Source organism: Miscanthus floridulus, chromosome 3 (genome assembly GCF_019320115.1).
Source record: "Miscanthus floridulus cultivar M001 chromosome 3, ASM1932011v1, whole genome shotgun sequence".
NCBI classification, from domain to species: domain Eukaryota; kingdom Viridiplantae; phylum Streptophyta; class Magnoliopsida; order Poales; family Poaceae; genus Miscanthus; species Miscanthus floridulus.
In genome coordinates, this window is record NC_089582.1 from 75,371,257 (window position 1) to 75,443,345 (window position 72,089).

The 72,089-nt window shown below is 47.9% G+C and overlaps 1 protein-coding gene across 1 annotated transcript; it reads left to right on the plus strand.

Annotated features, from left to right (window-relative positions):
• The first annotated feature begins 18,402 nt into the window (after nucleotides 1–18,402).
• Nucleotides 18,403–60,167, plus strand: LOC136541792 (histone-lysine N-methyltransferase TRX1-like). The gene is given in 26 exon segments (XM_066533892.1): nucleotides 18,403–19,020; nucleotides 19,120–19,171; nucleotides 19,246–19,320; nucleotides 19,606–19,819; nucleotides 20,460–20,583; nucleotides 20,659–20,763; nucleotides 20,907–21,103; nucleotides 22,399–22,491; nucleotides 22,589–22,686; nucleotides 43,094–43,252; nucleotides 46,907–47,032; nucleotides 47,119–47,166; nucleotides 47,242–47,359; nucleotides 47,427–47,492; nucleotides 47,576–47,637; nucleotides 47,736–47,792; nucleotides 47,865–47,933; nucleotides 48,037–48,063; nucleotides 48,066–48,225; nucleotides 48,573–48,830; nucleotides 54,215–54,276; nucleotides 55,084–55,161; nucleotides 57,902–57,997; nucleotides 58,859–58,962; nucleotides 59,043–59,186; nucleotides 59,756–60,167. Coding segments are annotated over 25 exon segments (3,066 nt in total). The 5' UTR covers nucleotides 18,403–18,529; the 3' UTR covers nucleotides 59,170–59,186; nucleotides 59,756–60,167.
• Nucleotides 60,168–72,089: the final 11,922 nt, after the last annotated feature.

The following is a 72,089-nucleotide window of genomic DNA, read 5'->3' on the forward strand; positions in this document are numbered from 1 at the left end:
GCAACTTAAGCAACATGAAGAACATTATCCGACTCATGACTTGGAGTTAGCAGCTGTGGTTCATGCTCTAAAGATTTGGCGGCATTACCTGCTTGGTAATACGTGTCATATGTATACAGACCACAAGAGCTTAAAGTATATCTTTACTCAGTCAGAGTTGAACATGCGACAAAGAAGATGGTTAGAACTGATTAAGGATTATGATTTGGAAGTACATTATCACCCTGGAAAAGCAAATGTGGTTGCAGATGCCCTCAGTCGCAAAAGTTATTGCAATTGTCTGACAGTGAGAACAATGGGTTTGAATTTATGTCAAGAAATGGAAAAGTTGAATGTAGAAGTAATTCAACAAGGAAGTTTGACCAACATAATTGTTGAAGCCACTATTCGAGATCAAGTTATTGCTGCTCAGAAGGAAAACAAGGGTATAGCCCATATCAAGGAAAGAGTCAAGAATGGAAGAGCGGAATGCTTTAGTATTGACAATGAAGATGTGTTGTGGTTCAAGGATTGCCTGGTGGTACCAAAAGTTCCTGAGTTGCGGCAGTCAATTCTAGATGAGGCACATGCTACTAGGTTATCAATCCATCCGGGAAGTAACAAGATGTACCATGACTTGAAGCAAAGATTCTGGTGGACTAAAATGAAAATAGAGATTGCTAGATATATAGCAAAGTGTGATACTTGTCAAAAGGTGAAAGCTATACATTTGAGGTCTGCTGGTGAATTACAACCATTACCTATTCCATCTTAGAAGTGGGAGGACATAAGTATGGACTTTATTGTTGGTCTACCCAAGACATCAAAGGGATTTGACTCAGTATGGGTTATTGTAGATAGACTCACTAAGTCAGCACATTTTCTTCCAATCAAGACAATATATCCTACGATCCAATATGCCAAGATGTATTTAGCAAGAATCATGAGTCTCCATGGAGTACCCAAGACTATTGTGTCAGATAGAGGTACACAGTTTGTCTCCAACTTTTGGAAACAATTGCATTCTTCGTTGGGTACCAAACTTCTGTATAGTACAGCTTATCATCCGTAGACTGATGGACAGACTGAAAGAGTCAATCAAGTACTCAAAGATATGTTAAGGTGTTGTGTCCTTAACTATTCCAATAAGTGGGATGAATGCTTACCTTTGGCCGAGTTCTCATACAACAATAGTTATCAGGAAAGCATTAGAATGGCTCCATTTGAAGCACTCTATGGTCATAGGTGCAGAACATCATTAAGTTGGTCTGAGCCTAGAGAAAGAAGGTTCTTTGGAGTTGACCTTGTGAAAGAAACAGAAGACAAGGTTAGGCAAATACAAAATAATTTGAAGATAGCTCAATCCCGTCAAAAGAGTTATGAGGATAGAAGGCGGAGGCCATTGGTATTTAACAAAGGAGATTTTGTATATCTGAAAGTATCACCAATGAAGGGAGTTACCCATTTTGTTGTTAAAGGAAAGTTGGCACCTCGATATATTGGACCATTTCAAATTTTAGAGAGGTATGGAAAAGTAGCATATCGCTTGAAATTACCAGAACATCTCGCAGCTGTGCATGATGTGTTCCATGTTTCTCAATTAAAAAAGTGTCTTCGAGTGCCTGAACAGAATGTTGAAGTTGAAGGAGTAGAACTAGAACCTGATTTAACTTATTCCGAATATCCTATCCGAGTGTTAGATTAGAAAGATCGTGTTACTCGAAGACAGACAATCAAGTTCTATAAAATACAATGGAATCAACATTCAGAAGAGGAAGCTACTTGGGAATCAGAAGATTACTTGTTAGAAAAGTTTCCCGAATTTTTAGCGTCAATATAGAATCGAGTAATGTTAGTTGAGCTCGGTAGTACAAGTTGTGTTTTGTAAAAGGGACCTCAGCTGTTTTATGGACAGAGTTTGTATGTGTTCTCGTGACACATTTCCTTTTCCATTACTTACCCTATGGCTTTGAATCTCGGGGCGAGATTTCTTTTAGGGGGAAGGATTGTAACACCTTGGGTGTTTAAATATTAAAATCTGACATGTCATCATATGCATTGCAAAGCATTTGGCATTTGGTGAAAACTTTGATGTGCATTTATTAAAACAAGTTTACATTTGTGTAATGAGTGTTGAATTTTATTGTTTGACTCAAGTTCAAAGTTTGTCTGGGTTTTGAATTTTTCGAGAAAATCCCGCTTTTCGACATTTAAATCCTACCCTGAAAATCCATTTCAAAATCTAAGTATATTTTGGGGTTGAGCCTTGAAGCAAAAGTGTAGTGCTTGACAAGTTAAGCAAAGTTTATCTTTGGAGTTTTTCAAGTTGTTTAGAAAAATTTTGAGTAAATCAAAAAGGCGTAATTCGTTAAATTTCCCGATTCAAATTCAAAAGTTCATTTCAAAATCTAGACCGAATTAGGAGATGGTTAGTCACCGACAGTTGGCGCGCTAGGTAGGGGACTTTTGTACACCTCAACATCCACACCAGGCCTCGGATGGTTAGTCACAACCTTAGCTAGGTCTTGGGCGCGCATGTGTGCTTCTGGGGCCTAGATCTCATCGTCATGATGGAGGGAGAGTTGGCGATGGCTCCCGCCACCGTCCGACCTGTCCACTCTGTCGGCCTCAACACCATCGCTGAGGCGCTTGAGGATCTACAGCTGCACACATCAGAGGCCCACGCCCCTAGAAGCGACCAACACCTTGACTTCGACTATGGGAGGTTAGAGCGCCTTGTCGGCGCCTTCCTAGGACCCGACCATCCTAGGAGGACCTACGCTACCTCACCTTCTTGTTTGGCAATGTCAGGGTGTAGCTTGTCGAAGGGGAGCCGCTCTCTCTAGAATACCTCATTCGATGCGCCCCCAACAGCGCTCCCGTTCGGTCTCCACAATGCCGTAGAGACCTATGGCCACCTTGTGGCACAACACATGCCTCCATCCCCCATGAATGATGGGTTCATTGGGATGACCGAATATGTCACAGAATCTTTTCATGACCTCCTCGTGAGAGAAACAGTGTCAGCCTCCACCTCTTACTCCAGTAGGGGGAGCCATCAACCCTCTCGTGAGTGTTTCATAGCAGGTACCCTCGAGGGACATGTCGGAAGCATCCACAAGGAAGAGGCTACCCTAATGAACAACCTCGATGACAAGGTTGAGAGTGATGCAGGGGCCTCACCATGACTGTGGGTGGAGCAGCCAAAGGCCCGACACCAAGAGCTCAAGGAAGCGCGACTCTAGCTCGAGCAAGAATGTGTGGAGCTCGAGCGAGAGATCGAGCGCCATGGAGATAGTGTGTAACACCTCGGGTGTTTAAATATTAAAATCTGACATGTCATCATATGCATTGCAAAGCATTTGGCATTTGGTGAAAACTTTGATGTGCATTTATTAAAACAAGTTTACATTTGTGTAATGAGTGTTGAATTTTATTGTTTGACTCAAGTTCAAAGTTTGTCTAGGTTTTGAATTTTTCGAGAAAACCCCGCTTTTCGACATTTAAATCCTATCCTGAAAATCCATTTCAAAAACTAAGCATATTTTGGGGTTGAGCCTTGAAGCAAAAGTGTAGTGCTTGACAAGTTAAGCAAAGTTTATCTTTGGAGTTTTTCAAGTTGTTTAGAAAAATTTTGAGTAAATCAAAAAGGCGTAATTCGTTAAATTTCCCGATTTAAATTCAAAAGTTCATTTCAAAATCTAGACCGAATTAAGAGATGGTTATAAAAGCAAAGTTGTAGAACTTTTGATTTTGAACAACTTTTAGTTTATCTCCACCGGAAACTCACTGTCCACGTCTTTCTTCTTCGCGGCCGGCGACCTTCCCGTCGCAAGCGCATCTCCGTGGCCAGCGCCCTCCAGTGAGCTGCTGTCCTTGCTCTATGTACCTATGGCTTCGTCTCGATACTATGGTGCTTACTCCATAGTTGGTTGTTCATTTTGACCACTGCAGTCACCGGTACACCATCGCCGACGACGTTTTGCTCCGCCGTGCTCGCGCTGATCGTCGAACCCCCTTGCTGTTGCTCCTCCGGCTCGGTCTTTGGCTCCAACGCGTTCGGGGTGAGCTCCTGATGCTTCCTGTGTCCTTTGTTTAATCACTACCGCACTGGTGTCGCCGGTGTAGCATGGCCGTGCCGTCGTGTCCGCCATGGCCGCCGTGGTGCTTGGTCCAGTTAGTGTCGAGGCTCGTTTGTGCCACCAATCGGAGCGTAGTGGTGTAGGGAACGTGGTAGTGCTTTCACCATCACCGTTAGTCTCACCGGCAGCGAGAATTCGCCGGTCAGAGCCATCACTGCCGTGGTCAACGTTGGAGGTTGAAGATGACATGTGGGACCCGGGTGTCAGTGACTCAGCGTTCTAAGTGGATTTTCTATTTTCAGAATTAAATGAATAGTGCTATAATTTGTTATTTTTGTGTAGAATTATTTAGAGCTCCAAAAATTATGAAACTTTTTGTGTGCATTCTCTATGATGTATAGTATATAACAAAAATTTGAAATATTGATTTTCAATATTTTTGGGGTATGATAAAAATTGCTCAATTAATTAATAAATGACTTTCCATGATTTTTCTAGGCTTAATGAATTATCCAAAAATTATGAAAATTGTTTTGCCACTTAGTTATCATGTAATGAACATTTACAAAAAATTTTAGCTCAATCAGAATAAGTTGATTTATTTCATAATTTTGAATTAAATAATTAATTCATAAAAGCAAATAGTAACCTTTAATGATTTAAGTTTTGTTTGAAATTTTGGATTGAGTGATGACCTTGGGTCCTTAGTTGATGATGATCCTTGGCAATTGATGTATGTGTTATGAAAAAGATTTAGTTGTTTGACTTGCAACTGTACCGCGAAGGAAAGTTGTATTCAAATTGTTAATTTTGCATCCATCATCGAGCATCATGTTTCGTATTCCACATCATGTTAAACATGGCATTGTTATTACGTGTAGTGAACGAAGGTGAAAACGTGGTAGTTAATCAAGCTGTTGAGGAGGTTAATCCGTCTGTTGAGGTCGGATCGAATCCTTGTGTAACGTCGTAGGAACCAGACTTTTCCGTCAACGAAGGCAAGCCCCGGATGCATACAACCCTACCTTGTGTTTTATAAATTAATTTCGCTTTTGCTTTCCGTTACTACATTAAGTGATTAGGATTTAAGTAAGAGCCTAATTGGTGCATTACCATCCTTGTTATTCCAGATTTACCATATTACCAGTTTTAAACTCGTATATGCCTAGTTTTGCTTAGCTATGCGTAGAACGATGAAAGTCGGGTGACCACCTGCCACCTGCAAGTTTTAAATGGAAAATTGGTCAATATTGTTAGCATATGATATGGGAATGTGGAGTAATAAATCTAGACCGGGCGGACTCGGTGAGTGTGAGCCACAAGACATGGAGGTCTTGTGAGCGGGGTCTTTCCGCCTGTGTCGATTAAGGCACGTCCGTTGTTGAATTGTATGAGGTGAGAATTTGTAGTACTAACCACATACTCCGGTAAGCCTGAACTTGGCAATTCTATTACGAGAATGGCTACTCGCGCACTGGGAGTGGAGAGATGGTGGGAATAGCGTGTACCCACGTGGCCATGGGCTGGAATGGTGGAGTACTATGTTCTCGGGTGGCGCGGACCCGTTCTTGTTTTAGAGGATCCGAGGATAGGTTGGTATATGTAGGTCGGGGACCTACATATGTCGTGTGGTCTGGAATTCCCAGCTGGGTTTATAATCGGTTCGAATCGTCGTTGCTCCTCGGTTATGGAGACTCAACTCACTATTCATCATCGTAGTATTAATAACAGGAACTTGAATAAGGCTTGTGAAGGTGTTAGATATGAAGTTTCATGATCTTAGTGCGGATCGTGTCAGCTTTGTATATAATTCTCGAGAAGTTTTCTATATAAAGAATGTTGTTAAAAGAGCTTTTACGTAAAAAAAAACTTTGATCATTGTTAAAGCTATACCTTGAATCCCTGAGCCTGCATTACTGAGTTTATCAGTTAATATTTCGGATAAGTCTTATTGAGTACTTTTGTACTCAGGGTTCGTTGACCCCTTGTTGCAGGTGAGTCTCATGAGCAGATCTGTTTTGGATCGTGCTGCATGACTATCGTTTGTTCTGACGACGAGAAGTAAATGTGTGATCCTTGGGTAGGATGTTTATTTTGTGTGTTAAGTTTATGTTAATTATGACACTCCACTACTACTATGGTATGTAATAATTATCGAACTTAGTTGTAAGGTTTGAAACAACTGGTTTGTAAACTAAGTTATCGTAAGACTTCCGCTATTTTACTCTGATGTATATATTTGAATAAATGTTGTAATACTGCAATGACTCTGTAACGTGATCCTGCTCGGAAATCGTGGATGATTCGGGGTTCCCCGAGGACACCCGACAGTCTTTTTAAGTTAATGGAAACATATGCATAGATGTCAAAGGTCGTCGGACAGTGACAGATGCATGTGGGCCCTATAACTTAGGAGGTTCTACCACATAGTGGGCGCGCGTGCACCATGACCCATGACATGAACCAGAGGATCATCGAGGATGATGAAGCGCTCCCACACTTCACACGGGTAAGCCAGAACATCGCTGCTATGGCTGCCTTGCTCTAGGGGCTTTCGGGGCCAGCGATGCCCAAAGACCGTCGAGCCCATCACGAGATTCACATGCTACTTGAGTGTACGACGGCACAACAGGCCGAGAGCTCGTTGTCTCAATGACGCGAGCTCGACGCCAGCCAGCGCACACCCTTAGAGCGACTCAACAAGGACATGTCAGTCCACCTGGCACTACAAGGTGGCAGGCCACGCGCCGTGGTCCCGCTGCATGAGCGTCTTGGCCGTCACCATGATGTGCGCGACACCCTCGATGCCTACAGGCATGCCTGTAGCAATGCGAGGGAGGGAGCTAGCCATGGCTACCACCCTCATCATGGTGGTCACTACAATAGTGGCAAGGACCAAAGCCCGAGCCCTGGCTTGCTAGGACCTCAGGCCATTGGCCGACACATCGTCAATGTTGCCTTCCCGCTATAGTACCGACCACCGACCAACATCCCAAAATACTCTAGGGAAATGAACCCTAAACTATGGCTCAAGGATTATCGGCTTGCTTACCAATCCGGTGGAGAAGATGATGACGATTTCATTATCCACAACCTTCCATTGTTCCTAGCCGATTTGGTGCGAATGTGGTTGGAACACCTTCCGTCCAACAGAATCCAAAGTTGGGCGGACCTGAAAGAGATCTTCGTGGGAAACTTCCAGGGCACGTACAAGCGTCCTAGGAACCCATGGGATCTAAAAAATTGCCGACAAAAGGCTGGAGAAACCCTTCGTGGATACATCCGGTGCTTCTCCCGGTAGTGCAACGAGGTGCCCAACATCGCCGACATCGACGTCATAGGAGCCTTCCTGTCTAGGACCACCTGCGAGTCCCTGGTTCACAAGCTAGGATGTAAGGGTCCATGAACCACCAAGGAGCTCCTCGACATCACCACCAGCCATGCCTCGGGTGAGGAGGTGGTTGGAGTGATCTTCGACCACCTCAAAGCAAGGCAAAGCGGGACGAAGACGCCGGCGAAGGCACCTCCAACCGTCCCGGCAAAAAGAAGAATAGGCAGCGGCACAAGGGCTCGCTCGTGGCCACTGCCGACCGCAAAGGGGTCAAAAGCCCACCGAGGGTACCTCAAACCACTTTGAGAAGCTACTCAAAGGGCCATGCATGAACCATTCTTTCCCCATCGAGCACCTATACAAGGACTATGACCTCTTGAAGTGGTTCTTGTCTAGAGGCTCAAACAAGGGGGAGCACAGGAAGGAGCCTAGCTAGATGAGTGCACAATGTCACCCCCCTGTGCTTAGCCAAGTACCAGCAAGCGTTACACCAAAACCATAGCCGTCAAGTGTGGGGTCGGACCGTCAATGTCGGGGACCTGGTGCTCCACTTCGTCTAGAGCAACAAGAACCGCCACAAGCTCTCTCCGCTGTGGGAGGAACCATACATCGTTCTGGAGGTGCTCCGAACATGTGCCTATAAGCTCAAGGCCATCGACGATGAAGTTTTCGTCAATGCCTGGAACATCGAGCAGCTACACTTTCTCTTATCGGTTTCGCTTTCAAACTCCCTGATCTTTAGGTAACGCCTGACCCTAGCAACGGTAAAGGGTCAGGCCTCACTTGGGGGCTAATAAGAGCATATCTATCCGGTAGATAGTCTCTATGTCCAACCCTTTCTCACAATTAAGACCTAGAAGCGAAGTTTACGGAAACAAACGTTGAGTAAAACTTGTTAGACTACGAGAACCCTAAGCCTCGACGACTACGGCATCTTTGCTCACCAACGTGATCAAAGTTTTTTTTTCATACCCTAGGCTTTTTGGCCTTAGCCACGGAAATAGTCGGTACGCGTTTAAGAGTATATTCGCCTGGCAAGCATTCTCCGTGCCCAACCCTCTCTCACGATGAGACCTAGAAGCTAGGCTTGTGGAAACAAACTCTGAGTAAAACTAGTCAGACTGCGAGAAACCTACACCCTAGTGGCTATGGCGTCTTTGCTCACCAGCGTGATCAGAGTTTGTTCGCTCGCACCCTGAGCTTTATGGCCTCAATGATGGAAAGGGTTGAACCGCACTAACCTTTTTAAGTTTTTATACGAAAAGGGGAGAAGGGCTAAAATTTGTTAGGCCATAACAAAATTTAAGAGCTTGTCCACTTATTACAAGTTCACCACCTTCTTATCTGCCTAACTAAGTTTTTGGGCAGGATGTTCTCATCCCCTATCTCCGTAGGTAAGTCCTATCCCAGCGGGTAACATAAGTCGATCGGACAGCTTGGTCGCTGCCGAGAGATGGGTCGGGAGCAGCAAGATGCCCCACGTGGGTTATGCCGATCCCGTCACGAATGACAGACCCAGATTCCACTAGAACATGTCCGGTAAGAGCTCCCCGAACCCGTCACGCGTGCCATCAAGTTAGGTCCTGCGCCAGCAGTCACCCTTAATTTGCGCATGTTTTCTCTTATCAATTTTGCTATCGAGCCCCTAACCCTAGCAACGGTAAGGGGTCAGGCCTCACTCAGGGGCTGGCAAGAGTATCTATTCGCTAGAAATTCTTTATGCCCGACCCCTTCTCACGTTAAAAAAACTAAAAGAAAGGTGTGTGAAAACAAACTCTGAGTAAAACTAGTTGGACTGTAAGAAACCTATGCCCCAGCGGCTATGGTGTTTTTGCTCACCAGCGTGATTAGAGTTTTTATCCCCGCACCCCGAGCTTTAGCCTCTGCCTTCTCGAAAAAGGTTTGGAGGGGCCCACCTACGGAATCTCCATCGAGGAGAGGCCAGTAGGTCTCCCAATGTCGATCGGATGGCTCTAGCCACTGCCGAGAGACGGGTAGTGAGCAGCGGGATGTCCCATGTAGGTCACACCAACTCCATCACGAACGATGGACCTAGACCCCACACGGACATATCTGGTAAGAGCTCCCCAAACCCGTCACTCAAGCCATCGAGGTAACTTTACCAACCCCCACTTTACTTTTCTAGTACATGGGCATTCATTCATCCATTCTCATGCATGCATTCATACATTCATTCATACATTCATCCATACATTCATCTCATACATCCAAGCATTGCATATGCAATTATTGCATCACAATGCTTCGCGTCGCGTCACAAAGTGGTAGTTGTCTCATTCGACATGAGCGACGACTGACTGAGGTTCGAAGGCCGACCCACGAAGGGCTCGAGGCCACCTCGCATCAAATAGAGCTAGGGGAGAAAAACAGAGATGAGCCCTAGCGGCCCTTGCCCGACCCCACTCAGAAGCGGACAGGGACATCTCAACCTTTCTCATTCGATCCTAACCTTGAGCCAAGCCCACAGAATCTCCATCGAGGAGAGGCCAGCAGGCCACCAGAGTCGCTCTCCAGAGTGACACAAGCATCTATCGGGAGGCGGGTTAAGGAGTAGTGGAATGCCACATGAGGGCTATGCCGACCCCATCAGCGAACGATAGACCTGGATTCCACTCGGACATGCCCGTTAGCGAGCTCACCAAGCACGACACTCGAGCCATCGAGGCAAGTGTCTTTAGCTCAGCCCCTCTGGTTGTGGAAACTGTGGACGGGGTGATGCATGAAATTCGGCCAACCCTTACCGAGCTCGACAGGGCTCGAGGGCTCGAGCCACCCGACCCTAGCTCGGGATTCCAACTAACTGGGGTTCGAAGGCTAGCTCATGAAGGGCTTAAGGCCACCTTGCCCAACCCGCTTAGAAGCGGACAGGGTCATCTCAACCTTCTTGTTCGATCCTAACCTGAAGCCGAGCCCACAAAATCTCCATCGAGGGAGGTCAGCGGGCCACCTGAGTCACTCTTCGGAGCGACATGGGCATCTGCCAGGAGGTGGGTTAAGGAGCAGTGGAATACCACATGAGGGCTATGCCGACCCCGTAACGAACGACGGACCCAAATTCCACTCGAACATGCCCGTTAGCAAGTTCACCGAGGGCGTCACTCGAGCCATCAAGGCAAAGTGACATTAGCTTAACCCCTCCGGCTGCAAAAACCATGGACGAGACAACGATCACAAAAATGAGCTAACCCTTGACTGGACCCCCGCTACGCGTGGGGGCTCAAGGAAAGTTGGGCTCGCAAGGAGACCGAATGCATGGTCGTAGAACAACAGACCCCCGAAGGGGTCAAAATTAGGGAAGGACCTTTTCTGACCCACCAAACCTCATGGCTATACCCCTGAGGGGTCCTTCGTAGGCTCGGGGGCTACTATCGGGGACCAATACCAGGGTACCCGAAGAGGAGGAGCTAATGACCATCAACATTGACTCATCCGAGCAATCAAGAGCGTGACTACAGCTCCAACCGAACCCCCGGCATGCAAGCTCCGCTTCTTTCGGCCTTTGGGTCTGCGCTCTGCCTCGCCCGACCCTTGGGCTAGCGCTCCGCCTCGCCCAACCCTTGGGTCTACGCTCCGCCTCACCCGGCCTCTACCTCGCCCGACCATGAGGCCATGGGCCCTGCCTCGCCTGGCCTCTGGGGAGGACTCTACCTCCTTTGACCCTGAGGCTGTGGGCTCTGCCTCACCCGACCCTTGGGTCTATGCTCTGCCTCGCCCGACCCCAAGGCCACGGGCTCTGCCTTGCCTGACCCTTAGGTTTGCACTCCGCCTCGCCCAGCCTATGAGGGAGGACTCTACCTCGCCCGACCCCAAGGCTATGGGTTTTGCCTTGCCCGATGGAGACCTATACCACCGTCAACCACTCTAGGTCCAAGCGTATGGGCCTAAGTTAAAGCTCTAACACCAGGGAAGAGACCGACATGCCTCGATGTAACCCATGGCCTTGATAGGCCATACTAGAGGATTCACATCAAGAACAGCGTCGGGCATACCAGTGCTGTTCTACCTAACCCCTGTACAAACACTGACGGACATGTCAGTTCACCATGATATTCATCCGGACGGAGTGGAGCGCCATGACCGGCATATTACGCCTGCGTATGGCGCTAGTGACGGATAGGACCGCGATGTGAAGCCGTCCTTGTTGATATCTATAGGGTCGGCGAGACCCGCATAAAGGAGAAGGACCTGATGATCCTAAAGGCCTTTAGCTCTCTCCCTCTCATTCTTCTTTTTCCTCCACTATAACCCATGCTTTCCCTTAGCCTATAAAAGGGAAAGCAGGGCATCCCATAAGGGGCATTGCAACACATCACATCGATTCAAGCTAGATCTGATCGAACTATCATGAACCCATGGAACCCCGAACACATGGTCGAGTAGCAACCGAGCTCTCTCAGCACCCGTTCACTCCTTTCACTAGAGACTTGGGACCTATCCCTCTCTCACCTGTTTGTAACCCCTACTATGAACTCTATGAACTTTTAGTGCTACTAACACGAGCAGCAGCAATAAACTGGACATAGGGATATTCTGCCCGAACCAGTATAAACCTCGTGTCCCCTAAGCACACCATCCAAGCCAAACGCACAATATTAGAAATTTACTTGTCGATGGCAACTTGAAACACTAACACTAACAGACAAAATGGAGGCTCAGCGGCTAGCGCATTACGCCAAGTCCTTTGTCCTTATTGAGGGCAAGCTCTATAGGCAAAGCCACACTAGGATCCTACAGCACTGCATCCCCATCGAACAAGGGAAGTAGTTGCTGAGCAACATCCATGGTGGGGTCTGCGGTCACCATGCCACTCCTAGAACCCTTGTCAAAAATGTGTTCCAGCGAGGCTTCTATTGGCCAACCACGGTAGCCGACGATGAACATATTGTACGCACCTATGAAGGGTGTCAATACTATGCATGACAGACCCACCTACCGGCCCAAGCACTCCAAACGATCCTCGTCACATGGCCATTCATGGTCTGGGGCTCGATCTAGTTGGACCTCTCAAGAGAGTGTCCGGGGCCTATACGCACTTGCTTATCACTGTAGACAAGTTTACAAAGTGGATAGAGGCTCGACCAATCTCCGAGATCAAGTCCGAGCAAGCCATGCTGTTCTTCCTTAGCATCGTCCATCGCTTTGGGGTCTCGAACTCCATCATAGACAACGGCACGTAGTTCACCAGAAAGAAGTTCCTCCGATTCTACGATGAATACCACATCCGTATCGATTGGGCCGCTGTGGTGCACCCTCGCACGAACGGGCAGGTCAAACGCGTAAACGACATGGTCCTGCATGGCCTCAAGCCTAGGATCTTCAACTAGTTGAACAAGTTTGGCGGACGATGGGTCGTGGAGCTTCCTACATTGTTCTGGAGCCTGAGGACGACCCCAGCCGGGCCATCGGCTACACACCATTCTTCATAGTCTATGGTTCCAAGGCTATCCTCCCAACCAACCTCGATTATGGAGCGCCTAGGGTCAGGGCGTACGATGAACAGGGAGCCAAGGCGTCCCTCAAGGATGACATTGACCAGCTAGATGAAGCGCGCGACACCACCCTTCTCCGCTCGGCCAAGTACCAGTAAGCGTTGCACCGGTACCACAGCCGTCGAGTGCGGGGTTAGGCCTTCGACATCGGGGACCTGGTGCTCCGCCTTGTCTAGAGCAACAAGAACTGCCACAAGCTCTCTCCACCATGGGAGGGATCGTATGTCATCGTGGAAGTGCCTCGACTAGGCACCTACAAGCTCAAGACCATCGACGGCGAAGTCTTCGTCAACGCCTAGAACATCGAAATAGCTACGTCGTTTTTACCCTTAATATACGCACACTTTCTCTTATCAGTTTCGCTACCAACTCCTCGATCTTTAGTGACACCCGACCCCAGCAATGGCAGGGGGTCTGGCCACACTCGGGGGCTAATAAGAGCATATCTATCTAGTAGATATTCTCTATGATCAACCATTTCTCGTGTTAAGACACAGAAGCGAGGATTGCGGAAACTGACGCTGAGTAAAACTGGTCGGACTGCAAGAAACCTACGTCCCAGCGGCTATGATATTTTTGCTCACCACCATGATCAGAGTTTTTCCCGCACCCCGAGCTTTTCTAGCCTTAACTATGGAAAAGAGTCGGTACGTGTCTAAGAGTATATCCACCTGGCAAACATCCTCTATGCTCGACCCTCTCTCATGATAAGATCTAGAAGCAAGGGTTGCAGAAATGAACACTAAGTAAAACTGGTCGAACTGAAAGAAACCTACACCCTAGCGGCTATGATATTTTTGCTCACCAGCGTGATTAGAGTTTGTTCACCCGCACCCCGGGCTTTATAGCCTTAACAACGGAAAGGGTCAGAACGCATTAACCTTTTTTATACAAAAAGGGGAGAAGGGCTAAAAATCTGTTTGGACATAATGAAATTTAAGAGCTTGTTCACTTATTATGAGTTCATCGCCTGGCTTATCTGTCTAACTAAAATTCTTGCAAAGGATGATTTCATCCTCTATCTTCATAGGAAAGTCCTGTGCCAGCTGGTCACCCAAGTAGATCGGATGGCTCGGGCCACTACCGAGAGATGGGTAGGGAGCAGCAGGATGCCCCACGTGGGTTAGGCCGACTTTGTCATGAATGATAGATCTAGATTTCACTCGAACATATCTGGTAAGAGCTCTCTGAACCCATCACTCGAGCCATCAAGGTAAGTCCTATGCCAACGGGTTACCCAAGTTGATCGGACAGCTCGGGCTGCTGCCGAGAGATGGGTCATCTTTAAGTGACACCCGACCCTAGCAACGGCAAGTGGTCTGGCCTCACTCGGAGGCTAGCAAGAGTGTCTATTCGGTAGATATTCTCTATGCCTGACCCCTTTCTCATGCTAAAACCTAGAGGCAAGATTTGTGGAAACAAATACTGAGTAAAATTGGTCGGACCGTAAGAAACCTACACCCTAACGGCTATGGCGTTCTTGCTCACCAACACGATCAGAGTTTTTGTCCCCGCACCCCAAGCTTTATCCTTCACCTTTCTAGGAAGGGTTTAGAGGGGCCCATCGGCGAAATCTCCATCGAGGAGAGGCCAGCAGGTCGCCTAAGTCGATCAGACGTCTAGGGCCGCTGCCGAGAGATGGGTCATCTTTAAGTGACACCCGACCCTAGCAACGGTAAGGGGTCGGGCCTTACTCGAGGGGTGCAAGAGTGTCTATTCGGTAGACATTCTCTATGCCTGACCTCTTTCTCACGCTAAAACCTAGAGGCAAGGTTTTGTGGAAACAAATGCTGAGTAAAACTGGTCGGACTGCAAGAAACCTGCACCCCAGCGGCTACGATATTTTTGCTCACCAGCATGATCAGAGTTTGTTACCCACACTCTGAGCTTTAGCCTTCGCCTTCCCAAGAAGGGTTTGGAGGGGCCCACCTCCAGAATCTAAATCGAGGAGAGGCTAGCAGGTCACCCAAGTCGATTGGACGGGTACTCCTTGTTTGACGTCGAGAGCCACATGGATAGGTACTCGCCGATCTGATTGTTCCAAAGTTGGATGCCGGTGCACCCCATCGACATGTGTAGCTCCTTCCTGCTGCCCTTCTCCCTCTTCTTCTAGATGTTGACGATGAAGAAATACCTCCACAAGTCAAAGTGGGGGCTGATCCCCAGGAATCCTTCGCACAGCGCGACGAACGCCGCCATGTGTCGGATCCCATTGGGATTAAGATGCTGTAGCTCTATCTTGTTGAAGTGCAGCAGCCCTCGGAGGAATTTATGGGCTGGGGTCATGAGCCCACGCTCGTGGAAGTGGGCAAATGACACCACGTAGCTGTCGGTTGCGATGGCAGATCCTCGTCGCTGGGCAACAACCACTCCTCGGCTGATGTTCGCGGGCGGAGAAGGTGATGTCAGAACAGCACCACGGATCCATTAGAGGTGGGACAGATGGATGCGTGCTCAATGACGGCGGGGATGCGAAGGCAGGAAACCTAAGCGATTGGCGGTGAGGGCGTGGCTGTGAAGGTAAGGATGTAGACGTGCGTATGAAACACAGAGGGCTAACCCTTTGATTTTATAAGGGTGACGGGTGCGAGGAAACCAACCACCCGCCTAGATCTCCGCTCCTGCCATGGCCTATCACCACGTCTCGCCATAGGGCGTGCACACACAACCTATGGCCACCCCCTCAGAAAACTCACCGGACGTTTCGCCGCCCCGGACGGGCCACGACCCGTCATAGGTAAGTGGGATACAGAGCTAAAAAACGCCCCTACGGCCCATCTAAGCCTAGGATTTCAAAGGTTGGCCCACCGATGGGATCGACAACCGCTCCGAGCACTTTTAGAGTGACGGGTGGAAAGGGATGGGCCCCCTAGCGGCCAATACCTAGGAGCACGAGCGCCATGGGCGTCCTAGCCCACGTTCGAGCCTCGGACGGATATGATCCATAGTTTTTCCTCGAAGAAAGGCAGAGAGCCCTCGGAACTGATCGAACGGACCTGAGAACTATATGGATTGACCGCTGAGAATGTAGAGTCGGTCACCAGCTGACCCAAGCCGGACCCCCACGAACGGGATGCCGGGGCCCCACTCAGACTAGCCCGTTAACAACTCACCGAGCAACATGGCTCGTCCATGGAGGAAAATCATGTCATGGCTCAGCCCCTCCATTTTTATCGAAAAAATGCTTGAGGGAAGACGATCACGAAGATGAGCCGACCCTCGACCGGACCCTTGCTATGTGCGAGGGCTCGAGGATAGTTGGACTCGCAAGGAGACCGAACGCACGGTCGTAGAAAGACAGACATCCGTAGGGGTCGAAATCAGGAAAGACCTTTTCCGACCCACCAAATCTCACGACTATACCCCCAAGAGGCCCAATCACGACGAAAGGGAATCATCGTCCCCAGGACACACCGTGGGTGACAAGAAAAGGCCAAGGCCCTCAGAGTCCTCCCATTTGGAAAAGCCTTCGAAGGAGTATTCTACTCCTCCGCAGGCTCGAGGGCTACTGTCGGAGACCAATACTAGAGTCCCAAAGAGGAGCTAATGACCATCAACATTGATTCATCCGAGAAGTCAAGAGCGTGACTACAGCTCCACCCGACCCCAAGGTCGCAGGCTCGGCCTCGCCTGGCCCTTGGGTTTGTTCTCCGCCTCACCCAACCTCTAGGGGCGGGCTCCGTCTCGTTCGACCCCGAGGCCACAGGCTCTGCCTCGCCTGCTCCTTGGGTTTGTGCTCCACCTCGCCCAACCTCTAGGGGCGGGCTCCGCCTCGCCCGACCCTAAGGCCATGGGTTCCGCCTCGGGCGACCCTGGGGTTTGTGCTCCGCCTCGCCCGACCTCTAGGGTGGGCTCTGCCTCGTCCGACCCTTGGGTTTGTGCTCTGCCTCGCCTGACCCCGAGGCCACGGGCTCTGCCTTGCCCGATGAGGATACATACCACCGCCAACCACTCCAGGTCCAAACGTTTGGTGCTGGATCAAAACTCTGACACCAAGGAAGAGACTGGCACGCCCCGATGTAACTCATGGCCATGACGGGCCATACCTGAGGATTCATACCAAGAACAGCGTAGGGCATACCGGTGCTGTTCTGCCTAACCCCCGTACGAACGCTGGCAGGCGCGTCAGCTCGCTACGACGTCCGCTACAATAGAATGGAATGCCATGACCGGCAGACGACGCCTGCGCATGGTGCCAGTAATGGATAGGGCCGTAACGCGGAGCTGTCCCAGTTGACATCTACAGGGCGACGGGACCCGCATGAAGGATAAGAAGGACCCAGCGATCCTGAAGGACTTCTTCTCTCTCGTTCTTCTCTTTTTCTCCGCTGTAACCCATGCTTTTCCCTTGGCCTATAAAAGGGAGAGCAGGATGTCCCATGAAGGGGGGGGGGGCAATCCGATTAAAATCGATCAATCGAGATCGACACAAGAAGCACGACACGAGTACTCGGCTAAGCAGCAATCGAGCTCTTAGCACCCGTTCACTCCTTTCATCAGAGACTTGTGATCCTTTCCCTCTCTCGCTCGTTTGTACCCCCTACTACAAACTTTCAGTGCTAGTAACACGAGCAGCAGTGATGACCTGGACGTAGGGACTTTCTGCCCGAACCAGTATAAACCTCGTGTCCTCTAAGCACACCATCCAAGCCAGACGCGTAATAATACAAATTTACTCGTCGGTGGTAGCTCGAAACGCTGACAGGGATTTTAACTTGTAAGGATTTAATCCCCCTCGATCCCCTTCAACCCCTTGTTCTAAAATGAAACGAACATGCCTTTAGTGTGCAGGTGTCTTTGGGCCAGGGTCCATGATGGCGTTGAGTTGAGTGCAGATAATATATTTCACCCGTGGGTGACCCACGGGGCTAGAAACGTATGTTTTTCTATTTTTCCGTTTTCAATTAGAGGTCTCGAACTAATATTTGGTGCAAGCTTATGTAAACTTAGTATGATTTATATGCACTATGTTGTCGATAATAGATTAAATATAAATTGTTGTGAACTTCCGATTCATTAGTGACAATAGATTGATATTTATATTTTTTTGTTATATGTTACTTCATCCGTTCTAAATTACAAGTCATTTTGATTTTTTTGTTTCATTCATTTTACTATTTTGACTTTTTTGTTTTATTCATTTTGCTATACATCTATGGATGAAACAAAAAAAAAATCAAAGCATCTTATAATTTAGAATGAAGATAGTAGCTTTTTATTAACCATACCTGCGGAGGATCTGCTGAGTTGTAGATCTAATATTGCACCCGTGGATCACATTGAAGACAAACGTAGTCAAATATCGTGGATATTATAAAGGATGAGTCTTTATGTCCTGTTTAGTAGAGCTCTCTGCGACAATTTTTCAGAGAGAGAAGTGAAAGACCAAAGACGGCCCTAATGACCGCAACCCGGTGCCATGTGGTGCAAACGCAGGCGCCAGCCGCAGCCGCGCAGCCGTGTGTAGCAGCGTCCTCCGGCGGGAAACGGCAAAAAGAAAAAAAAAGAAAAAGGATTTGCGAGGGCCCAAAACTTCCCTCCCCAAATTTCCCCAAACCCCATCGCCATCGTCACCATTGCTCGCCGAACCCTAGAGAGAGCGAGGTGGGGCGGATACCTAGCTAGCCATGGTGATCGCCGTCGAGGGCAACGGTTTCGTGCACGACGAGGAGGAGGAGGACGGAGACCGCCCTATCCGGTACCTTCCCCTCGGCCACGTCTATTCTTCCTCCGCCCCCGCCCCGCGCCCGCCGGCCCAGAAGAAGCCCCGCTTCGACGACCTTAACCCTCCCATGAAAGTATATTACCGCCGCCGTTGCAAGAAGCTGCGGGTCGATGAGTCGCTGTCGCCGCCCTCGCCAACGACGGCCCCACTCGCGCCGCTGGAGCGGGATGAGGAGGCTGGGCCCTCGTACCGGAAAGGCTCTCTCAAGCACGAGCTGCTCAGCTTGAGCTCTGCCTCACCTGCATTGGACGGGGACGAGGACGGGATGGAGCCGGAATGGCGGCGAGGGCGAACGAGACGCCGTGGAGGGGCTGAGAAGACGGTTTGCTTCTCAGAACCTGAGAGTCGTCGGCTGGGCAGGCCCAAGGGGTCGGTCGGGAGGAGATGGGTCGAGTGAGTTGGATACGCCCATGCATTTTGCTTGATGGCTTTAGCTGAAATAAATCCCTTTTAATTAAAAATCGAGCAGTATTGATGCTGTTTCTGGAACAGGTTGGATATTCAGACTGCGGATCCTAATGCCTTTGTTGGATTGGTGTGCAAGGTATGAACTCAATTTTGTCTTCTTCTCTTGGAAATGCTGGGATGTTGTGATCGGAATTTTAATTGCCAGTGCAGGTTTTCTGGCCGCTGGATGATGATTGGTACAAGGGCTCCATCACATGGTACAATGAGGCAACCAAGAAGCATTCAGTATGGTCTCTGTTCTTGGTGGTGTAAATGCTTTTGTTTCCTGTGGGTTTGGGTTTAAGTTATTATATTAGTTGCAAGGATCCTCAAACGTTTGCTGAGCTAATTGGATAAGGTTTGCTTATGCTTGTATTCCTTCTGTATTTTCATAAATATTCTTTATTTTTAAGGTATCAGATGCTAGATACAGCTGATGTTTATTTTTTTTGCCACTCAATTTCCCATCCATTGTCTGAATTAGAAAATGTTGTAACCCAGTGATTGATAACTGTGTCTACATTACTGCAGGTGAAGTATGATGATGGTGAAGCAGAGGACCTTAGCCTTGCAGATGAAAGGATAAAGTTTTCCATCTCCTCTGAAGAGATGAAGTCCCTGAATCTGAAATTTGGAATTTCCAATCTGGATAAGAAGGGACATGATGAGTTGCTTGCACTTGCTGTTAGCTTTCATGACTATCAGGCTCTCGACCCAGGTGACCTTGTGTGGGCAAAAATTACAGGTAGTCTAAACATTTGAGTTCTCTATCTCTGAACACTGATGTTATCATCTGATTAACTTGAATTCTATGGTGATGGTTTTTTAGTTATCTTCTGTATCATTTCATCAGAAGTTCAATTTCTATTCAAATATACCAGAGTACAGATTTCTATTCAAATATACCAGAGTACAGTTGTCTAGTGCTCATATATCTGGTGTTGGGTGAAAAAACTTTCATTAGATTCCCAACACAGTTTTGTTTTTTGATCTCCATCACATGTGCTAGATGATTTCACTGAGTCTCTTTCATAGAAAATGTTTTCAATTAGAGTTTCTTGAATGCCCTTCATAGCTTTGCTTTTAGGGTATTTTGATGATTGCCTGAAATGTTACTGTCTTGGTCACTTTCTACTTTAAATTGGAGTTTTATTCTCTAATTGCCACTTTAGCTCGTAGTTTTGCCTCTTCCTGAATTATAAACTCATGTGTATGCACTTGCCTTTTTTAAGGGCTTACATTCATGATCTTTCATCTGATTGATTTAATTTGTTTCATTTGTGTCCCTTTCCATTTTCTATCTGTTAGTGTTAGTGGTCTGCTGGCTTTCTCAGTCACCCACAATTATTGTGTCTTCTCTAACGGGGCCTGATGTGCTTGAACAGGTCATGCAATGTGGCCGGCGGTTGTGGTGGATGAGTCAAATGTACCTGCAACCCGAGCTTTGAAGTCCATGCGGTTGGACCAATCAATATTGGTCCAATTCTTTGGTACTCATGATTTTGCAAGGTTGGTCCTGTAGAATCAATTCTGACATCATTTGGCTTCTTTTTCTTGGAACTACCAATTATGAATTATCCTCAGGATTAAGTTGAAGCAAGCTGTGCCGTTTCTGAATGGCCTTGTTTCTTCTTTGCATCTCAAATGCAAGCAAACAAGTTTCAGTCGGAGCTTAGAAGAAGCGAAGGAGTATGTGTCCCTAACCTACTTTACAGAAGTAAATCATCTTTTAAGTTTTCTTGGGAGAAGAGCACATAGATGGATCTCCACATTGTTCTTTTATCCTGTCTGATACTCTTTTGTTGTGACCATTTAACTTTTTCGTTCTGTAGATTTCTCAGCACACAGCAGCTTCCAGAAATTATGTTGCAGCTTCGGAAATCCGTTCAACATGATGGTTCTGATGTTAATTCCTATGAGGACAAGGTAGACCCTTGTGGTAATTTATCGGAAGATCTAGCAGTGCAAAATGGAGAGGATGCTGAAATGACTCAAATAGAACTAGGAAACCTTCGTGTGAGCAATTTAGGTATGTGTTCAAACATAGAATGTAGCACCTATTCTATTTCTGTTCCTGTATACACTGTGATTGTTTTTTAAAAAAGCATTCCATTGAATTTCCACTTGCAAATATAGTTTTTATTTATGACATCCTCAATATAGCAGATAGAAACGGTACAATAGCCGAGCTATATGCTTACGTCAAATTTAAAAGTTGATATAAAAAAAGCTTGCGGATCATGTTTATCCAATTTTATGCCATTCTGTTTGATTTGTTATATGATGCAAAGTTTAAAGTTGTCTGTGATGATGACACCCTCATCATTTCTTTGATTCCATAGATCAATTAGTGTTTGCATCTCCAGTCACCCTGAATCTTGGTTACTTATATTATAATTCATTCTAAATTGAATGTCAATTTGTTCAAATGCATTTAATGGCCAGTAAGGTTGAAATATGTTCCTTTCTGAGAACACGAAAAAAATGGTTGTACATAGTGGATACTGCATACCAAACACGTTTCAGGGATACCAGTTATGCTATATATGAATATATCCATGCTTTTGAGACTCAGAGCACTAGGAGTGACTATAGAGTGTTTGCTTTGAGGAATGGGTTAGTCCATCATCTTCTCACTCCTCACTTTTTGATTGGGTTTGTGGAATGGAATGGGTTGAGGTCTTGAGGAATGGAGCCATTCCACCAAATTTGAGGAATGAACTCATGATGCACCACCACATCTAGAATGGTTCCATTCCTCAAACCAAACACACCATAAATGTTGCCCTAGGGTCCTAGCACGGGCACTTGAAAAGATATACCAGCATGTAAACATTGAGTAGGCATCACTGGTAACCTTTTAGTTAATTTTTACTGGCACCTTCTATAGAGTCCCTATTGCTGAAGCAGGTTGGTTGAGAGATATACTTGCAGAGTTGTGGGTGATAGGATATATTGAAACTTCTTTTGCTCTGCTTTACCTTTGAGTTCCTTTTGGAAGGTTTTATTGTCACTTCACTCTGGCTATTCACTTTGTAGTCACTCTTACTGTGCATACTTATGTAATAAAAGCACTTACAACAACAACAACAACAACAACAAAGCCTTTAAGTCCCAAACAAGTTGGGGTAGGGTGTAATAAAAGCACTTGACTGAATAATTTTGTTTGCTTACCATGACTTGAACTTAGCGATTGGTTTATAATGTTGTGCGATATTTAACTTTTTCATGTTAACATTTTTATCCCAATGTATGAATATGAATTTGCTCTCTAATCCTTCCTTTGCTGTGTGACCAACTTCTGTTTTGTGAGTTCCTTTCCAGGTAGGATAGTATCTGACTCTGACCATTTCCATAACAAAAAGGATATATGGCCTGAAGGATATACTGCTTTCAGAAAGTACATGTCAATAGCAGGTAATCATCCTTCAAACTTGTCTAAAACTGTTTGCAGCATTTATTATACTCATTAGATTATGCATTTGTTTATTTAGTATATGAAATGTTGTTGCAGACCCACATTCAGTAACATCATACAAAATGGAAGTACTAAGGAACTCTGATACAAAAGCACGACCATTGTTTAGGGTGATCTCAGAAGATGGGGTGCAGGTAATCAAATTAACAACCTTTTGTCTTTGTCTTGTAGACGATGTTCTCATTAAAAATTTTGAAGATTTTTTTTTGGTCTCACGGACTCATGTGTTGCATAAACATGTACGGAACATGAAATGTCCTGAAACCCAAAGTATTGGCATCATTGAGGCCTGGGAGTTTACCTGTACAGCAATCTAATTGGTTTGTTTTTCACAAAAGCTAAAGCTTTTTTTTTGGATCTTAAGAGATGCTTAAGAATAATGGCTAATGATAATCAATATATACTATTGTTTTGCAATCGCAGATACATCTATAGAAACCTAGTTTATTATTCACAAGATATTGTGCGAGAAAAAATATGCTAAGATAGTTTTGCTGTTGTGACTAATGGATATTAAGCTCCATTTGTTGGCCAGGTAAACACAAATGGATCTCAGATTTGGGTAAAGGCCAGAGGGCAGCTTGGCCCTAGGCCATTTGTTGGAATTGAAAATGCAAAGCTTAGTCCTTACAAGGATACTGGCCCTGCTTTTATAGGCAGAAGGCTTCTCTACTTTTCCTACCTGCTCCAGCATATCTCCTAACCATTAAAGTGGATGCTGAGCATATTCTAAGTGCTTGGCTTTAACAGCCGAAAATAACAAGACAATGTACAATAAGATACATAGAGAGTGCACTAGGCTTAACTCTCAATTCTCCCCCTAAGCCTTGTGCTAAGCCTTGGAGGTGATCGCTATAGCCAAATCCTCTCCCTTATCTCCTGGAACTTGGACTTCCCTAGCGACTTGGTGAGAATATCAGCCAGCGGATCAGTAGTGGCGATGTGGCTAGCCTTGATGTTCCCATCCTCCAAGCAATCTCTGATGAAGTAATACTTGATGCGAATGTGCTTGCTTCTTTCATGGAAGACAGGATTCTTGGCCAGAGCTAGAGCAGACTTGCTGTCCATCTTCAGCTCAACCACATCCACCTTCCTGCCAAGGAGCTCTGCCAGCATCCTTGATAGCCATAGTGCCTGAGTTGCTGCAGTGGTGGCGGCGATGTACTCTGCTTCACAGCTTGAGAGAGCCACCACCTTTTGCTTGAGGGATTGCCAGCTGACCAAGCAATCACCGAGGAAAAACATGGTCCCGGTTATGCCCTTGCTGGTGTCCACATCGCCGGCGAGGTCGCTGTCGCAGTAGCCGACGAAGCGCGCCCTGTCGGGGGCCTGCCGTAGTGAAGACCGTAGTCGAGGGTGCCCACCACGTAGCGTAGGATGCGCTTGACGGCCTGCAGGAGCTCCATCGTTGGCCTCTCCATGATCCGGCTCACATACCCGACGACGAACGCAAGGTCCGACCGGGTATGGACCAGGTAGCGTAAGCTCCCGATCAGCCGTCGGTAGTGAGTTGGATTGACCTCCTCCGCCGTGCTGTCCCGACTTGAGGTTGAGCCGCTCCTCAATCGAGGTGTGGGCCGGATTGCAAGCCGCCATGCCGCCGAGCTCGAGGATGCGCTTGGCGTAGTGGGTTTGGCGAAGGGCGATGCCGCTGGCGTCCTGGTGCACTTCGACGTCGAGGTAGAAGCAGAGGAGGCCGAGGTCGCTCATGTCGAACGCCTTCTTCATCTGCGCCTTGAACGCCTCCACTTTCCCTTCTTCAGCGCTGGTGATGATGAGGTCGTCGACGTAGATGCCGATGAGCAGGGCATTGCGCCCGCTGCCCCGTCGGTACACTGCTGCCTCGTGCACGCTCTGCTTGAAGCCCATCTTCTTGAGCATGGTGTCGAGCTTCGCATTCCAAGCGCGTGGGTCCTAACGCAGGCCGTAGAGTGCCTTGCGCAGGCGGTACACCTTCCCTTTTTCTCTGGCGACGGCGTAGCCTGTTGGATGGCGCATGTAAACCTCCTCCTTGAGATCGCCGTTGAGAAAGGTGGACTTGACGTCCATGTGGTGGACCTGCCACCCCTCCTGAGCTGCCAGCACGAGGAGGACACTGATTGATTCCATGCGCGCCACAGGGGCAAAGGCATCGTCGTAGTCTGATGGATAAGTCTTGTGGTCTTTGTGGGGCTGTTGTGGTCTTTGTGTTTTTAGGACAGCATAGGACAACATCTTAGACTAGAGGACAGCATCTAGGACAGCATCTTAGACTAGCATCTAGAGGACAACATCTTAGCATCTAGGACAGCATCTTAGACTAGCATCTTAGTCTAGCATTTAGAGGACAGCATCTTAGCATCCAGGACAGCATCTTAGACTAGCATCTTGGCATATGCTTGGCTGGCTAGCAGCCTATAAATATGTAACCCCAACCCCTTGGGTTGGCATGGCATTGAGAAATAAACCAGAAAATTGTCCCAACTCCTAGTGTCATCCTCTCTCGATGAGAGTAAGAATTCTGCTACTTCCAAGAGTGAGAATTCAATGACTAACAAGTGGTATTAGAGCCGTATTATCCTGTAGCCTGAGCATCTCCTGCTCATCTCCTCTCCCAGCCACACAACAGCCCCAACTGCGAGTAGCAGCTCCGGCCGCTCCTGCTCACTCCTCCCCCGCGCGGACGAGCAGCGGCTCGTCTGAAGCAGCCCTCTCCCCACGCAGCAGCCCCCCGGTAGCGCGTCATGTCTGCAGGGCAGTCTCAGTGCTCGGTCGCCTCAAGCACGCGGCGTCGGCAGGAGGCCGAACTTGCCGCGGCAGAGGAACGCGAGCGAGCGGCGGCAGAGACCGCTGCGGCGGCGGCAAGGGCGTCGAGGCTGGCAGCGGCGGAGCTAGCAGCAGCCAGAGCAGAGGCGGAAGCAGCGGCGGCGGCGAATGCAGCACGTGCGGCGGCAGCGGAGGTCGAGGCTCTGCACGGCAGCATCGGCAGCTCCATTTCCGCTGACGACACCGCCGACGCGGACCTTGAGCTGCTAGAGAGGGAGGCAGCGCGAGCGCAGGCGGCGCAGTGGGCAGCCGCGCACGCCCACGAGCGTGGCGGCAGCCCAGACAGGCGCGGACGAGCTGGCGGCGCTCCTCGAGGAGGCGCGCACGGCGGTGGCGCTCCTGGGGCAGCCGCGCACGCCCACGAGCGCGGCGGCAGCCCAGACAGGCGCGGATGCGCCGACGGCGCTCCTGGAGGAGGCGCGCACGGCAACGGTGGCGGACGGGTCGATGGAGAGCGCGGCCTTCACAGGCAACGTGGCTCTCTCTCCCCGGATCGGTACCGACGGGTCGATGGAGAGCACGGACTTCACAGGCAGCGTGGCTCTCTCTCCCCGGATCGGTACCGTGGTTACCACGGGCTCTAGGCTGTTGTCAGGGACGTCGGTCCCGGCGATGGGTGGCCTACCCTCACCAAGACTAACTACGTCGAGTGGACTGCGGTGATTAGGGTAAAGCTCCAGGTGCGGCACATGTGGGAGGCAGTCCGATACGGCGACGCCGACTACGACCTAGATCGACGGGCGCTGGATGCCCTCATCGCTGCAGTCCCGCTAGATGCAGTTCTCACTTACCAACAAGCGGACTGCCAAGGAGGCTTGGGACGCCATCGCTGCGGCATGCATCGGCAGCGACCGCGCCCGCAAGTCCACACTGCAGGCATTTCGCAAGGAGTGGGAGAACCTGGCCTTCAAGCCAGGTGAGGACGTTGATGACTTTGCTCTCCGTCTCAACACTCTGTTGCAGAAGATGGTGCAGTTCGGCGATGACACCTACGGCGAGGAGAGAGCTGTCGAAAAGCTCTTTCGCTGCGTCCCCGAGAAGTACAAGCAGATGGCTCGCTCGATCGAGTCCCTGCTGGATCTTTCCACGATGTCGATCGAGGAGGCGATAGGTCGCCTCAAGGTCGTCGACAGCGATGAGCCACAGTCTCTCTCGGGGCTCATCACCACTGGCGGGAAGCTCCTTCTCACTCGGGAGCAGTGGCTTGCCAGCCAAGGTGATCGGAAGAAGGGGGAGCCTTCTTCCGCGACAGGCGGCCGCAAGCGTGGCAAGCCACGCAGAGATGCCCAGGCCGGGGCACGAGGACGTGTCGAGGGTGATGCCCGCGGAGGCGCCCAGGGCGGCGCCGCCAGCAGGCACAAGCCGGCACGAGACGACGCCTGCCGCAACTGCGGCCAGCTCGGCCATTGGGCCAAGGACAGCCGACAGCCACGACGCGGCTAGGCCCACGTCGCACAGGCGGAGGAGGAGCCGGCTCTGTTCATGGCACATGCAAGCATTGAGCTACCTCCAGCGGCACCGGCCGCAGCGGCTCTCCTCCACCTCGACGAGCCAAAAGCACACGCCCTCCTCGGCGACAGCTCCGGCAACGACAAGACTGACGGGTGGTGCCTCGACACCGGCGCCACCCATCACATGACCGGTCAACAAGAGTTCTTCACCGAGCTTGACTCTAGCGTCCGAGGCTCCGTCAAGTTTGGGGATGCCTCCGGCGTGGAGATCAAGGGCGTCGGCTCCGTCATCTTCACCACCGTGTCTGGTGAGCACAGGCTGCTCACCGGAGTCTACTACATCCCCGCATTGAGGAACTCCATCATCAGCTTGGGACAGCTGGATGAGAACGGTTCGCGCGTGGTGATTGATGACGGAGTCATGAGGATTTGGGATCGTCGTCGTCGCCTTCTTGCCAAGGTATCTAGAAGCGCAAATCGACTCTACGTCCTTAACGTGCAGGTGGCACAACCCCTCTGTCTCGCTACTCGTCGGGACGACGAGGCGTGGCAGTGGCACGAGCGTTTCGGGCACCTTCACTTTGAGGCCCTGAAGCGGCTTAGTGCCACGGAGATGGTGCGAGGCCTGCCGTGCCTCGACCATGTGGAGCAGCTCTGCGACGTCTGCGTGTTGACGAAGCAGAGGCGACTCCCCTTTCCACAACGGGCTAGCTTTCGAGCCATGGAGAGGCTCGAGCTTGTGCATGGGGACTTGTGTGGCCCGGTGACACCGGCCACACCGGGAGGACGACGCTACTTCCTGCTGCTCGTCGACGACCTCTCCCGCTACATGTGGGTGATGGTCCTCGGCAGCAAGGGAGAGGCTGCGGACGCCATCAAGCGCGCGCAGGCTGCTGCGGAGGCAGAGTGCGGCCGCAAGCTGCGCGTGCTGCGCACCGACAACGGCGGCGAATTCACGGCGACTGAATTCGCGTCGTACTGCGCTGACGAGGGCATTCAGCGCCACTACTCCGCGCCGTACAGCCCGCAGCGGAACGGCGTCGTCGAGCGGCGCAACCAGACGGTTGTGGGGATGGCTCGGGCCCTCCTCAAGTAGAGGGGGATGCCGGCTGTCTTCTGGTGAGAGGCGGTGGTGACGGCCGTCTACATCCTCAACCGCTCGCCTACCAAGGCGCTCGACGGCAAGACGCCGTACGAGGCTTGGCATGGGCGCAAGCCGGTGGTCTCCCACTTACGGGTCTTTGGTTGCCTCGCGTTCGCCAAGGAGCTTGGCCACATCAGCAAGCTCGACGACAGGAGCACTCCGGGAGTGTTCATCGGCTACGCGGAGGGCTCGAAGGCCTACCGCATCCTCGACCCGAAGACACAGCGTGTGCGCACGGCGCGCGACGTTGTGTTCGACGAAGGGCGAGGATGGGCGTGGGACAAGGCGGTGGATGATGGCTCGGCTCCGACGTACGACGACTTCACTGTCGAGTACGTCCACTTCGAGGGAGCTGGGGGAGTAGGCGGCTCTTCTTCGGCGAGCGCGTCTACCCCAGTCCCTGAGCCTCCACCGACCCCGGCGCCTGCTACTCCGACAGCACCACGCTCTCCAGCCAGGACCTCGGCTGCGATGAGTTCTTCGCCGGCTCCACCACAGCCGGCAATGCCACGCACTCCAGCACCGACAGGCACCACTCCGGGCACGCCTACTCCACCACCAGCTCATGTCGAGCACGGCCCGGTTGAGCTCGCTACTCCGCTCTCTCACGACGAGGAGCGTGTCGACGCGTACCACGACGGCGAGCCGTTGCGGTACCGTACGATGGAGAACCTTCTCGGCGACCAGCCGGTGCCGGGACCAGTGCCTCACGACCTGGAGGCGCAGTTGCACCTTGCGTGTGACGACGGTGAGCCTCGGTCGTTTGCAGAGGCCGAGAGACATGCGGCATGGCGCTCCGCGATGCAGTTGGAGATGGATGCGGTTGAGAAGAACCGCACCTAAGAGCTTGCTGATCTTCCTCGTGGTTACCGCGCGATCACCCTTAAGTGGGTGTACAAGCTGAAGAGGGATGAAGCCGGTGCCATCGTCAAGCACAAGGCTCATTTGATGGCACGAGGTTTCGTGCAGCAGGAGGGGGTCGACTTCGACGACGCCTTTGCTCCCGTGGCACGGATGGAGTCCATGCAACTCCTTGCGCTAGCTGCCCAGTAGGGCTGGCGTGTTCATCACATGGACGTCAAGTCGGTGTTCCTTAACAGCGACTTGAAGGAGGAGGTCTACGTGCATCAGCCGCCGGGATTTGCGATCCCCGGCAAGGAGGGCAAGGTGCTCCGCCTACACAAGGCCCTCTATGGCTTGCGGCAGGCACCGAGGGCGTGGAATGCCAAGTTGGATTCCACGCTAAAGGGGATGGGCTTCGAGCAAAGCCCGCACGAGGCGGCCATCTACCGACGGGGCAGTGGAGGTAATGCTCTGCTGGTGGGTGTCTACGTCGACGACTTGGTGATCACCGGCACCAAGGATGCGGAGGTGGCGGCATTCAAGGAAGAGGCGAAGGCCACCTTCCAGATGAGTGACCTGGGGCCTCTCTCCTTCTACCTGGGAATCGAGGTGCACCAGGATGACTCCGGGATCACGCTTCGACAGACCGCCTACGCCAAGCGCGTCGTTGAGCTAGCTGGGTTCACCGACTGCAACCGATGAGCTTCCGGGCTCCCCCGGATTTGGTGAAGGTGATCGTGGCGGGGCTGATGAAGTGGACAACGTTGGTGATGATCCAGACATCGATGGGGATGCACCTTGCGCTCCCCCAACACCTCCAGTGCACGTGTACTCGATGGTGAAGTCGTGGAGCGCCGTCGCCGACCTGTCATCCACCGCTTTGTCCCATGCCCAGCCGTGGCCTTCGTCGAACACGACGTTGCGGGCCACTCGCACACGCCGCGTCACCGGGTTGAGCACGCGGTAGGCCTTAGTCCCCTCTGCGTAGCTGATGAAGACCCCTGGTGAGTTTTGATCGTCGAGCTTGCCGACGTTGTTCAGCTCCTTGATGAAAGGCAGGCAGCCGAAGACCTGTAGGTAGCTGACCGCCGGCTTGCGCCCGTGCCAGGCCTCATACGGCGTCTTGCCGTCGAGTGCCTTGGTCGGCGAGCGATTGAGCAGATGCACGACGGTCATCACGGCCTCGCCCCAGTAGACCACCGGCATGCCACGCTGCTTGAGGAGGACGCGCGCCGCTGCCACCACCGTCTGATTGCGGCACTCGACCACACCGTTCTGTTGCGGTGAGTAGGGTGCGGAGTAGTGGCGCTGAACCCCCTCGTCGGCGCAATATGCGGCGAAGTCGGCCGCCGTGAACTCGCCGCCGTTGTTTGTGTGCAACACCTTGAGCTTGCAGCCGCACTCCTCTGCGGCTGCCTGATGGCGCTTGATGGCGTCTGCAGCTGCGGCTTTGGAGTCCAGCAGCACAGTCCACATGTAGCGGGAGACATCATCAACAAGAAGCAGGAAGTAGCGGTGTCCTCCAGGCGTGGCCGGTGACACAGGACCGTAGAGGTCACCGTGCACGAGCTCGAGCTTCTCGGTGGCGCGGTAGGAGGCTTGACGCGGGAGCTTTTGCTTGGTCACCACTCAGGTGTCGCAGAGCTGCTCGACGTGGTCGACGTGGGGCATGCCACGGACCATCTCCTCCTTGCTGAGCTGCTTTAGGGCTTCGAAGTGAAGGTGCCCGAAGCGCTCGTGCCAGCGCCATGCCTCATCGTCCCGGCGCGCGGCAAGGCAAAGGGGGTGCGCCACCTGCACATGAAGCACATAAAGGCGATTGCTTCCCCGATTCACCTTGACGAGAAGACGGCGGCTTCTATCCCAGATGCGCAGCACGCTGTCCTCAATCTCCACCCGCGAGCCATTCTCGTCCAGCTGCTTGACGCTGATGATTGAGTTCCTCACGGCCAGGATGTACATGCCGGTGAGTAGGCGGTGCTCCCTCGTCTTGGCCTTGAAGATGACTGAGCCGACACCCTTGATCTCGACGGCGGAGGAATTGCCGAACTTGATAGAGCCCTTCATGCCGGAGTCTAGGTCAGAGAAGAACTCGCGCCGCCCGGTCATGTGGTGCATACCACCGGTGTCGAGGTACCAGCCGTCGATCTTGTCATCGCCGGTACTGTTTCCGAGGAAAGCGTGGGCGCGTGGCTCGTCGAGGTGGAGTAGGGCGGAGCCAGCCGATGCGGGAAGGGGAAAGTTTGAACTTTCCCCCTTTCCCTTATTTCTTGCTGTAGCTCGACGCACCCGTGCACCAGGAACAGGGCAGCATCCTCCTCTGCTTGCGCGACGTGAACCTGCCCACCGTGGTGTGGAGGAAGGCGGCAGTCCTTGGCCCAATGGTCGCACTTGCCGCAGCTGAGGCATGTATCATCCTGGGTCGCCTTGTGCTCGCCGACAACGCCGCCATCAGCACCAGCCTGCGCCCGGGGTCCTTTCTCCTCCCCCTTGCCACCGCGCGAACGCCGGCGATGCTCCTTGGAGGAGCCAGACGAACCGGAGCCCTCATCCTTCTTCTCGAAGGTGCGCCACTGCTCCATCGTGTACAACAGCTTGTCATCGGCGGCGCCCGACTCGGTTTGAGGCCCCTCCTTGCTATCTTGTACCGCCTTGAGCCTCCGGTCACGTCATCGACGAAGATCTGCTCGAAGTCGAGGAGCATCTCTATCGCCATCACGATCTAGGAGTACTTCCTCGGCATACAGCGCAGGAACTTCTCCACGCGCGCGCCTCCGTGAGGTCGGTGTCGCCGTTGCGCGCCATCTGCTCCATCAGGTTGGTGAGGCGAGCAAAGTCTTCAACTTGCTCACTGGGCTAAAAGGCGAGGCCTTCCCACTCCTGGTGGAGTCGCTGCAGGGTTGCCCGACCGACACGATCACCGCCGATGCGTTCCACGGCGATCGACTCCCACGTTAGCTTCGCCGTGGCCTTGATGGCGAGGGAGGCGCCGAGCTCTGTGGGGACGGTGGCGCACATTGCCTCCAGCGCCTGGCGATCGTTGTCGTAGCCGACGCCACCGACGCGGACCGCCTCCCAGAGATGCTGAGCCTGCAGCTTTACCTTCATCAGGAGACTCCACTCGTGGTAGTTCGAAGTTGGTGAGCATCGGCCATGGCGTCCCCGCTCTCGAGTCGCGGTAGACAGTCTGTACCACCAATGAGCGGCCGCGGCGTCCACGATGCCGCTCTGGTGACAGCGATTGAGGACGACACCCTGTTGGGTTTCGCGATCCGCCGGCTGGCTCCCGCTCCATCTCGACGCGCAGCGTTGCAGTTGCCACCTGCCTGGCCGTCTCGACTGCCGCGCAGCCGCTGCCTCTGCGACAGCAAGGCGTGTCGCGCGATCGTCTGCTGCTGCCGCACCACCGGGGTTGATCACCACACCGGCAGCAGCAGCGGTGGCGCGCGCTCTCTCGATCTGGCTGGCGGTGGACATGGCTGCTCGCTCAAGAACCCTAGGCTCTAGATACCAATTGTTGGCTAGGTAAACACAAGTGGATCTCAGATTTGGGCAAAGGCCAGAGGGCAGCTTGGCCTTAGGCCGCTTGTTGGAATCGAAAATGCAAAGCTTAGTCCTTACACAAGGATACTGCCCCTGCTTTTATAGGCAGAGGGCTTCTCTACTTTTCCTACTTGCTCCAGCATATCTCGTAACCACTAAGGTGGATGCTGAGCATATTCTAAGTGCTAGGCTTTAACAGCCGAAAATAACAAGACAGTGCACAGTAAGATACAAGAGAGAGGTCTAGGGTTAACTCTCACCATTGTCTAGCTGCCCCTTCATCCTGGAGGCATCATCTTCTTGTTTCACAGATGCCATTTCACTTCTTTTAGAAACGCACATAAACATTTTGATGAGCTGATCTGATTCTATGTATAGAGTGCCATATAGAAAATTTTTCTAATGCTTTTATAGTAATGGTATGTCAAATTGGATGCTTAAATGTAAGACAGCCGTATGTGGCTGGCCTGGGTCTGGGCCTTCGGCCAGCTCTTGTAGCTTCACTGTGTTGAGTTCCTTATCCAACAAGGGTGTAGACTGAGTTGTATATGGTAGGGATACCGGAGGTCGGTTCTGTTTCTGTAAGCCGCTCCTATCTCTACCTATATATATACATGTATCATGTAACCCCATAATCAATCTACTATTATTCGCTGCATACTCATTCATGGCATCAAAGCGTCAGTCGGCGCTGGAGTAGGAGAGTGCAACGCGGCCACACGTGGCTGTGCGGAATCTGCAGCCTGTGGGTGAATAGCCGGTTGTGGTACAGCCGCACGTGGCTGTGCGACGTCGCCGGCCTGCGGGTGGAGAGCCGGCTGTGGTACAGCCGCATATGGCAGTGCGGTACTGTTAGCCTGCAGGGGAGAAACCAGCAGCGGTACAGCCGAGCTGGTGGCGTCCAGAGGTAGCGACACAGTGGGCACTACCGCACGTGGTAGTGCGGTGTTCCCAGAAGTACCTGCAGGGGAAAGCAAAGGTGCTATGCCAACAGGCAGAGGCACAGGGTTAGTAAAATCATCAAGAAAGGCATAGTCCTCAGGAGAAGGGGCTGAGGGCTGCGCAGCGAAGGGAAAGGTGGATTCATAAAAAATCACATGGCGAGAGATGATGATTCGGTTGGACTGAAGATCCAAGCACCGATATCCCTTGTGATGATCAGAGAAGCCAAGGTGAACGCACAAAGCAGATTGAGGAGAAAGCTTGTGAGGGGCGGTAGAAGAGAGGTTGGGGTAACAACGACAATCGAAGACATGAAGACGATCATACGAGGGCACAGTACCGAAGAGGGCATGGTGCGGAGTAGAGGATTGTAGTGTCCTGGTGGGTATGATGTTGAAGAGGTAGGTGGCGGTGGAGAGGGCTACGGCCCAGTAGCAGGGAGGCGTGCTCGCTTGAAAAAGAAGAGAGCGAACAATATTGTTAGTAGAGCGAAGGACTCGCTCGGCTTTGCCGTTTTGAGCCGAAGTATAGGGACAAGACATGCGAAGATGGGTGCCACGGGCGAGGAAGAAAGCACGGGTATGAGAATTGTCAAACGACCATTATCGCACTGCACCGCCTTGATGGTGACACCAAACTGAGTAGCGGCATAGGTAAAAAAGTTAGACAGTGTGGCAAAGGTGTCAGATTTGAGTCGTAAAGGAAACGTCCACGACACTTTGGCATCGCCGTCAGTTCGCTGTCCTCTCGCTAGCTCTATCTCGGAACTGGCCTATACACCAACTGGATGTCAAGAATGCTTTCCTTCATGGCCACCTGTCTGAGACTGTTTATTCAGTGCAGCCTACTGGATTTGAAGATCCAGGGCATCCTAGTTTTGTTTGTTGCCTAAACAGATCCTTATACGGCCTCAAGCAAGCTCCTCGTGCATGGTACAGTCGCTTCGCGACATTTCTGCTGTCATTAGGATTTGTGGAGACCAAGTCTGATACTTCACTGTTTGTGTCGTCAAGTGCAGCCTACTGGATTTGAAGATCCAGTGCATCCTAGTTTTGTTTGTTGCCTAAACAGATCCTTATACGGCCTCAAGCAAGCTCCTCGTGCATGGTACAGTCGCTTCGCGACATTTCTGCTGTCATTGGGATTTGTGGAGACCAAGCCTGATACTTCACTGTTTGTGTCGTCCAGGGACTGATGTTGTGTATCTGCTGCTCTACGTGGATGATATTGTGCTCACTGCATCCTCCTCGGCTCTACTCCAGCGCACCATTCAGGCTCTGCAACAGGAATTCTCTATGAAGGATTTGGGTGAACTTCACCACTTCCTTGGCATGCATGTTCAGCGTTGTCCTAATGGTCGTCTTCTTTCTCAGCGCCAGTACATAGAGAGAGCACTTAGGCTTATCTCTCACTTCGGTCTTTCAGGAGTTCAGGTCCAGTCTCAACGTCCGCAGCACCGGTGTTTCGACTGCGGGGGCGTGTTAGACAGCCGTATGTGGCTGGCCTGGGTCTGGTCCTTGCGGTCAGCTCTTGTAGCTTCCCTGTGTTGGGTTCCTTATCCAACAAGGGTGTAGATTGAGTTGTATATGGTAGGGATACCAGAGGTCGTTTCTGTTTCCATAAGCCGCCCCTATCTCTACCTATATATATACATGTATCATGTAATCCCATAATCAATCTACTATTATTTGCTGCATACTTTGCTTTCATTAAGCCAGATAGGAGTAAATAGGAAACTGGAGTTGTGGCGGCAGACCCTTGAGTTCAAAGATTTTAGAGTAAGTCGAACTAAAATAGAATACATGAGATGCGACTTTGGCAACGCTACACATGAGGAGGGAGAGGTGAGTTTGGAAGGTCAAGTGGTGCCTAAGAAAAATACCTTCCGTTATCTAGGATCGATGCTACAGAAGGATGGAGATATTGATGTAGACGTTTGCCATAGGATTAAAGCAGGGTGGATGAAGTGGTGCCAAGCATTTGGCATTCTTTGTGACAAGAGGGTACCACAAAAGCTTAAAGGTAAGTTTTATAGAATGGCGATTAGACCCGCTATGTTGTATGGAGCAGAATGTTGGCCTACAAAAAGACGACATGTCCAACAACTGAGTGTCGCGGAAATGCGTATATTGCGTTGAATTTGTGGTCACATAAGGATGGATCGAGTTCGGAACGATGATATACGTGATCGTCTAGGGGTAGCACCAATTGAAGAAAAGCTTATCCAACATCGGCTGATGTGGTTTGGCCATGTCCAAAGGAGACCTCGAGAGGCACCAGTGCATTATGGAGTTCTAAGTCGAGATATCAATGTGAGGAGAGGTAGAGGAAGACCGAAGCTGACATGGATAGGAATGCTCTGTTTGGATAAGAGTGCTTGGAAAACAGCTATTGACGTGCCTGAACCGTGACTAGGGGCTCATGTTGGCTTTCAACTCTAGCCTACCCCAACTTGCTTGGGACTAAAAGGCTTTGTTGTTGTTTGCTTTCATTAAAGTTGTTCTAAGGATAATTTAGGCTCTGGATTGCTTAACATAATATCTATAAATATTACGGACCTGGTGCAGTTAAGCAGTTAAGGCACTTCACTTGAATGTCTGTTTCTCATGATGTTACTTAACAAATTTAAACTAGAAATAGCATGCTAAACCTTGGCTAATATTTTATGTTTCAGTACATCCCTTTTTAGTTATCAGATTAGATGAAAAAGGTAGAAAATGTATAAAATCATTTTTTTTTTCTCGAACACGCAGGAGAGCTGCGTATCATTTGTATTAGTAGAAGAATAAGGAGTCATACATAGACCCAAAAACACTCACCCCCACACCTTCCCTGATTTCTAAAGCTACATCACCTGAGTCTGAGAGTACAGCGACCAAGCATGCTAACTAACTAAGCACCCCTAGCAGTGAGCAAGGACAGACCCTTGGCTCCTGCCAAACACCACCAATGGGCATCATCCCTAGCTATACTAAGGGCTGTGTTAATGTTAGGTGCCACCCCATTGAAGACACAGTCATTCCGGTGCTTCCAGATGCTCCAGGCTCCAAGGATGATAATGGAGTTTAATCCTTTTCTCACATCTCCAGTGGTGGCCGCCTCTGCCTTCTCCCACCAATCCTCCCAAGCTGAATCCTCGGGTTGAGGCGTGAGTGAAGAGAGTCCGAAGCGCTGCAAGAGGGCAAACCAGAATTGTCTGGCAAACACACAACCAACTAGGAGGTGATCAATGTTTTCTTGTTCTTGGTCACAGAGTAGACATTTGGCCGGGTGAGGAAGTCCTCTCCGAGCAAGCCTGTCAGCTGTCCAGCACCGTTTATGAGCCACCAGCCACATGAAAAAGCGGCATTTGGGAGGAGCCCATGACTTCCATATTCTCTCATATGGCCTGAAGTATATGGCGCCCTGAAAAAATACATCATAGGCAGACTTCGCTGTGTATTTTCCTGAAGCCGAAAGCCTCCAAATGTGTCTGTCCTGTGCCCCATCCTGCAGCTCAATATTAGATAATTTATCCCACAATTCCAGATATTCCATCAGAGCTTCCACAGGTACTCCCACTCGGATGTCCTCGATCCATTTCTCATCAGTCAAGGCCTCCGCTACTGTACGCCTGCCTATTATTCTTTTAGAGACCAAACTAAGGATCTTAGGCGCTACTTCCTCAATATTTTTCCCCTCCAGCCATCTATCCTTCCAGAACAGAGTGCTAGCTCCGTTTCCTACATCGGTATACACTGCCATAGAGATGAGGCCATCCACCTCCTTGCTCACTTGAAATGGCAGACTTGCCCAAGGTTTACTTGGTTCAGATTTTCTCAGCCATGGCCACCTAGCTCTGAGTGCAAAACCTAGGGATTTTAGGTCCGCAATTCCCAGGCCCCCAAGTTCTTTAGATCGACAAACTTTGGGCCAAGCGATGAGGCAGTGTCCTCCATTAGCTTCTTTTCTGCCTCTCCAAAGGAACGCTCTTCTGATTTTATCAATTGCCTTAATAGCCCAAGGCGGAAGCTCAATTGCCATAGCCAAGTATACTAACATTGCAGTCAGGACATGTTGCACCTGCACCACCCTTCCTACCTTTGTCATTAGATCTGCTTTCCATCTTGGCAACTGATCAGCTATTTTATCGATAATTGGTTGGATTTGGTCTTTGGTCAGCTTCTTGATGGAGAGAGGCAAACCAAGATATTTGCAAGGAAATCCCTGAATACCACAAGGTAGCAGACTCTGAACAACTCCCATATTTTCTTCAGAACAATGGATTGGCATTACGTTACTTTTCTGCACATTTGTTTTGAGTCCAGAAGCTTCCCCAAATAGCTGGAGTATTCTCAAAGTCAAATTGATATCCGCTGCTGCAGGTTGGAGGAAGAGAGCTACATCATCAGCATATAAGGAAATTCTGTGCTGAATAGGCCTTCTAGCCAGGGGTTGCAGGATTCCTTCCTCATCAGCCTGTGTGACCATCCGATTCAGCACATCCATCACCAAGATGAAAAGCATTGGAGAGAGAGGATCTCCCTGGCGGAGCCCTCTTCTATGTTGAATAGTCTCCCCAGGGCTGCCATTTAGGAGCACTTGGGTGGAGGAAGTTGAGAGCAGTCCGCAAAGAAGATCACACCATCGAGCACCAAAGCCGAGCTTTCGGAGTACCTCCAGCAGGAAAGACCAATTTACTGAATCAAATGCCTTTGTGATATCCAATTTCAGGAGTATTCTTGGCTGCCTTTGAGAGTGTAGGTATTTTACAGTCTGCTGCACCAACATGAAATTGTCCTGAATAAATCGTCTTTTGATAAAGGCGCTTTGGTTGGGGGAAACCATTTCATCAAGACGGCCAGCTAACCGGTTGGCAAGGATTTTAGTCACTAGCTTAGCAAAACTGTGTACCAGACTAATGGGCCTAAAGTCCTTTACCTGAGCAGCCTCATAGTTCTTTGGGATTAGGGTGATAAATGCAGAATTTAGCATCCACAAGTTCCTGAATCTTTTTTCCCAAATGGTGTGCAGAGCAGACATTACATCCTCTTTGATTATTGTCCAGCAGGTTTTATAAAACTTTCCTGTGAACCCGTCTGGACCTGGGGCCTTATCAGTTGGCAAGTGTTTGATGGTTCTCCAAACCTCCTCCTCCGTAAACGGTATGTCCAGGGCCTCTAGATCATATTCTGGGATATTGAGTGCTTCAAGGTTTATAGTTCTTTCTCTGTCACAGGCTGTGCCGATCAGGTTTGAGTAAAACTCGAAGATTTCAGCTTCCTTTTCCTCATGTGCAGTGACAATGTGATCACCCGCCTTCAATCTAGCAATAAAATTCTTCCTTTTTCTATGTCGTGCATGCATATGGAACAATCTGGTATTGGCATCCCCTTCTTTAAGCCAACCTATTCGAGATCTTGACCTGGCTATAGTTCTCATTAATGAAGCTAGAGCGAGCGAGTGCTTCTTCAAGTTGTTGCGCAGCCATAGCTCGTCAGGCTGGAGAGCACGACTGTCTTGGGCTATGTCAAGCTGATGAATAATTTCCCTTGCCATGGACAGTTGGGAACTGATGTGACCAATTCTCTTTTGACTCCATCTTTGTAAGCCTTTTGCCGTTGCTTTAAGTTTCAGGGATAGAGTCTCCAAAGGGCAACGACGGGGTTGGACAGAAGACCACATCTCTTCAATAGTTTCCTGGAATCCATCAAGACTAGGCCAAAAGGCTTCAAAGTGGAAGCGTCTTTTGCTTGGCAGTCTGTCACACAATCCGAGGATGAGCGGACAGTGGTCAGAGTCATCAGAAGCTGAGCTCTGAAGAAGACTTTCCGGGAACATTTCCTCCCAGTCAAGAGAGCAGAACACTCTGTCTAGTCTTACCAGAGTAGGAGAAGCACTGGTTAGGGAACTAGACCATGTGAATTTACGACCATGCAAGGGGATTTCATTAACCGCCATATCCTCAATCCATCTCCTGAATCTTCCCATCATTGCTCTATTTAAATTATTATTGTTTTTATCTTCATCCTTATATATGAGATTAAAATCTCCTGCCACCATCCAAGGGCCTGTACATTGGACACGTACATCCTGCAGCTCTTGCAAGAATTGGATCTTTGCTTCATTATCTTGTGGCCCATATACACATGTCAACCACCATGAGCCTCTACTATCAGAGTTGAATTGAACAGATGTGGAAAAAGTATCCACTCTACTTGCACTTACTGAACCCAGGCAACTTCTCCAGGCAATCAGAATCCCTCCACTGGCTCCGGTCGATGGTAGAAATATGTAGTTGTTATCAAAATCAATACCGAGCATAGAGAGCACAAGCTGCCGTGAAATTGTAGTCATTTTTGTTTCTTGTAAACAGACAACATCAATTTTGTAAGAGTTTACAACTGTTCTGACGGCATCTTGTCTATTTACTGAATTAAGCCCCCTTACATTCCATATCAATATATGAGATGGGTCCATAAATATTGAGAGTAAAAAACGACCAATTAAGAGGAAGCCTCCATCATACCAGGTACTCAACTGGCTCCTCAACAGGGATCTCATCAGGAGAGAGCCATCCAAATAGAGCAGCCAATGCCTTGATGTGCAGGGGTGATAGAGGTTGTTGAAATCGTCGTACATATTCCTCCAGAATGTGCTGGCTGAGTTGCTCCCTTTCTTCTTCCACATCGAAATCCAGGGCCCGCACAACTTGTTTCTTTAAGTGGTCAGGACACGCTTCTGGTACGCCCAGCCCGGCGAGGCGGCGACTTCGTCTTGGTGCGTCGCTGGGTGGCGGAATCCTTTTTCTCCTCCGTATGTTGATGCACGGGATTGGCAGGATCCGCCCCGGCAGCTTAGAGAGCTTGCTAATGAACTTTGATGCAGGACTGACCGGGCTGGATGGCGCCGCAGCCACAGAGCGAGCTCCAAGTGATCTCCTCCTGGTGCGACGGCGGGTGTAGACCTGGATGGGTCGGGCGTACCTCGCTGGGGCACAACGTGCTAGCTGTTGGCGACTCGAGGAGACACGTTGGGTCCGCTGTGAAGTCACAGACCTCGGCCGGGGCGCAGGGGATGGCCGTGGCGAGGAGGTAGAGTTAGAGGCGGTGGGAGCAGCGGTAGCAGGGGGTGGTGAGCTCAGTGGCGGGATAGCAGCAGAGGCGCTGACGGGCGGCGGGGAGGGGGCGGCGGGGGAAGAACACGGTTGCGGGATTGGGGATGACGGAGACGTGGCCGGTGACACGAGGCTGACGGGAGTCTCAGCCGGAATAGATGTGCTAGCAAAACTGAAAGTTGGGCCACCTGGAGCTTGGGCCTCGAACAGCCCATCCAGGCGGGATGTGGAAAGCAGCCCAGAAACCACCAGCTGATGCCCTTCAGGGCACACCGAAGGCCCATCGGAGAGCTCCAGAGGGATCTCGATCCGTCGCCTCACGATGTCATTAACCTGCCCGACATCTAAATCTTCATTCGCAGCCACAGCCGTATCCACCGCTGTATCCACGTCCAGATTGCCCGCGCTCTTCATAAACGTCGTAGCACGAGAGCATGAGCCCTCGGGCAGCGATCCCGCGTTAACGGCATCACCCGCAGGCCCGGCCGCCTTGGACTTTGAGCGAGCCGCCTCGAGACTATGCGCGCGTCGCAAGGCCCCAGTAGTCTCGTCGTACTGATCATCAATGCCAAGATCCACTGCTGCCTGGACGCGAGGACCCAAGCGTTGGTGAACAGGAGCCCTGCTCGCTTGACCGGCGTTCGTAGCTTCACCCGGCGCCGCGGCCGGAGCCATAGGAGACGACGGAGAAGAACGAGGCCTACGGCTCCGGCGACGATCACGATCCTCATCCTCATCTTCTGCATCTTCTGGAGGGGGGTGGGGAGGATCTTGATATGCACCCGGCTCGGCGAGAGGACGAACGTTGACCTTGATGGGGTAGGCTAACGTCCGTACGCCGGAACCGCGTTCCCAGGCGGGCTCCACGATCTCCAGCATCATCTCCGGGGGGAAGAGAGCGGGATCGGAGCACCATGCCTTTACCATGAATACATCACGACGATCAGCATTGCCCGGGTGCAGTCCATCAATCCAGCAAAGCTCGTCCAAGAGAACTTCAGCAGTCTCCAAACTCCAGGCATGGGTAGGGATGCCCACGAGATCAACCTCTACAGCCACTGGGAGGCTCGCCGCCGTGGCCTGGACAAACCTCGTCCACCGCCTGACGTGCAAACGGGCAGAGCTGGTGACGATAGGTCGCCCTCCATTATAGATAGTGCCAGCGAGTTCCTCATTAGGCAAGATCAAGAGGAAACTGGACGGACCCCAGGGACGAAGGGACAGCCGAGTTTCTTCGATCTCGAACCTAAGGGCAATTGTGGCACGTACGAACCCGATCCCGCCGTCGCCCGAACCTCCAAGCCAGGTGATAATCAGAGCGCAGCTCAAGGCATCCTCGCAGCGGGAGAGCCGGTCTGACCAGTCGAGAATGCGTCTGGGAACCGCTGGAGCATCAACGCCCTGCGTAGCTTCGACGGTAGGCTCCGGCAGAGGGTGGGCGGGGGCGTCGTCTTCATCGCCGGTATCGCCACCCAGGAAAGCCGCATCCGCTGCGGGACGCGCCCTCCGCGGGCGACGGCGTCGCTTACGCCTGTGCGTCGTGCCATCGCCCGAGGCCGAGGATTGCACGCCCGTTCCACCACCAGCAACAACTGGAGACTGCGTGTCCGTCGGTCGCGACAACGCCGAGACCTTGGGACGCCAGACCAGCAGCCTACGGCCAGAAGCGGGGCGGGGACGACGGCGGGATGGGCAGACATCAGAGCGATGCCCAAGACGCCGACAAGCAAAGCACCTCGGACGGGAACGGCAGGACGCGGCCAAGTGAGCGGTAGACAAGCAGTTGAAGCAGCGCCCTCGTAGATCCTTCGGGACTGGCCGCCGAGGGGGAAGCGCTCTCCGATGACGCTCGCGGCGGCGGCGACGACTTTCCGAGGTAACCCAACCATCGCGGTCAGGAGGAGCCGCCGCGGCCGGACGAGTGCGCCTATCGCACGGCCGGAGGATAATCCGCACCGGCGCACGAGGAGGTGCCGTGGCCGCAGACGAGACATCCGCCTGAAGAAGGGCCGACGAGGCAGCAGCTGGCACCGGGGCAGCAAGAGGAGATGCATCGCCGCCGCCCAGCAGGACATCCTTGAACGTAGGGGGTTCCAGCTCCACAGGGAAGCCACCAGAAGACGGGGAGTCGTCGCACCATCGCTGGCCTTTGGAGCGCCCAGCCGTGGCACCGGGGGTGGAGGAGAAGGGGCCCTCAGGCGCCGGAGAGGGAGGGGGTTGGGTGGTCGGCGCGCCCGGAGTAGGCAGCGGCGAGCGGCTGGTGGAGCTAGGGGACAGGGAGGCGCCGGGAGGGGGAGCGGGAGCGACGGAAGCCATCAGTCGACTGGTTGTTGATGACGATTATAAAATCATTTTGGTACATGGGGTTGAAAAATGGTTATGAATTCAGCTTGACAGTGTCTTAACAATTTTCTAACTGCATTCTGAACACCAAGTTAAACTTTAGTCGAAAGCCTGATTTAACGTATTTCTATTTCTCTGGTGGAAGTCTATTTCTGTTATTCCTTGTTAAGTAACATCATGTGGTCTGTTACCCAAACCAATTCAGTAACACTTATGGTTTTTATTAATAGTTTCCATGTAGTTTTTATGGAAAAGAGCAGATTTTGATGATTATCTTCAAAATTATTTGTATGCCGTGGAAATAACAGCGTCATGACAAATTTCTAGTTCCAAATCTGTACATTTCCCTAATGTTGAGCCTATATGATGTTCAGATTGATGGATCTACCCCAAATGCATGTTGGAAAGAGATATACTGCAGAATAAAGGAAAAACAGTGCAATGCTGCTACTGAATTGGAAAGAAACTTATGCCAAAAGTCTGGTTCCTACATGTTTGGATTTTCAAATCCGCAGATAAGGCAGCTTATTCAGGTTTGAAACGAAATATCTGGAAGATATTTTCTTTTATATTAGTTTAAATTTTATTGAGGACTGCATTGGGGCTTGGGCTAGACAATTATTCATCTTTGATCCATGTATTTGTTTTGTACCCTTGGCTTACTTTTTGTAGCCATCCCTATATCTAGAAACTTTTTTCATCAGTTTAGGCCAATATATAGGCCCAACTATATTTTTTTTTTGGCCTCTCATCTTAAGTACAGCTGTAGAATCTGTTCGGATACAGACACACACCACCACACACACCTCACATACACGGTATACGAACAAACCTACAACTATACCTAGACAACGAACGCAGCTGAGAGATCCTCGAAGAGCACCAGACTCCGAGTGTGGCGGGCACGTCACTTGACCATTGTGGCACATCTGCGCGAGAGGCAACTGAAATTATTCAGGGAACTACTGTTCCCGGTGAGACACCAGCGTCGAAGCCAGGCTTCGAACGCTGGCGGGCAGGACGCACACCAGCGATCCATGCCATCTGAGCTACCGCTCAGTTCTCAGGCCCAACTATATTACTTGAATTTATTTGTGGATACTAAATTTGTTCTTGTCTTATAGTACTTGTCCTAAGAAGAAATTGAATGATCGAGGTAGAATTTCAGATTTGGGATAGAGAAAGCTGTAAATTTTGGAGATAGAACTTGTTCCTTCTCTCTCTTTGGTCTTTGCATTTTAGTCCCTAACTATGGCCCTGTTTGGCAGAGCTCTAGGCTCTAGCTCTAGGAAATCCAGCTCTAGGAAATCTGTGGATTTCCTAGAGCTGGTCACTTGTAGCTCTAGGAAATCCTAGATCTGGAGGTGCAGGCATGTTAAGTGCATTTACATGACTCATTTAATTTATTTTTAGATTAAATAAAAAAATATTTAAACCACTTTAATTTAGTCTGCAAACTGCATAGATCTCGGAGCTAGAGCTGTGCCAAACGGGACATAATATTCATATTTACAGCACACACCAGCACTCCCCCTCAAGATGGGGCAAAAATATCATATAGACCCATCTTGCTACAAAATGTAGAAAATATCAATCCTTTAACCAAGACATACAAAACCCTACTAGCTGATTCTAATTGTACATAGTGCAGGCAAATCATTTCTCTATCCAGCTTCTCCTTAATAAAGTGATGATCAATCTCAATATGCTTGGTTCTACTATGATGAATAGGATTGTTGGCTATACCAATAATTACTTTGTTGTAACAATACAACATGAAAGGCTTGCTCCTAAATAGTTTCAACTATGTTGGAAGAACATAGTTTCCTTTAGTATATCTAGAACTTATTTTCTTTGAGATAGAAACATCCTTTTAGGACCCCGGGAGATTTCACTTCCAAGGAACTTTCTCAATTTCCAATCTTTTTGCTTCAAACTCTCGTGCAAGATATCTTTTCAAATAAAAAATTTCAGCATCATTCACATACACTATTAGAATTGCCACCTTGTTTGGAGCGTGCTCATAGAATAGTGTATGATTAGCATTACTTTGGATCACCTCTCTTGTGGATTGATCATCTAAAGCGATCAAACCAAACCCTTGGTAATTCTTTTAACCCATATAAAGATCGATGCAAACGATGCACTTTTACATTGATTTGATCTGTTCCAAATCCAGGTGGAATATGCATCTATACTTCTTCATGAAGATTACCATGGAGAAATGCATTTTTTCACATCCTCACTTCCATCTGATATATCTTCTCTCAATCCAAATTAACATCATAAGATACAAGTGTTACCACTTTGCAACTAAACGAGCTTTGTACCTAGCCACCTTTCATCCTAGTGTATGCTTAATAGTGAAAATTCATTTGCACCATATAGGTTGCTTACATGGTGGTAGATCCACAAGCTCCCAAGTTTTATTTTTTCTGAAGCCTTTACCTCTTCTAGCATTTTCTGCACTTAGGTCATCTTTAGCCAATTTCTAGAATTCTAGTTGATGGGTATGGATGTGGAATCTAGAGATCCAATGATACTTTGGTAGGAGAACTACAATTTTTATAGGACATCAAGTTGGCAATACCCAACATAATTTTTGAGGAATATTTGAGGATCTATGTGGTTTTCAAGGCAATAGGTAAGTCATTGTGAGAAACTTGAGTAAATGATTGATTCTCACCTTGCTCTAAAGTGCTTGATAGAGCAATATGATTGGGAGATTGAGTTATATTATCTGGCTTCTCATGCATAATAGACTCTATATTCTGAGAAGGCAGATTATCTTGCATAAGTCTGTGGCAAGAATTATCATCATCACCATTGCTATTACGATCATTTGTCACCTCCCTGACTTGAACTTTGTCTATTAGGTGACATAATTAAAGTAGGGATACCAATAAAGCCCACAAGAGTGCCTCCACTGTTACCCTCCCCTCTTTTTTTTTTTTTGCCCATATGTTACCCTCCCCTCCTGTTGTACTTAAATGTGGATATAGTAATTTCAGTATCATTGGTTGGGCTGTATATGGTTAGTATTCACAAAAAGTCATGTCCATATAAAGAAACGATGCTCGGAAGGACACCTACATATGTAACCCTTTTGAGTAGGGGAATAACTAACACACACACATTTGACAGCATGAGCTATAATAATCATAAACAAAGCACACATATCCAAAAACCTTTGTAGAAAAAACAAATTCATTGATTTCAAAAGTAACTCAACTAGAGATTTAATACCAAGAACTTGGAAATTTATTACCAAGAACTCGAAGAAGCATTTGATTGAATAATATGTTGCTATCTTTACACTGTTCCCCCTAAGAAATTTAGGAATGTTCATTGTAAACATAAGTGAACAAGCAACCTTAATTAAATGCCTATTTTTTTGTTCAGCAACACCATTTCGCTCTTGAGTGTTAGCATAGATAGTTTGATCTTTGGTGCTCAATACCATTCAAGAAATTGTTCAAACTCCTGGCAAGAGTGTAAGGCTTTTTACAGCGTTGCTGAGCTTATTTTTGGTAAAGGCACACATGTCTTTAAATATTGCAAAGACTTGGTTTTATGTGTTTGCAAATAAAACCCAGTATATTGACTAAAACCTTCGATAAAAGTAACAACTCTTCGATGCCCCCAAACATCAGAGTGAATAATTTCAAATGGTTGGTCACTTCTTAAATCCAAACTTGGATAGGGAACCTTTGTATGTTTAGTAAACTCACATGCATTACATCTAAGAGATTCTTTAGAGCATTCATTAAAAGGAGATGGATAACCACAAGCCATTGCAACAAGAATTCTTGACATGGAGACTTCTTGGTCGCAAAAGCAACTTCATTACCTCATCAAGATAATATAGTCCATGCACGGCCCTAGTCCCAAGAATTCTCCCTGTCCCTAGCTCCTGAAAAGCACAATTAGAAGGATCAAATCAACCTCTACAACTAAGTGATTTTTTTTCTCTCAAAAACACAGGAGAGCTGTGTTTCTCTGCATTAAGAAGAAAAGGGGCGAGAACCATTACAAACTCACACCAACACAAAACAGTTCAATTTAGTTTACAAAAGGCTCATGCATTTGTCTCTTGATCATGGATTTTACTTGTCTCTTTTTGTCCTGGACTTTTGGCGGATATTGAATTTCATCCTTAACTTCGAGTTCAATTGTGTATTTGTCAGGAATTGCCCAATGCAAGGTCATGTCTGAAATATTTTGAGAACAGTGGGGACACTATCCTTGGTTATAGAGCGGTTCATGTTAACTGGAAAGATCTGGACTGTTGCAATGTTTGTGATATGGATGAGGTAAACAATCTTGTTCCTGTTCTCACATAGGTTATTCCCTAGGTTGTAATCAATCTGAAACTTACTGATCTTTGTTTTGCATCCAGGAGTATGAAGACAACTTATTCTTGCAATGCGACAAGTGCCGTATGATGGTATGTAAGACATTTTATCTTGGCCCAGGTTATCGAGCATGGAAGTGTTTACAAATGCCTTAAAACATGATCCAGGTTCATGCTAGATGTTATGGTGAACTTAAACAATTGGACGGAGGACTTTGGCTTTGCAACTTGTGTCGACCAGGTGCACCTCGTGTGTCTCCAAAATGCTGTCTATGTCCAGTCACAGGTACAGACTTTCATCCCATGTCAATGCATAATGAAGTATTACTAATGGGATGTAAAACATTCTTTAGGTGGTGCAATGAAACCTACAACAGATGGCCGTTGGGCTCATCTCGCATGCGCTATATGGATCCCTGGTAATCACTTCACTTGTCCTAAATCATCTTGATGTTGTGACATGACATGCTTTTTGTTCTCTCAATCTTCTATTCTGTCACAGAAACATGCTTAAAAGATGTAAAGAGAATGGAACCGATTGATGGACTGAGCAGAATCAACAAGGTCTCCCTCTCTTTGCCTTTTGGTGTGAACTGCTTACTTCAATCTTTTAGTATTTCTGTAGAAACATCATTGCTCATCATTGTAGTTTGTCATTCCAGGACCGTTGGAAACTTGTATGCAGCATCTGTGGAGTTTCGTATGGAGTATGTATACAGGTACTTTACAGTTGGTTGAAGCTACTGATAGGATGATCAAAACATGTTATAACTCTTCTTGTATCAACACAGTGTTCTCATCCTACCTGTCGTGTTGCGTATCACCCTCTTTGTGCACGTGCTGCTGACCTTTGCATTGAGGTACCGTACTAGTCTTTTTTCTGCAGGTTATTTACTCCATGATTTTTTTTTTGCCTCGACTAACATGTATTTCCATTATGTGGACCTGTTTTGTTAATTTTAGCTTGAAAATGATGACAAATCCATCACATGTATCTTGATGAAGACGAGGATCCTTGTATTCGTTTACTCTCGTACTGCAAAAAGCATAGACAGCCATCTGCTGAACGTCCATCTCTAGAAAGTGACCCTGCTGAACCTGTCCAGGTAGTTCAGACGGATGTGGTTTCATCATCTGGTTGTGCAAGGACTGGTAAGAGAACAAGCACTGTTAATTTGACAGGGACAAGGATCTTCTTATTGTTCCCTGTATACTAAGTTTAATCGCGCATTAAAAAAATCACCTACTATGATATTAATTAGATTTTTTTGGTCCCATGTTTTATTTACTTAAGGGGTTGTCATTCAGATGTTTTTATGGTTTAGGTTTGGTGGTTAATATCCTCGACTCCTTGCAGTACCATTTTGATTGAAGTTGCATATTTATGCATATGATATAAATTTAATAGTTTTTATTTTACTAAAGAGTGCCCTATTTAGATTGATTACCTATCTTGTCTCATATTTATTTCATGTCTGAATGCCCTGTTCCTTGGCCAGAACCCTATAATTTTCGCAGAAGGGGCCAAAAACAGCCACAAGTTGTGGCTACTGCTTCTCTGAAACGTTTATATTTGGAGAATAGACCGTATATTGTCAGTGGTTACTGCCAAAATAGAGTAGGCAATGCTTGCAGTGAATCACTTCAACCGGTTGGCTTGTCAGATGCTGTGCAGCAAGAAGCTATTGGCAATGTGTCTTCTATGGTTGAAAAATATACAATCATGAAGGCTACATTTAGGAAGAGACTAACTTTTGGTGAGTTCTATTTAGTTTCTTATCCTTTTGTATTTTGTATTTCCACACCATAACCTTCTGGAGTTGATCAAGTCTTCATACCATTTTAAGAAATATTTTATGAGCCAAGTCCAAGATACTATGTTTGTGATCTTAATTACTCTATCTCCAATATATTTTTACCAGAGAAGCATATATTTTTCCTAAATATCTTGTGTTGTTCCAAGGGAGGAATCTTCTTATCCTATTTCACATATTGCTTGTTCTATACCATTTATCAATATATGTGCTTTGTCAATTTTGCTTTTGTGCTAACTATGATGTCAATGTTGGATGTATTTTTGTCTACAGTAACAGTGGAGTTTATAGCAAGAAATTGAAAATTTTGTTGATACAAATCTTTCACTTTTTGTTGCTTAAAGTTTAATATTAAATTGGGGTGATAGTTTGTAGTGGAATAGGATTTAGCTGCTACCAATTCTGAGTATTACAGATCCGGTGCATTGATTTTATGATTTTGAGGATGTGATCTTGTAGAAGATTGGGAGAACACCTCTCACTCATGTAGAAGATTGGGAGAACACCTCTCACTCCCATTAGGGAGGGGTGGATCTCATATATATAGCCAAGATACAATATACATGAGTTGGACTTATACATATCTCTAATACCCGCCCACAGTCACAGCGGGAGAGAACTGGACGCAGAGACTGGACCTAAAGTCATTGAACAACTGTACAGGCAGTCCCTTAGTCATAATGTCGCGAACTAATGAGCTGAGGTATATGTAGCACTCTGAACTGCCCTAAAGCCACCTTCTCACGAACAAAGTGAATGCCAATCTCAATATGCTTCGTGCGATGATGATGAACTGGATTGGCAGTCATGTAGATTGCGCTGACATTGTCGCAATAGACAATGGTTGCCGAAGGGATCGAGATATGAAGCTCCTCAAGCAACTGGCGCAACCAACAACACTCAGCAACGGCGTGAGCAACAGCTCGGTACTCCGCCTCCGCACTGGACCGAGACCGAGACACCGTGGTCTGCCGTTTTGAAGACTAGGAAACCAGCTTGTCTCCGAGGAAGACGCAGTAGCCTGATGTAGAGCGCTGAGAGTCTAGACATCCAGCCTAGTGAGCGTCGGAGTATGCTGTGATGGATGACACGCTGCAAATGCCGAGGTGCAGACCGGCGTCAAAGTGCCCTTCACATAGCACAGAATGCGCTTGATCAGGGCAAGATGGGGCTCTCGTGGGTCGTGCATGAAGAGGCAGACTTGCTGAACGGCGTAGGCGAGGTCGGGCCGAGTCAGCGTGAGGTACTGCAGGGCTCCAGCCAGACTACGGTTCAAGGGGTCAGCAACGGGGTTGCCGGCAGTCGCACACAGCTTGGACCGAGAGTCAACCGGAGTCACCGCGGGGTGGCACTCAGACATGCTAGCCCGACGGCATACTGTCTCTGTGACAGGAGCAAGCCGTCGGAGGAGCGCGTGACAGAGATGCCAAGGAAGTGATGGAGAGCGCCAAGATCTGTCATGGTGAACTCGGAGCTGAGACGATTGGTGATGCGTCGTAGTAGAGCAGGAGAGGACATCGTTAGTACAATGTCGTTGATGTATAGTAGCAGGTAGGCGACATCATCTTGATCTTTATAAATAAAGAGAGATGTGTCGGACTTCGCCGTGGAGAAGCCGTGCTTGCAGATGTAAGTGGCAAACCGCTGATGCCACATGCAAGGTGCCTGCTTGAGGCCGTACAACGACTTCTGCAAGAGGCAAACCGAGTTAAGGGACGACGGGTCGACGAAGCCAGACGGCTGCTGACAGTAGACAGTCTAAGATCGCCATGAAGAGAGGCATTCTTCACATCGAGCTGATGAATGGGCCACTTCCGTGAAGTTGCAATGCTGAGCACACCACGAATGATGGCTGGCTTGACGACCAGATTGAAGGTCTCGTCGTAGTCGACGCCGTGTTGCTGAGAGAAGCCACGAACGACCCAGTGAGCCTTGTAGTGGGCAAGAGAGCCATCGGAGTGGAACTTGTGCTTAAATATCCACTTGTCCGTCACAAAGTTGGCGCCGGGGGCTGAGGTACAAGGCGCCAAGTGGTGTTGTTGATGAGGGCCTGATACTCGTCCACCATAGCAGCACGCCAGTTCGGGTCAGCTAACGCGCTGCGATAGTTGCCAGGAAGCGGAGATGTCGATGTTGCATAGAGACCCTTGTAGTTAACGGGCTGCACAACACCCGTCTATAATCGAGTCAATGCCCGCGGGAGGGGTGGAGGCGGCGACGTCGTGCCCTGCATAGGCTGTGGAGGTGGCGCAGACGGCTGCAGCACCCCAGAGGTGACCCGACGAGAGGGCAGAGCACGGAGAGGCCGACCTGATGTGTTGGTCGTTGTCACAGCAGTAGACGGCCCAGCCCCGTCCGTCGCAAGTAACGATGACGAAGACGGGCGGCGTTGGTAAACCTTGCCGGTAAAGCGGCGGTCAGCAGGAGGCGGCGGCGACCGATGCTGGTAGACAGCTCCAAACCAGGAGCTCCCGCCCAGAGCTGTAGGAGGGGCAGGGTCGGCCTGCGGAGCAGCTGCCCTGGGCGGTTGGGCAGTTGCACGGGTCGGCTGGGCGATAGTGCTGACCGACGGGGCAGCCAACTGCACAGGACCGGCCATGATGATGGCCGGGTCGTCGAGCAATGACTGCTCGTCCTTCGAAGACGAGGGGGCGATCGAAGAAGAGGATGGTAGCTCGACACCCGTAGGTGGAGTGACTGACACAGTAGATGAAGCGTCCTGTATCAAAAAATCAAGAGAAGATGCACCCGATGGTGCGACAGCGAACGGAAACACCGACTCGTCGAACATGATGTGTCGGGAGATGATCACACGTCACGTAGAAATATCGAGGCACCGTTGCCCCTTGTGGGGAGAGGGATACCCGATAAACACGCAAGGTGCGGAACGAGGTGTGAGTTTGTGGGGAGTCGTGGCACTAAGGTTAGGATAACATAGACAGCCAAACACGCGAAGATGGGAGTACTCATGGAAAGAGCCATGAAGGAGTTGGTACAGGATGTTGCTGCTGACAAGAGGAGGGACGTCGATTAAGCGCATACGTGGCTGTAGCAAGCCCCTCGGCCCAGTAGGCGAGCGGCATGGAAGCATGGATGAGGAGGGTGCGGATGGTGGTGTTGATGGTGCTAAGCATACGCTCAGCTTTGCCATTCTGCTGGGAAGTGTAAGGGCAAGAATGGCGAAACAAAATGCCGCGACTGGACAAGAAGGTAGACATGGCTTTATTGATGAACTCAGTGCCATTGTCGGCCTAAAAGCACTTGGAAACAGAGTTAAACTGAGTCTGAACATCGGCAACAAAGTGACCATAGACTTCGAATTTTTGGCGCAGAGGAAAAGTCCAGTAGAAATGAGTGAAATCATCAAGGGGGACCAAATAATATTTGTTACCCGAAATGCTAAGGGCTGGAGATGTCCAGACATCACAATGAATGAGAGCAAAGGGTTCTAACGTTGTGGATGCTAAAGTAGCAAAAGGAGCAAAAGGCAGACATGTGTGTTTGCCAAGCTGACAGGCATAACACAAGGATCACGCTGTGTGGGTACACGTGATGACCGACATGTTCCCGGATGACCTAGGCGGTGATGCCATAGGGTGGATGGGACAACGAGGCTGCAACTAGCGGCAGTGGATGGGAAGGATGGTGAGATGGTGTAGAGATCGCCACTGCTGTTGCAGCGAAGGAGGACGCATCTTGTTAAGGGGTCTTTGACAGAAAACCCAGAAGCATCAAATTCAATGGAACAATTATTATCACGGGTAAACTGACAACAGAGAGAAGATTGTGCACAAGAGCGGGGGCAACAAGAACATTGTTGAGGGAAAAGGCAGTGATGGCTGTGGGAAGAATGGAAGTGCCACGACTGAGGACGGGCATGGAGTGACCATTGGCCACAGAGATAGATGAAGAGTGAGGAAGACGAGTGAGTAAGATACTATCCGAGGATGACATGTGGGATGTATCTCTAGTGTTGAGCACCCAAGTGTTGGTACCCGGAGAGGGCCCGGGCGGCGAGGGGCCAACCTGCTGCTAGGCACGCAGCGGAGGAGGGGACTGCGCGGGCGCGAAGACCGCAGGAGTCTGAGGAGGCGGCATCGAGGCAGACCAGCGCGGCGTGCAAGGGAAGATCACAGGCGCTGCAGGCTGCACGGCGGGTAGAGGCACGCGTGAAGCAGAGGAGACCGAGCAGCGCGACCCGAAGACCGAGCAGAGGAGATCATGACCCGCGAGTCGTCGTGAGCACGTGGGAGCAGAGGAGCAGAGGAGACCGCCACTCGTGACTTTGAGTTGTTGCAAGCACGGGGGAGGAGACCGCGACCCACGACCTGGAGTCGCGCGCACGGGCTTCGTGGATGGTAGGGACGGGTCTGGATGCAGGCGCACGAGAGAGGAGGCGCACGAGCAGAGGAGAGTGGTGCGCAGGGAAGTAGTGGGCGAGCGGCGTGCGGGGAAACAGGGGAGGCGCACGGAGGGACAGCGCAAAGGATGGGCCGCGAGCGGGCACGCGCCGCGCGCGAGCGAGTGAAGGGGAGGCGCGTGCGGCATAGACGAATCGTGAGACGCGCGGTGGGATCATGAGGCGGCGGCGCGGGACCGTGCGGGTTTGCGTGCTTGCAGGGAGTGCGCGCGGCCGTGAAGAACGGGAAGTGGCTGCGGCTACGCGAGCGGAGGCGGTAAGGGAGGTAGGATGTGCCGGCAGTGCAGAGGAGCATCGCGAGGAGTGGGCGAGCAGCCGTGGAATCGGCGGCGCGAGTCAAGGCAGGTGAGAAGACGGGGAAGGGGCCTGGGGCTCCGATACCATGTAGAAGATTTGGAGAACACCTCTCATTCATGTAGAAGATTTGGAGAACACCTCTCATTCATGTAGAAGATTGGGAAAACACCTCTCCCATTAGGGAGGGGTGGATCTCATATATATAGCCAAGATACAATATACTTGAGTTAGACTTATACATATCTCTAATAGATCTGTATTAGCCCTGTATAGGAACATCAGAACTATGACATTCTATTTTGTTGAATTGTTGGTTTTGAATGAAATAATTTGGCAATGTTATGATAAGTTTAATATTAAATTGGGGTGATAGTTTGTAGTGGAATAGGATTTAGCTGCTACCAGTTCTGAGTATTACAGATCAGGTGCTGGGATGGTTTTATGATTTTGAGGATGTGATCTGTAATTGCCCTGTATACGAATATCAGAACTATGGCATTCTATTTTGTTGAATTGTTGGATTTGAATGAAATAATTTGGCAATGTTATGATATTCACTTGTGCTTGAGTGAACTGTTGTTCATATATTGATTTTATTGTCTTTTGGTAGGAAAATCAAAAATTCATGGATTTGGTGTCTTTGCCAAGGTTGCACACAAGGCTGGGGATATGGTATATTTTTCTGCTTTCCCTTTATAAATATTTTATTCAGATGCTTATGATTAGGAGCTGATTACTTTGAATGCAAAAGCTGGTATGCAATTTCACAAAGAAGCAAATACAGATAAATAAGGAAATAACACTGCTAAGTCACCTGGATTGTGGGTCAATGCCATGAGTTCTGTACCAGGCCCATCGTCCCAAAGTGCGGGGTGTGGACTATGTTGGTTGCCACCTGTACGGCATGGGCAGGAGCGTGGTGATGGGAGCTTGTGCTGTGGAGGCCGGAAGGAGTGCTCGGGGGGAGAGCGTGAGCTGCAAGGATGGTGGTATACTTGACTGACATACCCAATGGTCTGCTGGGAACCAGACAAGACCATGGCTGCTAGGGTCACCGAATGAGATTAGGATTTTGATGTTTGCAGGCTGTTAGCCCACTTAACAAGCACTTTTTTCCTTTTCTTGGTTTTCCCTTCCCTTTTCTTTTTTGCTATTCAGATAATACTATTGTTACATGTTTTGCGTACATAATAAATGGCTAATAATTACATTGTCCTTGTCATTGCCCTAGATTTGTTTGGTTCACATTTAGTGTAGACAATTATGGTCTATTTCGTTAAATTTGCATGCAAAAATGCTATATGTTCAACTCAATTTTCAGACTTCAGTATGATCAAACTTCTACTGGCAGCTTGTGGGCCCAACTCAGTTTTCTGCATGCCACTATACGAGTAGAACAAATCTTCACATGTATATCAGTTCTCATTTGCATCTATTTGTGCTGAGCTAATTTTTCTGAATTTGGGCTTACTCCTACAGATGATTGAATACATAGGGGAGATCGTTAGACCGCCGATATCAGACACCAGAGAGCGGCGAATATACAACTCACTAGTGGTAAGTTTCCTTTTGGAATTTAGTTCATTTTTTCAATTGAAGATAATTTTTTTTATATAAATGTGGATAACTAGACTGGCAGATTTAAATAAGCGCTCTTCTGGTTCACCGTGAACTGATTTTTGCTTCACAGTTTAATTTTGTCTAGCTGGTCAAACCCAACAATTGTTTAATGCTACCTCTGCCCTACCCTAAAGTACATATCAAATGAGCACACCATTCGATACATTATGAGATATATTTTCATATGGTACCTCTTTGATGTGGTAGACATTGATACTCCTTTTTTTGTAAACTAGGTCAAACTTAGGATGGTTTGCGTTAGGACAAACTCAGAATTTTTAGGACAGAGGTAGTAAGCACTTAGAGCAACCCCAGCAATGGCCGGTCCCTAAAATAGGCCCCCCTACTTGCTTTTGACGGCCTTATTTTTCTGGGCTCAACTCCAGGAGCAGCTCCCAAATCAGGGCCCCCACTTCCTGTTTCTCTCTTTTCTCGCTTTCTCAATGTGTTCTACTCCCTCCGTCCACAAAAGGATGCATGTGATGGGCCAACAGGCTGGGCCCAAATTAGGGCATGGACCAGCAAGGCCCTTGAGCGGCGCCTCCATCAGGAGGGCACGTGCTCAGCAAGGGGGACAGCTGAAAGGCAGGCGCCCACCCTCTCTGGAAAGTCCAGCTCTGGTTCCAATTAATAATTAGAGATAGAATAGATATGGTAATTGAGTTTACTTAGGGAAGAAGTGTGAGGGAAAGTTCCAATCATTAAGGAATTATTCCCATTAGATTATTTGGTAAAGAAGTCCACTAGGGACTACAAATATAGGGCATATTGTACCCCCTTTGAGGCAAGCAAGAAAAGAAGTGGTTTATCCTCTAAAGCTCTTGGTCCTCTAGCTCCTGTGCCTCCTCTCCCTCGCCCAGCCGTTGGCCAGCATAGGGTGCGCCCCTCTTGCCCAAGCCACCAAAGACGGGACACCGTAAGGCTCCCGTCCCGTGCCCTCCAACCTCCTTCGACTATGATCTACACACTACAATGCAATTCTCACTTTTCTAGGAGTCAAACAATTTGAAGTTTGACCAAAGTTATATAAAAAGTAATTACATTTATAATACAAAATAAGTTTCATTAAATTAATTGTGAAATATATTTTCACAGTAAACCCAGTCGGAGACATAAATGATAATAATATTCAATGTAAACTTGGTAAAGTTTAACTAGTTTGACTTGCACAAATCCCATAGTTACATCCTTTTGTGGATGGAGGGAGTACCTGTTTGACCCAACATAAATTCAAACAACAATATTGAGTCCATACAAATGACAAATATTTAAATGCAAAAATTTAAAACATCAATTCAAATAAAAAAAACAAATAAATACCACACCTATGGTGCTCAACAAGATCCTCTCGTAGCTTATCGTGTGCTTGCTTGCCTTGTGTATCTTGAAGAACTTTGACAACAAGTGGATCCGTTGGTACCTCTCTTCCCTATGCAGCTCGCCACCTTCTTGGTTGTAATCATAGCCCCAGGGTCATTCTCATTCCGCTCATCCTCAATGATCGTGTTGTCTATGATCACTACATATGTCATTATATAGCAAAGGGTGTCCTTGTTCCAAAATCGAGCAAGACCGCTCATCATATCAAATCGAACTTGCAAAACTCCAAATGCTTTGTCAAATGAATTTTCTTGTTCCCTTGTGGATTTTGATAGCTCTTTGCAAATGTTGCCCCAAAAGGGTAGATCCTATCTGCAAAACTCCACATGGTGTAATTGTTTCCATTCACCATACACTCAATTGGAGAAGTCCCAAAAGTGAGGCGCTGGAAAAGAAGGGATCTCTGCATAATATTGATACCATTCAAAGAGCTAGGTAATCTAAAGAATGCCAAATTCATAAATCCTCAGAAGCAATCATCATTGGCCCATCGATTACCTCATTTAGGAGCCATGGGAAGGTTGTACATGAATGGGAACAACTGCCAGTACAAACTTAGATAACCTCCCTGAGCTGGACTAATCAAACTAGTTCTATAGCTGGACCTAAGCTAAAATCTTGAAGCTTTCAGGCTCCAGCCAGGCGCTAGAATCTCATCTCTATGAAGTATTGCTGAAGTAATGCTGAGCATCCATGATAGAAGGAGAGGCGCCATCAAAGACACATCTGTTCCTGTGAATCCAAAGGGTCCAAGCACCCAAAATCATAGAGCTGTTGAACCCCTTTCTAATAGCACTGTGTTGTAACTCTATTACAGGCATCTATTTTTTTTCTCGAAAAACGCAGGATAGCTGCGCTTCATTATATTAAGAAGAAAGATGGGTTAAGAACCCTTTACAACACACTCCACACACCACACTGTTTGACTGATTACATTCGCTCCCGTGAACTAGCTGTCGAGGCGACTGAACCATACATGCTAACCATCAAGGAGTGGGGCAGTCAGGAAGGACAGCCCCCGAGCACCTGCCATGCACTATAACCAGTGCTCCTCCCCTGCAGCGACCAAGACCCTGGTGATGCTAGGCTTTACCCCATCAAAAACACACCGGTTTCGGTGATTCCACAATGTCAATGCTTGTACAGTGGTCCAAATAACTGTAACTGTTCAACATGACAAGCATAGTCCAAGTGCTCACTCTTGACTCAAGAGACTTCAGCCGGGTCTCATTCAGTGTCAACTATTTATGTACTTCTATATTTATTGTACACAAGTCGTAATACTCATGCATTGCAGGGTGCTGGGACATATATGTTCAGGATAGATGATGAACGTGTTATAGATGCTACTCGGGCTGGAAGTATAGCCCATTTGATCAATCACTCATGTGAGGTAAGAAATTATGTGTTTGTTCTGCAGGAGCTTTCCATTTTCTGTTTGAAGCTTAGATCACTTATCTCTCAGATGCTAATGACTGCACATCGACATATCTGCACATATGGACAACTGACAAAAATTTCATCAGGCTATTGTTGACCATGGATTATGCCTATCTTTGTCTTGTTTTACCCTTCTCTGATACGTAAAACATAATGTTATATGAGCACGCTTTACTCAAGCATGGGCCTTAAGAAACTTGAAATATTTGTATTTGTTCTTAAAGGAATGGGAATAATCTTTGAGCTTAGTAGGCTACATGGTTTGCTCTTAAATTTTGGAGGTATTGCTTTTGACCGAAACATAACTGCATACTGCATTTCTTTGATAGCTATCAATAGAAACCACATTATTGTACTGTATTATGACTTATGACTAGGGAAATAGTAGTTGTTAGCCGTTGAGTATCCTTTCCCACTTTTACTACGCTATGTGTACCATGAAGTTTACTCCCTCCGTTCCAAAATAAGTCTCCATCTTGTATTTCGAGATGTCGAACAATCTCAACTTTGACCAAATATATACTAAAAAATACTAATATTTGTGATACCAGATAAGAATCATTACATTAATCATGTCATGTATTTTCGTACTTAGATTTATTTGGAGATACAAATGTTTATACCACCTTTTTTAAACCTAATCAAAGTTGAGATTAGTTGACTCCTTGAAATGCGAGATGGAAACTTGTTTTTGGAACGGAGGGAGTACTAGTTTAGAACTTATAGCAAGGAGAATAACAAAGCAATTAGTATGCTGTTTCTCCAACATGTTTTCGCATAGTGTATTCATAACAATCCCTGTTTACCATTGCAGCCTAATTGCTATTCACGTGCCATAACCATTCTTGGGGATGAACACATTATCATTTTTGCGAAGCGGGACATATATCCATGGGAAGAGCTGACATATGATTATAGGTCAGTAGTGGGTTTTGATTTTGCTTTTGACCTTTTGAACATCATAGTTTTGTACAAAATATTGTCCATGCTTTCTTCAGGTTTTTTTCGAGTGATCAACGACTTCCGTGTTATTGTGGATTCCCCAAATGCCGTGGAGTAGTTAATGATGTTGAGGCAGAGGAACATGCGGCTAAAATCAGGGTTAAGAGAAGTGAATTGTTTTAAAAAAGAGAAAACTAAAGGTCAGTGTACAAGACTTGCTTCCCTGCCCCTGTGCTAATGTAATGTTCCTGCTGTGTACCAACAAAGTGCTCATTTTCTTTTTTGTATTTGCCTATTTGGCCTCTATAAAGAAATAAAAAGGGTTTTAAAAAAAAAAGAAAGGGCGTGCCCAGTGCTGAAAGTTCCCACAAAAGGTGGGGTCTAGGCCTCTAGGGAAGGATATTTCTGGACAGGCTAGATCGATCCCAAGACCTGGAGGCCATGGTTCTACCACTGTGCCTGGCCTGATTTTCTTGGATTCGTTTTCAATTGAACTCAGGGTATATGTATGAACTGGGATGTGGGCTCTAAAGAAATGAACATGATAAAATACGAACTCAGGGTTTGACCAGAGCAATTGGTGAAAACATGAGTGATCATCCATTATTTCTACCTTTTGGATTTCGTTTCATTAGTGACAACTACACAGATTGGTTTATTTTGTAAGCCTAGTTTTTGTTTATTGAAGTGTTTGTGATCTTGAGATTTTTTAGCAGTTTTTTTCCTTCTGTAGTTGTGCCACTAAGGTCAATGTAATTTTTTTTGGCAGGTACAGCATATTAGTTGGGATATTGAATGCTTGGGTGATATGTGCCTGTGGCAAATTCTAAAAAAATGCCGAGTTTCATTCTTGGAATCCTGATAATTCTTCTCATTCTTTTAGAGGGGAACACCAATGTAATTGTGTATGTAGCCAATATAGGATCAGCAATCCAATTTGGGGATAGCAGTTGAATCGATTGTGTAGGGTACATTGAAATGTTAGGTATTACGCATGTAATTCGGCCACTTATCTTGTTGAGCCTACCCTATTAACAGTTGGTCTGGGAATAGGAGTGGGGTGGTTCGGTTAAATGATCTGAGATGGCCTGCCATGTGTAACCAAAAAGTACATGGTCGTACTTTTCGGTGATGCCCATCTATGATGCCATAAAAATCTATGAAACCTGTATTTATGGGTATCGGTATGTTGTGCATTGTAACCTTTGTGAATGTAGCAGCATATTTTTCTTACGGGCGTATTTGGTGGCGCTTCAGCTTTAGTTTACACAGTTCCGGCTGTAGCTTTTGGGTGAAACAACTCATTTTGGCTCTAGTTTCATTAGTTAGAAACAAAGTTTGGCAAAATAGTTTTCTCCTAATTGATGAAAAGGGTGAAATGTCCATAATATTCTTATTTTTTTCCTTTTTTTTTCCTCCTTTTCTCTTTTTTCTTCTTCCACTTCTCATCTACTTTTATCCTCTCCTACGCCTCATCCACTGCAGGCACGCCTCCATTCTCTTTTGGCGGGATCTCTCATTCTGCCTCTTGTAATCTTCTCACTACTCTCTTTTTCCTCCCACAATCTCTCTTCTTCCTTTTCAGGTCTTCCTACACCTCACAGCATGCATTGCTACCCTTCAGCGGCTTCTTCGGCCTCACCACGTGGCGCCATCTGCTCCAGCGGCCTCTTTGGTCCCATCGTCGGTGCCCTCTGCTGGACTCCTTGGCCCAATTGTCAGCAATTTTTGCCCTTGCTTGCATGCGCCACTGCTGCCCCTCATCGCGAAGCCCATGACGTCGATGCCGGCCCTCATTTGTACCATTGACAATCGACAAGGAAGAAGATCAGGGGCATCCACGTCACAATCGCGTGCACCTTGGTTGGGAGCTGGTGGAGGCTGCTTTTTCAGCTCCATCCACTCACCCTAGGTGAGAGCGTGATTTCTGTGACTTCAGGTGCGGAGCTGGTGTAATTTGCGCTGTTTGGTTGAAGAGATGCCGAAATAGCTCCTGGAATTGGTGGAGAAGCTCCACCAATCGACCCTTTATATTACACTATCTGGACATTTTTTTTTGGGAATAACACTATCTGGACCTTAATTAGTGTGTGAGCGTTGTTCTGTTACCAACACTCTTTGTCCCTATACTTCTATGTGGAACCCTCTGCCAATCTCAGCCTCTACCGGCACCCTCGGCTATTGATGCCCTTGTTGCTGGCCACATTGTCCACTGTCCTCCCCTACTCCACATTGGAGGAGTCATCCTACTGGCTTGTTACTGCCGACCTAACCCACGACCTCTAGCTGCGTCGCCGGCCATGCCACCCACCCCTACCTCTTGGGCCTTTCCCTCCCTTAATCCCAACCAGAGTAGGAAGAGGTGAGCTCGCGTCCCCATTGCTTGCCCTGCCCACCGGATCTCTAGCACTGCCCGACACTGCCACCTTCCTCACCACCCGTTGAACTGCCGAGTTGGTTGTTATGCCACTACCGGGCCTTTCCTCGTTCCAAGGATGCTGGCATAAAGATTCCCTAAATCCCTAACTCAAACGGGAGGAAGAAAGACGCGGCCAACAGTTTGGTCCAATTGTGCACCGGCGAGTGTCTATATAAAGATTTTGTGCACAGTTGCAATAACCCAGGATAAATTTGTCTAAAGGCTACCTTGGCTAGGATTGTTTTACTTGAGTTTCATTTTGCAGTTGGACGAGGGTTTACTTAAATTTGACTCCCATCTATCGCAGTTCTTTTGAGAAATATGCTTTTGTATTACCGAACTTATGCTTGTCTGCATTGATTCCATAAGATGTGCAAACATCATTTAAGAGTGGTTTTCACTATTACATAGAGTAGCATGCACAAGAGCACAAGAGCAGCACATCCGTAGGAGAGCTTGTACTATATGTACACTCTTTTTTAATGAAGTGACGTGGCTCTTAAGTTAAGAAGAGCTATGGAACTATTATATTTCTCGTCAGATCGGGGTTCTTGCCGGCAGTTTTCGTTGTTCCTTCTTGATCTCTTTGAGAGCGTATCAATAACAACTAGCTAGCTAGACAAGCAACTACCACACACAAGCAAGTAATAAGAATGTAAAGAGCAAGTGTGTCGAATGCAAACCACCGAGGGCAAGACATGAACTCAAGATTATCATTGAGGTTCGGTTGCTTGCCGGCAACCTACGTATTCGTTGTGTTGAGTTCCCAAATGATGATTTGCACGCTAACTAACATGACAAGCTAAACCCGGGCGCCGCAAGAATTAATCAAGTGGTCCATTCGAAGTAGCCACGAGTATTCCACTAGAGTTGCTCTTCGCAATCTCCCAAGGAGATGACCACAAGAGCCCCTTAGAAAACTTGATTGGAGGCGGCAACAATCACCAACATCCCATCAACTCCAACTCCAAACTGGCGGTGACGACAATCACCATGAGTAACAAGAACACAACTAGCCGCCATGCTCAACTAGTGGCACGAGATGCATATCAATGATGCAAATGCACCAGAGGCTCTCGAATCTCACCCGAATGTGAATCGAATGGATGCAAGTGAGTGGAGTGCGTTGCTTAGCTCTAAGGGGTGTGCACAAGTGTTAAGAGGTCCAAGAGAGTGGCCAAGGCTATCAACCATGGCTATTTATAAGCCACCAAAGAAATACAACTATTACCCATTGTTGTAGCATTTTGCGGGCTCAACGGACATCTCCGGTGAGCACCGAACTTCTACACTGCCCCCAATGGCTCTTCCCATGGCTAATAAACTTGCCGTTAACCTTTGTCAGATGTCTGGTGCCCTGTCCAGTGCACACCGGACAAATCTGGTGACTGTACGCTCCCAAGCCCATGAAACATGCTCTCTAGAACTCATGTCCGGTGCGCCACCTGACAACACCGGTGCGTGTTAGCGCTCAATGGCCACTTTGCAGCTCTAGAACTCATGTCCGGTGCGCCACCTGACAACACCGGTGCGTGTTAGCGCTCAATGGCCACTTTGCAGAGCTCACCTGTAGAATGGTGTGGTGCGAGCTCTGGTGCTCACACTAGACACCTCTGTTGCCCATTTTTTTAATAATTTCCATATGTTGTCAGACCTACACTGGACCTCACCAGTGCGAGACGTCCGGTGCATACCGGAAGCTAATGTGCTCGTCTGAAACTTTCCTCTGGTCAGAGCACTACCTGAGGCATCTGGTGGGCAGTCCAGTGCCACACTAGACACCTCCGGTGAGTGCAAAACTGCATAACCAGCAGCGCTCTTTATTCACTTTGCTAGTGTGCCAAACTCTTAAATGTTTTGCCAAACATCTAAGCACTAAGTTAGCATTTTTCAAAGTGTTTTCAAAAACATTTTCGCTTTGTACTCACCTTGTCACTAGGGTCTAGTGCATATGCATGTTATCGACACCTAGTGGTACTAGATAACTGTGCTTGCTATTTGGAGCTCTCCTCTTAATAGTACTGAAGGGACCGTGACGCTTAAGAGGGGGGGTGAATTAGGCTAACTTAAAATTCTAACCCTTTGCTATGGCCTCTTTTTCTAACCCTAGCAAAACATATGCAATAGATAAGCTATCTAGGTGTGCAACTATGGTTTTGCTAGTGTGTTGCTATCTCTACCGCAAACGTAGTAAAGTAATCAATGTAAATGCGGAAGCTAAAGAGCAAGGTAGAGATATGCAAACTCCCGTCGATGACTCCGGTATTTTTACCGAGGTATCGAGAAGCGCGCAAGCTTCCCCCTAGTCCTCGTTGGAGCCCCTCGTAAAGAATCCCTCACAAGGGCCAAGCTCCCGGTCGGGTACCTCCGTGGATAGCCTCGGGCCTTCTCCACGCGCAAGTGGATCTCCGATGTGTCTCTCGGTAAGCCTCTCCTTAGATGCTCCCCACCGTCTTCACTATCAAGCTTCCTGGCCGAAACGCCGCGGGCCTTGTTCCCTCCAGTACACGGTGGAGGCCACACCACAAACGCGGTTGGTATAATCTCGCAAGACTTCAAGCCCCTCCGATGTATAACACTTGTGCTCGCAAGCACGGGGTGGCAAGAGGTATGCAAACCTCACTAAACACTAGGCATAAACCTAGAGCAAGCGCATAAACGGTGGTCTAATCAACCTAAGCACTTCGCAAAGCACTTATGCTAATCACCTAATAAAACACTAAGCACTATGCATGTGGAGATCACTAAAATGGTGTATCAACACCCTTGGTATGTTTCCTCAGCTCCACACCTCTCAAATGGCCGGTTGGGGGTTGTATTTATAAGCCCCACTGAGAAAGTAGCCAGTTGGGGTCGAACTCCCGCAATTCTGCTACTGACCGGACGCTGAATCGTCCTGATCGGACACGCTCCGGTCGTCCCGACCGTTGAGCCAGGCAAAACACCGATCAGACGCTGGCTAGCGTCCGGTCGCTTGCCACCGGACGCGTCCGGTCGTAGATATGCCGCTCTGGAACCTTTCTGTACTCGATTGGACGCTGCGTTCCTGCGTCCAGGTCCGTTGCCGCCTGCGTCCGGTCCTCGTGTCCGGTCGCCTGTCTGCCGAGCCATCGGTCCAGCGTCCGGTCGCGCTTCCAGCGTCCGGTCCTTGCGTCCGGTCGCATCTGCGAGCTCGTTTCTTCGCGATCTTGCGTACGGCTTGGTTTCTATCTTTATGCTTGGACTTTGCTTGATATCTTGGGTCTTTTCTTGTGCTCCTAAGGTCTTGCTTAAAGTGTTGATCATCGGATTATTACATCGCCTTCGTCCAAGTCACGTCTTGCACCCTGTTGGACTACAAAACAAACACTTGCAAATTCATTAGTCCAATTTAGTTGTGCTGGTCATCAAACACCAAAATCCAAAGTAAATGGGCCTAGGGTCCATTTTCTTTACAATCTCCCCCTTTTTGGTGATTGATGACAACACGACCAAAGCAAGCAAATAATAGAAATTTTGAAATTTAAAAACTACCTATTTGCTAGGATGCAATGCAAAGGGTAAGGTTATATGATGCTAGAATATCCTACTTAGATACTAATCGAAGACCATCTTTCCCTTGCAAAAGTCCCTATGTGGCATTATGGATTAAAGTCTTGTTTCTTATAAAATTTCCCTATTACTTAGACTAATCCATAATTCACTAACATCCCTTTTCTCGGACCATTACTACTTGTATACAAATTGATGCTTGCTTTTGGTCCTCTAAATTTCTCCCCCTTTGGAATCAAACACCGAAAAGAAAGATATTAAGCACAAGGGAGGGTCAAACTTTGTGATCCTTTACATGTAGAGTGGAATAGATCACAAAATTTGATATAGACTAAGCTCCCCCTAAATTTATGCATACATATGATAAAAAGTAAAGTATATGCATAATTAGCAATTCATTGCACAAGAGAGGTTAATCTATATAATGTATGGAGAAAGCAAATAAATATCAAAGTGAGATCAACATGGTGATATCGGTTTAGAAATACCACATGTGAAAATCAATTCTGATTTCTATCAATTGAAGTATAATGCTTTCCTCCGGGGACTCCATTTTCCTTGCAATGAGACTACTACACAAGATAAGCTTGAAAAGGTGTTAGTCTCAAAGCATCCAACTTGTAGATTAAGCTCCCCCTAAATTTGTGCACACAAGTGTCGAATACTTGTAAAATTTGTGCACATTTTTGGAGAGATTATCTACAATTTGGATTTTGGCACATATTAGATAAATAATTGTAAAACAAGCTATGTGCCGTGCTCCTAAACAATTTTAAACCATGTAGGTTTGCTCCAAGGGTTGATAATGAAACCGAGCAAGCCTACCATATGATATACCTATTGAATGCATGACAAAAGATTTAAGCATGTAAATGCAAACATAGGCATGAAAGATAATTAGATGCTTTAAGAGTATATCAATTGAAAAACAAAATCCAATTGAAATGAATACTATTTGAAAGTAATGACATCTAGTTACCTAACTATGGGAAGGGGAATTTGAGTCCATAGTATTCACTAACCTACTTGGCAATGACTTTGTCCATCATGATGCACCCCATGAAATGCATCCCAAACTTTGCCAAGTCTCCAAATTCCCCTGAAGTCCGACAGGACTTCTCACTTCCCTTTCGGGATCCAAACCTTCTTGGTGCTCTTCATGTTGGAAATGATTTCCTTTGGCACCCAAAAGCATTTGACCCCATTGTTTGCTTGCTTGTTCACCTTGATGGCCACCACCTTGTCATTTTTCTTCTTCTTCAAGAGATAAGGTGTGGAGGCCTTCTTGTCCACCTTGTTGGTGTAGGTGTTGGAGAGCTTGCTTGTTTGCCTTTTTCTCCTTCTTCTTTGCTCCTCCCCCATTCTTTACCTTGCACTCATAGGACTTGTGACCTTCCTTGTGACACATGTAACAAACCACGGTTTGTCCTTCATCAAGCTTCTTCACTCCCTTGACGGTGTTATCTTGATGAAGTTGGGTTTTCTTCGCCTTGCCTTTCACTTGAGTCAAGTCCTTGGTGAGGCGAGCTACTTCTTGCTTGAGTTGCTCATTCTCCTTTGCAACCTCTTGTCTGCATGTATCTACAATAACTTTCTCAACACAAACTTAGGTTCCACAAAGGTGAGTCTAAACATAAATCATTGCAAGAAGTAGAGGCATCCTTTTTAGACATGTTAAAGATAGAACTTTTCTTTTTAGATGCCCTGGTGGGGTTTGTGCTAACGGCTTCAAGATTAGCAACTTTATTAGTTAGCTCATCACAATGTTTGCACATGGTTTCCATTTAACAAGCAAACTATTATATGCTTCTTGAGAGCTAGCTAACTTTTCTTTTAATTTTTTATTTTTCTTTAAAAGTTGCTCATCATTGATTGTGCATGCATTTGTTGTTGCACTAGTCTCAAGTCTCTCAATTTTAGTAGATAGTTTCAACATTGAGATTAGCAAAGTTCTCATATTGTTCAAGCAAGGTTTTGTATGCTTTTTGTGAACTATCTAGCCTTTCTTTTAAACTTTTGAGCTTCTTTTGTTGATTAGTGCAAGCTTTAGCATAATTAAGATTTTCTTGCACGAGTTTGTGATAAGAAGGCATATCATCATCACTATCACTCTCACTAGAGGAAGAGCTTTCGTTACCTCGTGCCATAAGGCACACACGAGAAGAGCTTGATGATGAGTGCTTGCGGCCTCGCCTCTTGTGATGGGGTTCTTCTTCACTTGAAGAATCATCCCATGATCTTATTGATGTGAGGGCTTGGTTCTTGCATGCCTTCTTCTTTGTCTTGGGTGTTGGCTTGTTTGGACAAACTTCCACAAAGTGCCCCTAACTCGCCGCATCCATAGCATCCTTTCTTTCTTTGCTCTTTTCTTTGATTTGTGAAAATGAAATCTTGAATTTGGATGGGCACACCCTTGACATTGAGTCTTTGGATCATCTTCTCTACCTTGTTGATCACTTTGATTGATTCTTCATCAAGATCAGAGGTGGAGGAGGAAGATTGATAATCACTTGAATCATCATCATCATCATCATCGTCCTCATCTTTTCTTCTTCTTCACTTGAGGAACTTGAGCTTGAGCTTGTCTCAACTTGCTTGCCCTTCATCTTCTTTTTCTCGCTACAAGCGAGAGCTTTGCCTTTGCTTGATGAAGAAGCTTCTTCTTGCCCCATCTTACGTGACATTTCAAATGCCACTAACTTGCCAATGGCTATGCCCGGGGTCATATTGCTCAAGTCCTCCATGTTGTGAAGGATGGTGATGATGCTTGCATATTTCTTTTGTGGTAGCACGGAGATGATCTTCCTCACGATGTCCGCATCATCTAGCTTTAATAATCCTATAGAATGGAGCTCATTGATAATTAGATTCAAACGAGAATACATATCACGAACAAGCTCATCATCATTCATAGTAAAGGAATCATAGTTTTGCTTTGCTAGACAATGTTTTTGCTCACTGGACATTGCTTGTGCCGTCATGGAGCTCTTGGAGTTTTAACCAAATTTCATATGCCTGTATTTAAAGTGAATACTTGGTTAAAAACATCCATACTAAGTGATTCAAACAAGCAATTTTTAGCTCTAGCATTGAAGTGCATTTCTTTTTCATCACTCTTTGTGGGTTTTTTGGGATTCTTGATGGGTTTCATCCTGTCACGAGTGACTCTCCATACACCCAAATCAACTGCCTCAAGGTGGCAAGCCATTCTTGCTTTATAGTATGAGAAGTTAGTGCCATCAAAGTGTGGAGGCCTAGCGGTATCCATCCCAACCACTCTAAATAGCGTCGGCTCAACGATGGTTAAGCCAAAAGTCCTAAAATGATCCAACCGGCTCTGATACCAATTGAAGGGACCAGTGATGCCTAAGGGGGGGGGGTGAATTAGGCAACTTAAAATTCTAACCCTTTGCTATGGCCTCTTTTTCTAACCCTAGCAAAACCTATGCAATAGATAAGCTATCTAGATGTGCAACTATGGTTTTGCTAGTATGTTGCTATCTCTACCACAAACGTAGTAAAGTAATCAATATAAATGCAGGAAGCTAAAGAGCAAGGTAGAGATATGCAAACTCCCGTCGATGACTCTGGTATTTTTACCGAGGTATCGACAAGCGCGCAAGCTTCCCCCTAGTCCTCGTTGGAGCCCCTCGCAAGGAATCCCTCACAAGGGCCAAGCTCCCGGTCAGGGTACCTCCGTGGATAGCCTCGGGCCTTCCCCACGCAGCAAGTGGGTCTCCGATGTGCCTCTCAGCAATCCTCTCCCAGATGCTCCCCGCCGTCTTCACTATCAAGCTTCCGGCCGAAACGCCGCGGGCCTTGTTCCCTCCGGTACACGGTGGCGGCCACACCACAAACACGGTTGGTGTGATCTCGCAAGACTTCAAGCCCCTCTGATGTACAACACTTGTGCTCGCAAGCACGGGGTGGCAAGAGGTATGCAAACCTCACTAAACACTAGGCATAAACCTAGAGCAAGCGCATAAGCGGTGGTCTAATCAACCTAAGCACTTCAGCAAAGCACTTATGCTAATCACCTAATAAAACACTAAGCACTATGCATGTGGAGATCACTAAAATGGTGTATCAACACCCTTGGTATGTTTCCTCAGCTCCACATCTCTCAAATAGTCCGGTTGGGGGTTGTATTTATAAGTCCCCACTGAGAAAGTAGCCGTTGGGGTCGAAGTCCTGCAATTCTGCTACTGACCGGATGTTGAATCGTCCTGACCGGACGCGTCCGGTCGTCCCTGACCGTTGAGCCGGCAACACACCGATCGGACGCTGGCTAGCGTCCGGTCGCCTGCCACTAGACGCGTCCGGTCGTAGATATGCCGCTCTGGAACCTTTCTGTACTCGATCGGATGCTGCGTTCCTGTGTCCGGTCGGTTGCCGCCTGCGTCCGGTCCTCGCGTCCGGTCGCCTATCTGCCAAGCCACCGGTCCAGCGTCCGGTCGCGCTTCCAGCGTCCGGTAGCATCTGCGAGCTCGTTTCTTCGCGATCTTGCGTACGGCTTGGTTCATATCTTCATGCTTGGACTTTGCTTGATATCTTAGGGTCTGTTCTTGTGCTCCTAAGGTCTTGCTTAAAGTGTTGATCATCGGATTATTACGTCGCCTTCATCCAAGTCACGTCTTGCACCCTGTTGGACTATAAAACAAACACTTGCAAATTCATTAGTCCAATTTGGTTGTGTTGGTCATCAAACACCAAAATCCAAAGTAAATGGGCCTAGAGTCCATTTTCCTTATAAGTACGACTAGTCGATCCTAAACCCCATCACACACTCTATTGCGTCTTAACTGGTAAAACCAAATCCCTAGCAATACCTTTGCCTTCAACTCCATATGGTTTGTTTTTCTCTTTCTTCTTTTCCAAGTGTGAGCTTGCTCCAATTGGATTGATCACCCTTCATCCATCTTCAAGTCTTGCTCACCGTCTTGGTGTGGACCTAACCTAACTTAATCATATACTTGACAAATGGTTAGTCCACAAGTTGTCTCAATTACCAAAACCAAACATAGGGCTTTCAATCTTCCCCTTTTTGATAATTGATGACAACTACACAAAGATAGGAATTAATTTGAACTTCCAAGCTAGCACTTCAGTACTTCACACAAGTGTAAATTGCTAACTTGGTTAGGACGTCGAGTTGCTTATCCAACATGAAGACCACTTTGGAAAGATTTGGTTAAGTTTCAAAAGATCCAACTAGGTAGTGTTATTAGCTCTTCCCTACATATGTGTATGTTTAGATTAAATCCTATGCATGCGCTAGATAGGAATTGTGACGAGGGGTTGTTCCCATATCTGCATGACTTGCACATGTCGTCCTTTCAACCAACCTGTGTTGGTGCCGACCGACATGGGACCCTCAGGAGAGTGTCATCCACACTTCCTCTTCAGGATCTTTTTAGCAGTCGAGTGAAATACAACAATCCAATTATCAAACGATCACATGACTCCATTATCCCACGATAAATGCTATATTTAAATTGAAAACATCGATAATCATTATAGTTCGAACATAAAGGTAATGAGATTACAATTCAGATTAGCCCTTCCTATGGTTGGTCTCTCCTCAGTCACTCATACATGAACATCAGAATTAACCTGCAGCTCAACTTGGAATTGCCCATTCCAAGGTCTACTATTCTTTGACTTATTGAGCGTAGCTCAAATGTCAACGAGCCGAAAGTACCTAGTAAACAACTTAACAGCAGCACCATGAGTACATTTCGTACTCACAGGACTTAATTCCAACATATATATTTGGTGGATGCAAAGGGGTTAATGGGCACTTGTATATTTTCATAAAAGAATGGCGTTTATTAAAGAGATGACATGCTCATGATTCATAATAGATTAACTAGCAATTATAAGTTCATAACAAGTAATGATGAGTAACATAATTAAAGTGATCCACATTATAATTCATCTCATAATCAAGTTCATCATTAACACTACATTGAGTCTAGAAGTAAGAACAATCGAGGGTTCCATCCCGGAGGACTTCATGCTTTCAAATAAACTCTGTAGAGGTGTACAATTGTACCCACATGGACACCAAGGATGAACCTCCATACCCGTGTCTAGATAAGGGTTTCCTCATGGTTCCATCCTTTCCTCAATGTGGCTCTCATATCCATGAACAATTTGTGGTGGATAAGTTTTGCCTCATGGTTTAGGTTGTGAGGAACGTGTATAGATCATGATTGTCATCCTCTGTCATCGGGACGACATGACTAGGCAGACACCCCACTACTACCCTATTTTGGATCCTCATTACTTTTTCATTATGTGTTTGCATTTCATTCGAATATGATTAATTACGTTTAATTGCTTATTTTCTTAGCAATGGTAGAAGTCAAGTGTGAGAAGGGAACTCACTCTCGCACATGTAGGATGCTACACTAGGCTAATGAAATTACTAAAAACTTGTAAGGGTGACAACTTACCCATTTACTCAATGTGACTAAGGACCAACCCCAATTTGATGTATAATTAATTGGTGATCAAATTTGGTAACTCCTACTCAAGCGATGGGTAAGGTCACTGTGAGTGTTGGATCTCAAGTGATGTAGCTCATGGAGTAATTAAGGACCGTTCATTGGGATAGTGAGTCCTAAGTAACCACTCGTATAGACCACATATTGCATATAGGGACAGTAAGCTAAGTACTCGATGGTGACTCACTTATCATGTGAATCTGGCATGGGGGGTTGCACGGTGTAGATGTGATGTCATTACATCGGGACCCAGCACAAACTATTCATGGATATGCAAGGCCACATTGAGGAAAGGTTGGAAACGTATGGCAACCCTTACCACCGGACCCACGGTATGGAGGTTCGTCATGTTTTTTTTCGTGTGGGTACAGTTGTACACCACTACAGAGTTTATTTGAAAGCCTGAAGTCCCTCGGGACGGAAACCCCTTTTGGTTGTTCTTGCTTCTAGACTCAGTGTAGTGTTGATGATGAACTTGGTTAAGGTATGAATCATAAAGTTGATCACTTAATTATGTCATTCAATACTACCTATCATAAAATTACAATTGCTGGTTAATTCAAGTATGAATCATGAGCATGTCATTAGTTAATAAACGCCATGCTTTTATGCAAATGTACAAATGCCTACTAATCCCTTTGAAT